This window comes from Brassica rapa, chromosome A09, assembly GCF_000309985.2.
Source record: "Brassica rapa cultivar Chiifu-401-42 chromosome A09, CAAS_Brap_v3.01, whole genome shotgun sequence".
NCBI classification, from domain to species: domain Eukaryota; kingdom Viridiplantae; phylum Streptophyta; class Magnoliopsida; order Brassicales; family Brassicaceae; genus Brassica; species Brassica rapa.
This window is the reverse complement of record NC_024803.2, coordinates 19,914,521-19,986,609: the sequence shown is the minus strand read 5'-3', so window position 1 is coordinate 19,986,609 and position 72,089 is coordinate 19,914,521. Positions and strand designations below refer to the sequence as shown.

The 72,089-nt window shown below is 35.7% G+C and overlaps 3 protein-coding genes and 3 long non-coding RNA genes across 12 annotated transcripts; 2 read left to right on the top strand and 4 right to left on the bottom strand.

The window, feature by feature from the left end:
* Positions 1-11,399: 11,399 nt before the first annotated feature.
* Positions 11,400-14,326, bottom strand: LOC103865031. The gene is made up of 3 exons (XR_632343.2): positions 13,213-14,326; positions 12,829-12,939; positions 11,400-12,596 (listed from the first exon to the last, which is right to left on the bottom strand). It is a non-coding gene; the product is annotated as an uncharacterized LOC103865031 (long non-coding RNA).
* Positions 14,327-22,125: 7,799 nt separating this feature from the next.
* LOC103862680 lies at positions 22,126-25,213 on the bottom strand. The gene has a single exon (XM_033280735.1). It carries the CDS (start codon positions 23,503-23,505, stop codon positions 22,675-22,677), a length of 831 nt encoding a protein of 276 aa, XP_033136626.1. The 5' UTR covers positions 23,506-25,213; the 3' UTR covers positions 22,126-22,674.
* Positions 25,214-29,908: 4,695 nt separating this feature from the next.
* LOC117127682 lies at positions 29,909-36,678 on the bottom strand. Its single transcript, XM_033278278.1, has one exon. The coding sequence runs from the start codon at positions 34,130-34,132 to the stop codon at positions 32,339-32,341; it is 1,794 nt and encodes a 597-aa protein (XP_033134169.1). The 5' UTR covers positions 34,133-36,678; the 3' UTR covers positions 29,909-32,338.
* Positions 36,679-42,977: 6,299 nt separating this feature from the next.
* Positions 42,978-54,613, top strand: LOC103865056. Of its 4 annotated transcripts, none has more exons than XR_004450712.1 (5): positions 42,978-43,360; positions 43,450-44,499; positions 44,577-44,970; positions 45,065-45,262; positions 48,326-52,374. It is a non-coding gene; the product is annotated as an uncharacterized LOC103865056 (long non-coding RNA). The 4 variants fall into 4 exon arrangements; XR_004450710.1 differs by lacking the exons at positions 42,978-43,360; positions 43,450-44,499 and adding exons at positions 54,268-54,393; positions 54,490-54,613 and having other exon boundaries at positions 44,506-44,970; positions 48,326-54,197; XR_004450711.1 differs by having other exon boundaries at positions 43,334-44,499.
* On the bottom strand, positions 46,325-48,292 carry LOC103865049. The gene is made up of 2 exons (XR_632350.3): positions 47,767-48,292; positions 46,325-47,569 (listed from the first exon to the last, which is right to left on the bottom strand). It is a non-coding gene; the product is annotated as an uncharacterized LOC103865049 (long non-coding RNA).
* Positions 54,614-60,700: 6,087 nt separating the features above from the next.
* LOC103865100 (endo-1,4-beta-xylanase 3) lies at positions 60,701-65,239 on the top strand. Of its 4 annotated transcripts, none has more exons than XM_009142889.3 (6): positions 60,701-61,002; positions 61,108-61,448; positions 61,545-61,722; positions 62,290-62,841; positions 62,922-63,759; positions 64,815-65,239. In XM_009142889.3, the coding sequence occupies exons 1-6, from the start codon at positions 60,952-60,954 to the stop codon at positions 65,102-65,104; spliced, it is 2,250 nt and encodes a 749-aa protein (XP_009141137.1). In that variant the 5' UTR covers positions 60,701-60,951; the 3' UTR covers positions 65,105-65,239. The 4 variants fall into 4 exon arrangements, with proteins under 4 accessions (XP_009141137.1, XP_009141131.1, XP_033134166.1 ...); XM_009142883.3 differs by having other exon boundaries at positions 61,105-61,448; XM_033278275.1 differs by having other exon boundaries at positions 60,701-61,008.
* Positions 65,240-72,089: the final 6,850 nt, after the last annotated feature.

Below are 72,089 nucleotides of genomic sequence, written 5' to 3'. Positions count from 1 at the left end.
AGACTTCAGATCCGAATTAGAACACATTGGTAGTTTTAAGGAAGAGGTAAACAAAATCGTTTACATAGCCGACAACTACATAAACAACCAATGAAAAAGAAACACAGCTTCCTGGACGGACTAAAAGAGTTCGCATAGACCTGAGAGGAGCTCATGGAGATTCATTTTTTATTTATGTTAAAAGATCTCGTCTTGGCCATATTTATAGGGTTATGTATATTCTCTTTCTTTATGTCTAATAAAAGGTTTCACTATTGTTTGGGGTTTCTAAACTGTGATAGATAATTATTTTCTTATACTTGCACAGCTTGCAGATCTACTGAATAGCTAATAATGATGACAATTAGTCAGCAAGTCAGATGTTGAATCTCAGCGAATATGTAGGTCTCTGTCTGACATATTCATGGGAAAAATATTGCTAGATGTCAGATTCATGAAGATAAATCGGAAACTCTTTTAGACGTCCACACATAAGATATGAAATATCAACACATAAAAAAATCACCGGTTATTCTCATATCAACCTAATCAATCTATTATAATATAGATTATATACAACACAGAAAAACAAAAGTTAAAAAAAAAATCTCATACATAAGACTACACAATACATCAATAATGTACCCAGCCCCGCGCTTGCGCGGGGGCTATGTGTGACAACCCGCCCCCTGGGCCCCAGGTTCACAGCCGACCCCAACCCCTCCATTATGAGTTCTCTCTGACTCAATAATTAGGTTGTTGGTGCGTTTGTCGTTACTCGAACCCAAGACCTCACCCTTTAACAGCATTTACATAGGACAAGTTGTCACCAATTGATCTGCTAGAGCTTGACTGGATCTGATGGCGCGCTGGATGGAACGATTGGGTCGGCTAAGTAACTGACTGATGATAAGAATATCCGTTTATTGACTGATTGACTCAATTGATTTACTTGGCTGAGTGAGACGGAATGACCGCATCACTAAGCATACTGTTGCTTATGCCTCCTTGTTTTGGATGCAGATCAGGACAGACCCGTAAGGGTAAAGACATAGCTTGACCGCAAGACTAAGGCATGAAGGAAGGATGGTGGTTTTGGGTAGATATAGGATGAGTTAAACTTGTATTAGGCTATCTGCAAACTCTCTTGTTAACTCGAACCTCTGATTATCTATTCAAAACGTATTATGCTTACTTGATTGTCTGAAAATGAACTAAAACTCGGAAATAATTCTAAGTAAAGAAAAATAGGAAAACAGCCCAAGTCTGATCGAGGAAGTCGAGCCAGACTCGTACTGATGGTACAAAAAAAATGGGTTGGGTCCCTTTAAGTGGTATTAGAACAGATCAATTGGTGACAGCTTGTAATGTGGGAATATTGTTAAAGGGTGAAGTATTGGGTTCGAGTAACGCCAAGCGCACCGACGACCTAATTATGGAGTCAGAGAGAACTCATAATGTAGAGGTTGGGGTCGGTGCTCTGCATGCCTGTGAACCTTGAGTCCACGTGGCGGGTAGTTTCCACGGGACGTGTTGTCACACTATGCCCCTAGTTAAATTGAATGCTGAGGATAGTATCATGTTAAGTTATGCAAGAAATAATGTATGATTGGTCACTCTTCATTATTTACTTTCCCAAAAAGTTATGTTGGGTACATTGTATTTAATTATCTCGATCTTTTTCAAAGAATTTTATTCTAAAGACGTTATGCTTCTTGTTTTCTTTGCAGAGAACGGTAGAGAAGAATATGGTCCTTCTTTCATTTTATAGTTGTATTAATTAATTAGAGACCAGTGTCATTTTAATCGGTATTATTGATTAAAAATAATGTTCAGGAAGACTGGACATAGGAGAAGTTTTAGATGTAATGCAACAACAAAACGTAGTTCTTAACGATACACACTGTCCCCCATCTTTGAAACCCAGCAGTAAACAATGGATATTGCATTTCTTTGCGTCCTCACATGGCCCGTTCGGTATACAGTACTCGCCTATTTAGTTCATAAAAGTTAGCAATATTTAGCTACAAAAATAAATAATCCAACATATGAATATCTAATTGCACTGTCGACAAAAAAAAAGAATATCTAATTGCAAATACAAACAGAACTTTTGCGTCTAATGGCTTTAAGTCAATCTGTTAAAAGTTGTTTGATTTTTGTAGAAAATTTCGAATATTTCTTTGGGAAATCTGTTTTTTTAGAGCAAAAAAAAAGGTAACTATGTCCCTTTAGACTAATCTATACTACTTTATGTCCTATTAGACTATTTTTTTGAAAATGGCAGTAATGCCCTTAAAATTGTAATTTTTTTAAAAAGATAAATAATGAGTTCGACAAGCGGGATCGATCGATCCCGCTTTACAAGTTACAGTGGATCGATCGATCCCGATCATTATTCAGAACAAAAAAACGCGAAATATATACTGATCGACCTGGTCCATTTCACTCGATCGGCGAAGGTCGATTCCTTACATGTGTTAAGGTGATGATTAGAGAAGATTTTGTACACAATCATGGCTTAAATCATATTTTTGGGATAGATTTAGGAATTTTAGGTTTTTGTTATTAATAGATATATGTTGTATTGTTTTCAATTTTCAGGTATGGAGTTGGAGTTGCCTAATCGTTTATACGGTGAGGGATTGGAACCTCAGGTTAAGAAGATTAATAACAGCTGCCGACTAAAACTTCTCGAGTTGCTAAAAGAAAAAATGGAACCAGAATTCGATGAAGTTATGAAAGATCCCATTTTTTCACAGATTATGGTTATGCAGAAGAATGATCTGAAGTTTTCGGCGAGGTTGGTACACTCTTTCTTGTGTAAGGAGTTGATGACAAGCAAGAGACATGAGAAGTGGTTCACTTTCGCTAGGAGACCTCTGCGTTTTGGATTGCAAGAGTATCATGCTGTCACTGGTCTGAAAGTGAAGCGAGAGAATAACAGTGGGTTAGTGACATGGAAAGATGATGATGGTTTTTGGAGCAAGCAGATAAAGACAAATGGAAAAATAAATTTGCAGATCATAAAAAAGAAGCATTTGGAAGAGAGCAATACGTGGACTTGGGTTGATAGGGTGAGACTGATATATCTTTGCGTTATTATGGGTGTGGTGATGGGGAAGGATGAGAAGGTTGCCAAGGTTTTTTTTGTCGCTTTTTTTGTTCTTTTTCTTTTTTTTTCTTTTTTTTTTAAAATCGATTTTTTTAAAAAATATAAAAGTGAATATTCTCAATATTTTGTTTCCATATTTTTAGGAACTGATTTCTTATCCGTAGAATACAATTAATATGTAGAAATCAGTTTCTACAGTTTTTTAGAATTATAGTAATGTTTAGAATTTGATTTCTACATGTTTTAGATTTATAGTAAATCTGTAGAAGTCGGTTTCTACATGTTTTAGAATTAGATTAATGTGTAGATTTTGATTTCTAAGAATTTTAGAATGGTAGGTTAAGCGCGGAATGTGTATTCTACATATTTGTAGAATACTCCTATTTACGTAGATCACGTATTCTAAACATTGTAGATTCAATGAAAAAAGTTGATTTCGTTTTCTACTTCGTAGAATGTCATTTTTACTTTTTTTAGAACATAATCTGAAATTTATAATTTTAACTTTTTTATAACTGGAAAATATACCATTAAGTTCATATAGGTATTTTAACAAATGTTACTATTTTTCCAAATTTTTTTTGTTTGTAAAACTATTTATTAAAATTATTTTCATAAATATTAAAGGGTATTATAGGAAAATATGACACAAAATATAGATTAGTCTAAAGGGACATAGTTACTATTTTTTTACTCTAAAAAAACAGTTTTCCCTATTTCTTTTTCGTTTTAAAACAATCCTCCTATACATTAAAAGAGAAGTCACTTTAGTGATTTCTGCTGACGTGGCACTCATATAGAGCTTCTCAGGAAAATTGTTATAATTCTATTGGTCGATTTTTTAGAATTTTCTTTTTCTTTATTTTTAATCAATCGCTTATGTAGACAGGCCCAAAACTATTGTCGATTTCGTTAAGCCCATATATAGCTATGGGGATAATAATTAAAATTAACTTAATTTAGATCTTAAAATTTAAGGTAAGTCTAAAATCATTTAACATCACTTGCCATATAATCTAAAAAATATTACAAATAACAATTTATGGAAACTAATTCTCGAAATTATATAAAGATTAATAATGCTTTATTTATTACTTTCAATATTTATAAACTATAAAATATAATCAACGAAATTTTATATAAGATAATTATAATAGTTTTATACTATACTTGATGAATTGTATTCGAATATAATTATATAATAACTATTTTAAATATAACAAAATCCAAACATGTTTATTAATATTATTTTTAAATTATTTATCGTTGTTTAAAGAATAAATTTATCAGAATTTTAAAATAACTTATGAATAGTTTAAATGTAAGTTACCTTATTTATTTTGCAAAGTAACTTATGAATAATTTTTTTTTCTTGCGCAAGTTGCAAAGTAACTTATAAATAGTTTAAATGTAAGTTACCTTATTTATTTTAAATATTTATTGCCCAAGTTATTATCGCATTTATTGAAAATTTAAATGCCAATTTACCTTAATGTTTCTAAATTCTTAATTCGTTTGTAATGACTTACCTTATTATAATATAAAATCCCCGGTGAAATAGTTAATAGGGGGATAACTTTCTTTAATCTATGTCAATATTTATTGTGAAAATTAAATATAGCAACGTCATTTATTTTTGAAAGATCGACAATATAAAGTTGCCTTATTGAGAATAAGCATTTCTTGCGCAACTTAGTATCACATTAATTCGACTTTTAAATCTTTTTAAATTGTTAATTCATTTTTAATGAATTACCTTATTTTAAATATGCATTACTTGCGCAAGTTCTTATATATTAAATGCAAACTAGCTTATGACAATGTAGAGTTAATATATTTCTTTAATCTATTTTAATATTTATTGCAGAAAATAAATATTCAAACGTCATTTATTATGAAAAGTCGACTATATATAAAGATACTCTCAAGGTCTTACGTACAATACAATACAATATAGTGTTGTGAAGATATCAAAATTTTAAAAACAGTATGGCAATGGTTCAAGCTCCCAAAAACCGAGTGTATTTTATCAGGCAATTAAAACCATGTAAAGATACATGGCGTATTGAGGTTAGGATTCTTCGCTTGTGGGAAAATTACAACAAAGATTCCGGAAACACCATCGAAATGGTTTTCGTTGATAAAGAAGTAAGTAGATTACTATATTTTTTACAACTCATAATCGTCTTTAGTCTTTTGTTTTCAATCCAACTCATATAAATTTATCTCATCTTCGTGTAGGGGACAAGAATTCATGCTTCAGTTGGTGAACAGCTCATCAAACAATTTGAAGGGAAACTAACCGAGGGCGATGCAAAGATCGTCCAGTTATTCACCTAAAATAAAGAATTACAACATATATACAATACAATTTTAATTAATGATAATATAAAATCTGTTAGTTCTAAAACTATACACTATTTATTCCATATTTTGAAAGAGAAGTCACTTTAGTGATTTCTGGTGACGTGTCGCTCATAGGTGAAGTTTCAAGAAATTGTTCTAATTTGATTAGTCGATTGTTCTTAATTTTTATTTATTTAATTTAGATCTAAAAATTTAAGGTAAGTCTAAAATCATTTAACACCACTTACCATATAATCTAAAAAATATTACAAATAACAATTTATGGAAACTAATTCTCGAAATTATATAAAGATTAATAATGCTTTATTTATTACTTTCAATATTTATAAACTATAAAATATAATGAACGAAATTTTATATAAGATAATTACAATAGTTTTATACTCTACTTGATGAATTGTATTCGAATCCTCGTATACATTAAAAGAGAAGTCACTTTGGTGATTTCTGATGACGTGGCACTCATATAGAGCTTCTCAGAAAAATTGTTATAATTTTATTGGTCAATTTTTTAGAATTTTCTTTTTCTTTATTTTTAATCAATCGCTTATGTAGACAGACCCAAAACTATTGTCGATTTCGTTAAGCCCATATATTGCTATGGGGATAATAATTAAAATTAACTTAATTTAGATCTAAAAATTTAAGGTAAGTCTAAAATCATTTAACATCACTTGCCTTATAATCTAAAAAATATTACAAATAACAATTTATGGAAACTAATTCTCGAAATTATATAAAGATTAATAATGCTTTATTTATTACTTTCAATATTTATAAACTATATAATATAATCAACGAAATTTTATATAAGATAATTATAATAGTTTTATACTCTACTTGATGAATTGTATTCGGATATAATTATATAATAACTATTTTAAATATAACAAAATCCAAACATGTTTATTAATATTTTTTTTAAATTATTTATCGTTGTTTAAAGAATAAATTTATCAGAATTTTAAAATAACTTATGAATAGTTTAAATGTAAGCTACCTTATTTATTTTGCAAAGTAACTTATGAATAATTTTTTTTTTCTTGCGCAAGTTGCAAAGTAACTTATGAATAGTTTAAATGTAAGTTACCTTATTTATTTTAAATATTTATTGCCCAAGTTATTATCACATTTATACCTTAATGTTTCTAAAGGGGGCCTATTGGAAATGGAATTTGTGTGGAATCAGAAAAATTTTGAAGTTCAAAGATTTTTAAGAGTCAAGTAGATTTGATGAATTCTTGCCATATGTATTGTATAAATTGTCATTGATTATGATTGATTAGCATTAATTTCCATATACGTTTTTCTTTCCAGATTTATCTTTCGATAAAATACTTCTATTTTTTTTATTTCAAGAAATATAGTTATTTGATGTTAAAATTTTTTTTTTTGATTTTTAAATATTTGAATTTGTCTTGTTTGATTTTTTAAAGTTTTCTAAGGTCAACCTATGATTTTTGTCATGATTCTTGATCATGTTATCTTTAAACAATTTGCTATCTTTAAATTTCTTTTTACAATTATCTTTTACATGACAACAAAATGTAATACAAAACTTTTTGTGCTTGTATATTTGTGTTTTTTGTTACCTAGATTCTAAGAATCTTATGAGTATAGATGATATTTGTAAAGTTGAGTGTTATGAGTAAAACTAGAGAGAATTTATGTCTCAATAACAAGAGAGTTTACTAGAATTACAAAATCAATAAAAACTAGACTTTTTGAATAACAAAGGATTTTATATGGAATTTAAAAGTCAATAAACCAATAACAAAGGATTCTAACAAGATTGTAAGAATACATAAACCAATAAAAATAGAATTTCTAAATTTTATAACTCCAAAATTTAACTACCAATAACCCCCCCCCTAAATTCTTAATTCGTTTGTAATGACTTACCTTATTACAATATAAAATCTCCGGTGAAATAGTTAATAGGGGGATAACTTTCTTTAATCTATGTCAATATTTATTGTGAAAAATAAATATAGCAACATCATTTATTTTTGAAAGATCGACAATATAAAGTTGCCTTATTGAGAATAAGCATTTCTTACGCAAGTTAGTATCACATTAATTCGACTTTTAAATCTTTTTAAATTGTTAATTCATTTTTAATGACTTACCTTATTTTAAATATGCATTACTTGCGCAAGTTTTAATATATTAAATGCAAACTAGCTTATGACAATGTAGAGTTAATATCTTTTTTTAATCTATTTCAATATTTATTGCGGAAAATAAATATTCAAACATCATTTATTATGAAAAGTCGACTATATATAAAGATACTCTCAAGGTCTTACATACAATACAATACAATACAATACAGTGTTGTGAAGATAACAAATTTTTAAAAACAGTATGGCAATGGTTCAAGCTCCCAAAAACCGAGTGTCTTTTATCAGGCAATTAAAACCATGTAAAGATACATGGCGTATTGAGGTTAGGATTCTTTGCTTGTGGGGAAATTACAACAAATATTCCGGAAACACCATCGAAATGGTTTCGTTGATAAAGAAGTAAGTAGATTACTATATTTTTTACAACTCATAATCGTCTTTAGTCTTTTGTTTTCAATCCAACTCATATAACTTTATCTCATCTTCGTGTAGGGGACAAGAATTCATGCTTCAGTTGGTGAATAGCTCATCAAACAATTTGAAGGGAAACTAACCGAGGGCGATGCGAAGGTCCTCCAGTTATTTACCTAAAATAAAGAATTACAACACATATACAATACAATTCTAATTAATGATAATATAAAATCTGTTAGTTCTAAAACTATACACTATTTATTCCATATTTTGAAAGATAAGTCACTTTAGTGATTTCTGGTGACGTGTCGCTCATAGGTGAAGTTTCAAGAAATTGTTGTAATTTGATTAGTCGATTGTTCTTAATGTTTATTTATTTAATTTAGATCTAAAAATTTAAGGTAAGTCTAAAATCATTTAACATCACTTGCTATATTATCTAAAGAATATTACAAATAATAGTTTATGGAAACTAATTATCGAAATTATAGAAAGATTAATAATGATTTATTTATTACTTTCAATATTTATAAACTATAAAATATAATAAACGACATTTTATATAAGATAATTATAATAGTTTTATACTCTATTTGATGAATTGTATTCGAATAGAATTATATAATAAATATTTTAAATATAACAAAACCCAAACATGTTTATTAATATTATTTTTAAATTCTTTATCGTTGTTTAAAGAATAAATTTATCAGAATTTTAAAATAATTTATAAAATGTTATAAATTATTTATAAAAATATAAACCTACTACATATTGATTGAGAAGTCACATAAGTGATTTTTTATTACGTGTCGATCATAAATGAACTCTTCAAATTGTTACAATTTGATTGGCCGATGATTTTTAAAATTTTTTATTATAATTATATCTAAAAAGAAATGATAATTCAATTACCACTTTGCAAATAATCTACATAATTTTAGAAATAATTATTTATTGTAAAAAATTGTTGAAACAATGAAAGGGTAATAATGTGATCAATTTTTTTATATATTTATAAATTACATAAAACTAGGAGTTTTCCTACGCCATGCGCAGAAATAGTAATTTTTAATATAAATTTGAGATTCAACTGTGTAATACAAATCTGAAATAGTAATACAAATTTGTTATTATGATCTTTCATTCTATGAGACTTTGTTTGTTTTAGTTAAACTGAAAAATCTTTTTGTTAATTTAAATGATGAAGATGAAAAGATAAATTTAAATAATGATGAAGATGAAAAGATAAATTTAAAATCTTTTGGATTAGTGTTACTTTATTTAGTTTATTTTTATTAATGTGAGATACATATATATACATATATACTATTATTTTAATTGTGATATATGAATTATTAATATAGTTAATAGTTTACCATAAATAAATATTTATATGGAAAATTGACATTAATGATGGTATAAGAGTTATTTTTATTACCATATTTAAAATCCCTACAAAAAAAATTAAATTTTTATGAGGAAATTTTACATCTCACAATTAATATGATGTCATGTCACTATTTTCTAAAACCATGTCATCTATTTCAAGTTTCATGTCATCTTTTTTTTCAGCGAGAATGATTGTAGTGACAACATGTGTATAAATCACTTCGCAAATATAGTTTAGGGGACAAGAAACAAAAATGATTATTTGAATTGATATAATGATTTTATATACATATATAAAGCCTTATATTTGTATATAAAGTATCATAATAACTATTAATGTCTAACAAATTCCATACATGCTTTATAAATTATTTATTAAATTATAAATAAATTTATAAAATTATTTATATTGGCTTATCAGATGTTTTAAATTATTATAAGAGGTTCTATATTTTCTTTGGGAAGGTGAGCTATATCATCATTTTTTTTTTTCAGTTCTTTTCCTATTGCACATGCCGTTTTCTGATTTGACATGTGCAAGTTGCAAAGTAACTTATGAATAGTTTAAATGTAAATTACCTTATTTATTTTAAACATTTCTTGCCCTTATTATCATATTTATTGAATCTTTAAATGCCAATTTACCTTAATGTTTCTAAACTCTTAATTCGTTTGTAATGACTTACCTTATTACAATATAAAATCCCTCTTGAAATTTTCTTCTTAAACACACAAATTATTTTGGGACGTTGCAATTATAAATACACACAATAACTGCCTCTTGATACTAAAGTTACTTTGTCCTTCTCGTCCATGTCAAATATTGAGTACCAGCTTTTCTCCATGGCTGATGCTTTCTCGCAAAGGCGGTGATATTATAATGTAAAATCTGTTATTTCTAAAACTATACATTATTTATTCCATATTTTAAATTTTGTTATGCCCGCACCAGGTGCGGGCCGGTCACCTAGTATAACTCTAAAACAATAATATGTTACCTGAAATTATGGGTAGAGATATAAGGATAAAGACCACCAGGTCAATCTTCAAAAAAAAAAAAAAAGACCACCAGGGAAAATAATAAAAGAGATGAAATTTTCTTGGTCGCCATTAGGTATATTGCTATAGGCTGCAATAAGTTTTGTCTAGATTTCCTACAAATAAAAAACATGATGTACAAAAATATAAATTTCAAATTCAAGACCAGCACTTGAGGAAAATATAGTGTAATACATACGTTATAATAAGAACTAGGTTAAGATATATTATATATAAAAATTATTTTATATATTATATGTTATTAACATATTATGAAATAATAAATATATATTGAATAATTAAAAGTCAGTAACTATTAATTATATAATTAAATTAGTGCAAACATATAAAAAAATTATTAATCCAAAACATATTTTTTCTACTTGATATGGTATATAATTAAATTTATATAATAGTGACATATATAGTATATTTTAATATTAATATTTATTAAATAATGTTTTTTGCTTATATTTTTTTTTATCTTTTGTATATGTTATACCAAAATTTTAAATTACTGATAACAAAATTTTCACTGTGGGATTAATATATCAAGTAATTAATAATATTTTTAAAAAAATATTAAGTTGTCAATATTTTTTCAAATTTTTATCAAAAAGATTGTTTAAAGTAAATTTCAAAATTAAGATATTTATGTATTTTTTATATGGAATATATATATATATATCTTTCATTTTTAATACTTATTAAATGAGACTTTCAACTTATATAATTTTTAATCGTTTATATCTTGTCATAACAAAAAAATTAAACCATGGATCATAAAATTTGAGTGTGAGACTTTTAACAGTTTTAGTAATTAATATTCATTTTTAAAAATTCAAAATATAACATATAAAAAAAAATTTATTATATGGTTACTATGGTTGTTTAATTTATTTTAATAGTTTAAAACTAAACAAATATAATATAAGATACATTTATTTTTATCAAATCTTTATTATTCCAAATCATTAATTGTCATATATATTTTAGCCACATTAGGAAATTCCATAATTTTATTTAAGGAAATAATGAAGCACATTAAAAATGTATTTATGGTTAATTTATTAAAAATATTATTATATATTTAGAGGGACCAACTTATTTCTCTAAAGATTCTAATAATCATTCTAATGATGACATCTGTCTACAAAAAATGTTGTAATGCTTCTTAAATAATATATAGGGGATACATACAATAACTTTTTTGTGTCTACAAAAAATGTTGGGATGCATGTTGGATTTGAACATACACCAAACACTACATCTCTTTTGTTGTTGATACAGTTAAGCAAGAGACGACAGGTGGCAGCGAATAAGTGGAGATGAGAGTTAGTTGGAGAGGTCGTTACAATCGAAGAAAGAGGACAGCTGGCATCAGGTGATTGGACGTGTTCATCTCTCTGTTTTGAAGAAACAGAGTAAGTAGTTTAGCTTTCTAGATTCAATCATTTGTGTAATTCTCACTCTCCATCTCTCTAAGATTCCCTAAGGCAAGTATCTCATTGTTGGTGTGCAGAACAAGTATGTGGAGAAAGAAGCAGCCGATGTTATGAGGTTTTGTGAAGAGGGTGAGGTGCTTGCCGAGAGTACAGACAGCAACCTTCGGTTGTCAATCTCGTCATGACCTACTCGTCCCGACAAGGCTCGTGGTTTTTGGGTTACGAGGCCAAGCAGGTTGCTTATGTTTTTGCCTTGTTAACGAAGCATTGCTGGTTTCTTGAAACATACGTTTCTTCATCTTATAAGAAATAGAGGTGTCAATGTTAATGATTTAACTCGCTCGCTGGATTTACATCTTACAAGAGAGTTGTGAATGTTAATGTGGCTAAATGTTTATCTTTAAAGGTTTGAATTTCACGCTCTCTTGTAGTTTTATTGAGTTTATTAGATTGTAAACAAAATAAAATTGATAATCGTAAATTTTAAGCGATGTAATATAAATACGAGTATCATATTTGAATGTATATTTTGGGTACATATTGATTAAAATAATTAGTGTTCAGGAAGACTGGATATAGGAGGAGTTTTAGATGTTATGCAACAACAAAACGTAGTCCCATATGTATCACAAAATCCCCCATATTTGAAACCCAGCAATAAACAATAGATATTGCATTTCTTGGTGTCTTCACATGGCCCCTTCGGTGTACATTCATCCCCTATTTAGTTCATAAAAGTTAGCAATAATTAGGTACAAAAATAAATAATCCAACATAAGAATATGTAAATTGCAAATACAATTATACAAACATAAATTTTTACGTCTAATGGCTTTGAGTCAATCTGTTAAAAATTGCTTGATTTTTGTAGAGAATTTCGGTTAGAAAATAGTTTTTTTTTAACACTATATATTTTTTAAATAACATTATATTCTATAATGAAAACAGTTACCTGAAATTATAGGTAGAGATACGAGGATAAAGACCATCAGCGAAAATAATAAAAGGGATGACATTTTCTTGGTCGTCATTATAGGTTGTAGCAACTTTTTGTCTTGATTTCCTACAAAGAAAAAGGAAGATGTACAAAAATTAAAATTTTAAATTCAAGATCACCATTTGAGGAAACTGTAGTGTAACACAGACGTTACAATAAGAATACATACGGTCACTTTTTGTATTGCAAGAAATACGGGGAATCTCAAAACAATCGGGTTTTACTCATTTATAAGATAATTTTAGTCTACTACAACAGAAAACTTCTAACATCAACACACATATATATTTATATATATTTATATATATGTGCATATATATGGTTACGCAACATGATTACCTTTCGTTTTGAAAATATAACTTTAAGCTTCTTATGAACAGAGTTTATGGTCTTAATTACATATATATATAGTTATATATAAATAAATCTTCCATTTTTGTTATTAATAATTTGTAATTATGTTTTCAAAACAAGAACTTTGACTTTAAATTTTTCAACGATTCAATCATAATTTCCATTTTTAGAAGATTCACTATTTGACTTTCCAAATAAAAGAAAATTAAATAATCAGATCAAACCATGATTATCGCTTATTCCATAAAATTTCAAGCAATATTCGCAGAGTTAATGCTAGCTACGCAATTTAATGGCGGATAAAGTTTTTGCTTAAATGTATTAGCATTACTTTCCCCAATCAATAAAGGGTTTTTTTCAAAATTTACATACAGTCAAACACAAAATTAACCTCTTTTTTTTTTGGAAATTAGTTATGCTTTATTCATCCCACAAGTTCATATAATTCATGAAAATGCCATAAATTTTTTTTTTTTTTTTTTTTCGAAAATGATATTTTTACTCTCTCACCCTCATCATCTTCAAGATTGTCATTGTCATCAATATCCTAACCAGCATGAACAACCAATTTGAAGCTCTTAATGCTCCCAAAATTGATTTACCATTCTTCTTTCTCCATTCTTATGAACTAAACACAACATCTCTCTCACTTTCTTTCCACATTAAGCTAAAAAACCCCAAGATTTTGATTCTACATTTTTTTATGGTTCATAGAGTCAAAGAAGCTAACGATTCTGGGTGGGTCACTTTCGTTTAAGATTATGTGTTCTTGGAGAAGCCTTATGTGTGCTAAGGAAGTTATCTCACCAATTTAAGGTATGAAATCGAGTTTTTTTCCAGATCTGTTCGTCCAGACAACTTACCTGAAAGTCGTCTTGTCAACGCAGAGGTTATTTTTGCAACTGACTTTGAAATATGTTTTCTGAGACGACTGAAAGTTAAGTTGTCTGATTTTGTTTGGTTACAAAAAAATCTCCAAAGAACCTAGACGACTTACATTTCAGTGGTCATATGTTAGTTTTGCATTTGACTGGACTATTTCAGAAGTTTGACTTTCCCGGACGACTTACATTTCAGTCGTCTGGTGAAAATTGAAATATCAATATTTTATTAATACTAAACGACTTACAATTAAGTCATTATAGGTTAGTTTTTCAATTGAAAAAAAAACTTCAATATTTAATTATACCCAGACGACTTACAATTCAGTCATCCGCCCGATGATTTACATGTAAGTCGTCTAGGATTTTATTCCGAGATTCTGGTCAAACCTCGTAAATCCTGGATGACTTACAAGTAAGTCGTCTCACGGACGACTGAATTGTAAGTCGTCTATATATAATTAAATATTGAAGTTTTTTTTTCAATTGCAAAACTAACCTATGACGACTTAATTGTAAGTCGTCTAGTTTTAATAAAATATTGATATTTTAATTTTCACGAGACGACTGAAATGTAAGTCGTCCAGGAAAGTCAAACTTCTGAAATAATCTAGTCAAATGCAAAACTAACCTATGACGACTGAAATGTAAGTCGCCTAGCTTTTTTGGAGTTTTTTTTTAACCAAACATAAGTAGACGACTTATTTTTCAGTCGTCTCAAATAACAGATTTCAAAGTCAATTGCAAAAATAACCTCTGCGTTGACCAGACGACTTATATTTTAGTCGTCTGGAATACTTAGATTGAAGTCGTCCGCGTCGACCTAAATGGACGACTTCTCTGGAAGTCAACTAGATGACCTCCGTGGATGTCGTCTGCGTCAATGTTTTATAAACTTGCATTTTCTCTAAAACTATAAAGATTTTTTAACATTTTCTTGTTAATTCATGTTTATTAATGAATATTTGGGCTACTGAATGAAATTTATAACTTAATTGGTGATATTTATGAGGTTACCAACATTCACGTTAATTAAAGTTTTTAACTGATCCGAGAAGACTTCCATTGAAGTCTTCTCCGCTAGTTTTTAAGTCTTCTACGCTAGTTTTTGAATAACTTGTATTTTTAAGAGTGATAAGTAACTTCATGATATGTAAAACTCATATTTACAAAATATGTTCTCTCCCTTAGTTTTACTAAATTTGACTAAGTTTTCAAATAAAAAATATGATATGTCTTGACTAGTTACTATTGTTTGTTTCCATCTCTTAAGTATTATTGTTATAGATACTAATGATGATTATTGTTATGAGTTGGACAAAGGGTTAAAATGCTTCTTAAAATGTTATATCAATATGAAGCTTCCAACATTCTTGTTTATTAAGATGAGAAAAAAACCATTGGAGTTTATTATTGAATATGAGAAATCCAAAGATAAGAAAAAGGCTACTGAAGTCTATTATTTCATTGATTTGTAATTGTGTAAACACATTGTTAGCACATGTATTACATCTTGGGAAACATTATTACTAATTTTACAAAAAATTCACAACTAAAAGAGTAGACATGCAATTCACAAAACAGACCACAAACAAAACTTTTATAGATCATTCCTTTACAACGATAAGCTTGGACTCCACTTGATATGGAAGAAGACTTTGTCAGAAGACTTCGAGGAAGTCCAGACGACTTCTAGGAAGTCCAGACGACTTCCAAGAAGTCCAGACGACTTCCAGGAAGTCCAGACGACTTTCAGGAAGTCCAGACGACTGAAATGGAAGTAGTCTGGAAGACTTCCTGGAAGTCGTCTAGTACATTATATTTTTGACGACTAACAGGTAAGTCGTCCTAGAAGTCTTCCAGATCTGAAAAACCTGCATATCAAATCCAGATCTGAAAAATCTGCATATCCAAAAACATTCAAATGACTTAAAAACAGAAAAAATGAGTGGAAGATTAGATAAATCTACCTTTATAGAATACAAAAAAAAATACATATATAAAACTAATAAATCTACCTTTAAATGAGTGGAAGATGAGTATCATCTGATTAAAAACCTGCAAAAAGACAGATTAGTAAGAAAGACATGAGACAAAACTGAAAAATTCATATAAAATTTGGTGTTTTGAAGTCAAAGAGATTAGAGTGGGTTTGAAGAGTTTTAGTTTGGAAAAAAAAGTAAGAACTTTATACAACAAGAAGTTACCAAATGAAGAAAAATCAGACATAAAAACTTACCAAAACACTCAGATCTCGTCAGAAGACTTCCATGACGTCCAGATGACTTCCAAGAAGTCCAGACGACTTCCAGGAAGTCCAGACGATTTCCAGGAAGTCCAGACGACTTCCAGGAAGTCCAGACGACTTCCAGGAAGTCCAGACGACTTCCAGGAAGTCTAGACGACTTCCAGGAAGTCCAGACGACTTCCTGGAAGTCGTCTGGAAGACTTCCTGGAAGTCGTCTAGTGCATTATATTTTAGACGACTAACATGTAAGTCGTCCCAGAAGTCTTCCAGATCTGAAAAAACTGCATATCAAATCCAGATCTGAAAAAAACTGCATATCCAAAAACGTTCAAATGACTTAAAATCTGAGAAAATGAGTGGAATATTAGATAAATCTACCTTTATAGTACACACAAAAATACATATCTAAAATTAATAGATCTACCTTTAAATTGGTGGAAGATGAGTACCATTTGATTAAAAACCTGCAAAAGAGATAGATTAGTAAGAAATACATGTGATAAAACTGAAAAATTCATATAAAGTTTGGTGTTTACAAGTCAAAGAGATTAGAGAGAGGTTGAAGAGTTTTAGAATGATGAACATTACATTTTTGTTGCAGCCATTGGAGAAGAGGAGAGAGAATGTACAATTTTTTCTTTATATAGGGAGACAAAAAATCCAATTAGGTTAAATATTTTTGATTCAGACGACTTACTAGACGACTTACTTGTAAGTCGTCCAGAAGAGTTTAATATTTTTAGCGGAAAATTAAAATATTTTTAGCGAGAAACTAAAATAGAAGACTTCCCAGACGACTTACAAGTAAGTCGTCTGGTTTAAATTATTTAAGCGGGAAAATAATTTTTTAAAAAATTTTAGGCGGGAATATTTGGACGACTTACATGTAAGTCGTCTGTTTTAATTTCTTCACCACACGACTGAAATGTAAATCGTCTAGACTCTAAACATAACCCCTAAACTTAATTAACTAACTAAACACTTCATAAAATCAAATTAAACTTCAAAAGTGTTTACTATATACAAAAATAAACACGTATATGTACAAAATTAATTATCAAAAAAAACATTCAAGCTTTCCAAAATCTAACCCTAAGAATACATACAATACTATAACATATGTTCCCAAACCCTAGACCAAAGAATACCATGATTCACTACCTACACTCATCTATGTCGAAAACAATTCAATTTTGTTATATTTTAATTTATATCACTTAAAACTATTTATAATTACATGATTTTAATTTTTCGCTTACCAAAATATTTTTTTAAAAATTTTAAAATTATTTTTAAGATCAGCTACACCAGAAGACTTACTTTGAAGTTGTCCAGACGACTTCCAACATCTCAGACGACTTACTAGGGCTATATTCGTAAAAATAGCTTCTGTTTTTTTGTTTGGTCACAAGGGGCTGGGCTGTAATTTCACAAGGCTTTTAGGTTAGTTTTGCATTTGATTCAAGTTTGGGTATAGGTTTGAAGTTAAAATCAAGTTGTGGGTTAGTTTTGGCAAATTCCCCATCAATAAAATAATATATACTCCCTCTGCTCCTCAAAGTAGGATTTTCTAGATTTACTTTTTGTTCCAAAATGATAGATTTTCTAAAATTTTAAAGTACTTTTAGTAGTTAATGCTGAAAAGTTGTATACTTTTAAAACACATTAATTAAAAATATTTGATTGGTCGAATATTATTGGTTGATATTTATTAGAAAATGTATAATAAACTAAATAATAAATTCAATTGTAAATATTTATTATATTCTTAATATGCGTGAATACTCTAGAAAATCCTTATTTCGGGAACAGAGGGAGTATAACACTATCTTTTTTTTTGTAAATATGATTGTAAACGTATTCTTTTAATATAAATAGTTCTTTAATAAATATCAAAGAAAAATTATTTGAAAAATATAGATTATATTAACTGAAAATAATAAGAACAGTAAAAATATGTATATAAGAAAAAAAATACAAACTCCATGTTAACAAAACGATAAATAAATTATGTGTTGTAAAAGATGGGGAAATCGTGGTGTCATATTACTGAATCAAAGTGTTCCCTTATATAGGGATTACAAGATAAGGATAAAAGGAAAGAGTACAAATCCTAAGCTAAAAGGAAATAGGGAAATATCCTTAAAGATAAACATGAAAGGAAAAGGAAAACTTCTAATCCCTAAAGTCGGCTACTCTTTGGCCGCCTCTCTCTCCTATGTGGACGCGGTCTTGGTCTTGGGCCGGACGCGGTCCGTTCTTCCTTTGGCTTGGTTAATAGCAATCCGCACATGTTTTATAACACTCCCCCTTGGATGCTATAACCATATGGGCTCGTATCATGCACGATGTTGCCTCGTTAAAACCTCTCTAGGAAAACCAAAAACCCAAGGTGGGAAAAATGGAAACCATAGACAGGAAAAAGAGTACAACGCATGACACTCCCCCTTATGAAGGCATCACTGAAGATCCTTCTGCCGGTTCTGCCGGCGCATCCCTATCTGATGAACCAGCTTCTTGAACGTTGAGGTTGGCAGAGACTTGGTGAAGAGGTTGGCTGAATTGTCACTGGAACGAACTTGAACCACTTGAACCTCCTTTGCCTTCTGCAAGTAGTGGGTGAAGAAGAACTTGGGCAGGATGTGCTTTGTCCTATCTCCCTTGATGTATCCTTCCTTGAGCTGAGAAATGCACGCTGCATTGTCCTCGTATATGATTGTTGGCTCTTCTTTCTCTTGTCCCACGGCCAGACCACTTTCTCTTAAGACATGTCCGGTCATGTTCCTCAACCAAACAAGCTCAGCGTGATTGGACGATGTGGCCACTAAGGTTTGCTTTGTGGAACGCCAGCATATTGCGGCTCCACTGTGTATAAACACATAACCTGTTTGAGATCTAGCCTGGTGTGGGTCGGACAAGTACCCAGCATCTGCATATCCGACCAAGCTCTCTCCTGGCCGGTCGGTGTAGAACAAACCAAGATCCTTTTTTCCTTGCAGATATCTGAACAGATGTTTCACTATGTTCCAATGCCTTAAAGTCGGACATGAACTGAATCTAGACAGTAAGCTCACGACAAAGCTGATGTCCGGTCTAGTATGACTAGCCAAGTACATTAAGGCCCCAATGGCACTTAGGTAAGGCACCTCCGGCCCGAGTGCTTCCTCGTCCAGCTTCTTAGGTCCGTATGGATCCTTCTCAAGGTCTAAGGACCTCACGACCATAGGAATAGTCAAGGGATGAGCCTGGTCCATATTGAATTGCTTGAGTATCTTTTCTGTATAAGTTTCTTGATGCACAAGGATTCCTTTCTCTACATACTCAAACTGTAATCCCAAACAAAACTTAGTTTTCCCTAAGTCTTTCATCTCGAACTCTTTCTTTAAACACTCAACAGTTTGGGAAATCTCTCCAGGGTTTCCTATTATATTCAGGTCGTCCACATAAACTGACATTATCACAAAGCCCTTGCTGTCAAATTTCTTTATGAATATACATGGACTTATTGGATCATTCTTATAACCCTCTTTCACTAGGTACTCGGATAACCTGTTGTACCACATTCGACCTGATTGCTTTAAACCATATAAGGCTTTATTCAGCTTAATGCAATGTTGTTCTCGAGAACCTTTCTTATCTTTGAGCTCAATACCCTCTGGAACTCTCATATGAATTTCATTATCCAGTGGTCCATATAAATATGCAGTTACTACATCCATTAGGTGTAAATCTATGTTCTCTTTCACGGCCAGACTGATTAGGTATCTCAATGTAGTTGCATCCACCACAGGGGAGTAAGTCTCCTCATAATCTATTCATGGTCTTTGTGAGAATCCTTGTGCTACAAGCCGTGCTTTGTATCTCACTACTTCTCCTTTCTCATTTCTCTTTCTTACAAAGACCCATTTGTATCCCACTGGTTTGACATCACTTGGTGTCCGGATTATAGGGCCAAAAATGCCTCTCTTTCTCAATGATTCTAACTCCACGTTTATAGCTTCTTTCCATTTGATCCAATCTGATCTTAGCATGCATTCTTGTATGGACGTGGGTTCTAGATCCTCATCTATATCCATGATCTCAAGTGCTACCTTGTATGCAAACAAATCATCAACGTTGATATCTTTTCTTTTCCATTGTTTTCCAGACATTATGTAGTCTATAGAAATCTCTTGATTGTCCAGCTCTTGTGTCCCGTGAAGCCCAGCGTCCCGGACCTCACTATGAGGAACAGCCGGATCATCGGGTGTGGCCGGCTCAATTGGCTCGACCATCCTGGTCAGCTCGGCCGGTCCATCCATGTCCTGGACGGTTTCCTTGATGCACTCGGATCCAGCACCTCTCTTGGACTTCCGAGGCTGTTTATCTTTGGAACCAATTGGTCTACCACGTTTTAAACGTTGCTTAGACTCTGTAGCCACTTGACATTGTCCCTTCTGGACATCTAATCTTATAGGTGCATTACAAGCCGGGATATGTGATATTGTTACTCTATTTGGGTCTGCAAATGTATCTGGCAGTTGATTAGCTAGCTCTTGAAGATGTATAATCTTTTGGACTTGTATATCACAATCTTTAGTCCGAGGATCTTGCCAAGATATTGATGGTCTAAACCATTCCAAGTCTTTAATGATCAACCGGCTGTTATCTCCCCCTAAGGACGGATATGTTGACTCATCAAACTGTGAGTCTTCGTATCTGGCCTTAAACAAATCACCGGTTGTTGGCTCAAGATACTTTATAATGCTTGGAGAATCATATCCTACGTATATTCCCATCCTCCTCTGTGGTCCCATCTTAGTTCTCTGTGGTGGAGCAATTGGAACGTAGACGGCACATCCGAATGTCTTGATGTGGGACACGTCTGGCTCATGACCCGTAAGTAGTTGGGATGGTGAATATCTATGCTCACTAGATGGCCTGATGCGAATCAGTTCCGCTGCGTGTAAAACCGCATGTCCCCATGCTGATACCGGGAGTTGAGACTTCATTAGCAATGGCCGGGCTATCAGCTGGATTCGTTTAATGAAAGATTCGGCCAAGCCGTTCTGTGTATGGACATGTGCCATGGACTGTTCTACACTTACCCCCATGGACATACAGTATTCATTAAACGCTCTGGACGTGAACTCACCAGCATTGTCTAGACGTATAGTCTTAAGAGGGAAGTCTGGAAAGTGTGCTCTCAGTCTTATCATCTGAGCAAGCAGGCGTGCAAAGGCCAGATTCCGTGTGGATAGTAGACACACATGCGACCATCTGGTCGATGCATCAATGAGGACCATAAAGTATCTAAACGTCCCACTAGGTGGGTGTATTGGTCCACATATGTCTCCTTGAATCCTTTCCAGAAAGTTTAAGGTCTCTTTATTAACCTTGACTGGTGATGGCCTAGTCATGAGTTTCCCTTGTGCACATGCTGCACATGTGAGATGTTTGTATGGGATCACTCCTTTAATCATGTGCCCTTGTGAATTCATTATCAATTTTCGCATCATACTTGTTCCGGGATGGCCAAGCCGGTTATGCCATAAAGTGAATAGCTCGGAGGCATTGGCCTCAATCATACTGATCTTTGCATAGTATAGACCAGTAGACATTGCGGGTATAGACTCTAGGACCTTCTTATTGCCTTTGGTGATCGAGATTATATTAAGGAACTCCTTGTTTTCTTCTTCCCACGTTTCAAGATGGAAACCATTCAATCTTATATCTTTGAAACTCAATAAGCTTCTTCTAGAGCTTGGGGAATACAAGGCGGTTTTGATCTCTAGGTGAGTGCCCTTAGGCATCAACACATAAGCCTGGCCGTGACCTTCAATCAGGCTAGCCTCACCCGCAATGGTGTGTACCTTTGCACTTTGCATTGTGAGATTCATGAAGTACCTTTTGTCTCTAAGTATTGTGTGACTTGTGCCACTATCCACCACAAGTATACTCATCTCATCATTCATTCTATAAATAAAATTTTCTAAACTTAGAGACTTCATAAGATCTTTAAAAACTCTCTTAATTATCAATGTCATAACATAAAATAAAAAAACCAAAGCAAAACATAAAGCAATAAGACAAGTGATTCAAAAACTAGTCCTTGAGACAATCAGAAGTTTCAAAGTCCATTAGATCATCTTGGTCGGATTCTTTATCAGCATCATATCCATATCCTTTGTCATCATGACCGGTTTCTTGGATCATGTTTGCCTCCGGGTTCTTGTTCTTGAGACTCTCTTGATAGAGATCGTACAAGTGTTTCGGAGTTCTACAGTTCTTGGCCCAATGGTTGTCCATCCCGCATCTGTGGCATACTGACTTGGACGTTTAAGACGGCTTAGATATGCCGCCTCGTCCGCGGCCATAACTGCCTCGGACCCGGCCGTAATTGGAACCACGACCACGGTTATTGTGGTTTCCTTTTCGGCCGGTCGAGTAGTTGTCTCGGCCATTCGGGTAGTCACGCCCACACCTCTTGTATCCACCACGGCCATTGCCGTGTGGTCTCCTGTTGTCTTGGGCGTAGTAGCTCTCTTTGGGATCTTTCTTTTCAACCTCATGGGCTTCGGGTAATGGTGCTGTCCCGACAGGTCTGGCTTCACTGTTCTTCATGAGGAGCTCATTGTTTGCCTCGGCCAAAAGTAGACACGAGATCAGATCAGTATATGTGGCAAAACCTTTTGTTTTATACAGCTCTTGCAATACTGAATTCGACTTATGGAAAGTAGTGTAGGTCTTTTCAAGCATCATCACATCGGATACTTCTTCACCACAAAGCCTTAGTATTGAAACTATTTTGAACAAGGCTGAATTATACTCATCCACGGACTTGAAGTCTAAGAATCTTAGATGCATCCAGTCGTGCCTAGCCTTTGGAAGTAACACCATCTTTTGGTGATCATATCTATGCTTTAAAGCATTCCAAAGGTCTAGTGGATTTTCAATTGTCATGTACTGATCTTTCAGACCTTCAATGAGATGATGGCGCATAAAGCTTATGGCCCTGTATCGATTATTTTCATTCTCATTGTTGTCCTCGGTGATCGTATCACCAAGTCTCTTAGACTTTAAACTGATCCTTGTATCTAGCGCCCACTGTAAGTAATTGTCTCCAGAGAGATTAAGGGCTGCGTAGTCTCTGTTTGCTATTTTCGACATCTGAATCGCATTATCATTTAAAGTTTCAGGTTCACAATGTAATCATGTGGCCACATGATAATAAGCAAGCTCGGCCACAACATGTCTTACGCATTCATGATATTCAAAACAATACTAATCGACCATGGTGCTATCAATCATAAGCCACATGGCCATATAGGTCTACTAATGCAAGCAACCTAAGTTCGTGTGATCTATATGCTGGTCGATCTTGTTATAATTAGTGTGAATGCAATACCATGTTAAGATTCATGTAAAGCAATCAAACTATTCTTACTTCTTTTATAAAACTAGGGTTTTCAATCTTGAACTCTAGCAACCTTAAGTTAAGGTTTCAAGGCCTTAAGTATTTGAATACTTAGTTAGATTATTTCAATCAATCTAACAATCCTAAACCTCAGATCAATCAAGAAATCAATCAAACAAGAACAATCTTAAAATCGGATTCTAGCTTCTTTAGGGTTTAGGGGTTTTGATTCCTTCATTAGGGTTTCTCATGTTTCAGATTTAATCAGGCAAAACACTCAATCATATTCTAGTGGAATCATATATGTTTCTAGTTATAAGTTTTGTAGATTTTAATCTTTGTAGTTTCTTTAGGTTTCATCAAGAGCATAGTTTCCATAATAATGGATTTAGGGTTTATGTTCTTTATCTAGGTTCTCAGATTATGTTTATACCTTTGTTTCGTAGAGGTATAGAACCGGACCACCTGAGAATGGATGAAACTTCGAGCTGAGACGGACGGACGCTTGCTGTCTCCTATCGGGTCGCAGACGGAGTCGGATGCGAGCTGAGGACGGACGCAAGCTGTCTCGGGTGCGAGGTGTTCTCGGACGGATGCTGGACGCGTTCTTCTCGGGTGCGAGCTGAGGACGCGATCAAGAGCTGAGGACGTCTATGATTCAGGATGAACAAAGAACGTCTAGGGTTTTAGGTTGAGTCGCCGGTTTAGGCTTTTTAGGTTTCGATTTTGGCCTCAGGGATTTAGAGGCTATCGTGCTGATAACGTGTTGTAAAAGATGGGGAAATCGTGGTGTCATATTACTGAATCAAAGTGTTCCCTTATATAGGGATTACAAGATAAGGATAAAAGAAAGAATACAAATCCTAAGCTAAAAGGAAATAGGAAATATCCTTAAAGATAAACATGAAAAGAAAAGGAAAACTTCTAATCCCTAAAGTCGGCAACTCTTTGGCCGCCTCGCTCTCCTATGCGGATGCGGTCTTGGTCTTGGGCCGGACGCGGTCCGTTCTTCCTTTGGCTTGGTTAATAGCAATCCACACATGTTTTGTAACATTATGTTTATTGAATGTTCTAAAATTCTATACACATGAGTAAAACATAATTGTAGTGACTACTGAAATATTTTGCGAAAGGCTGAATGGTGTAATATTGTACATTTTCTAATGTTTATCTTTAAAGGTTTGAGTTTCAAGCTCTCTTGTAGTTTTCTTGAGTTTATCCCCTATATCTTATTTGAGAATCATTGCAACATTTTTTTGTAGTCACGTGTCATCACTCGAATGATTCTTAGAATCCTTAGAGAAATAGGTTGGTCCATCTACATGTATAATAATTTTTTTATTAAACCACAATAAATACATTATTAATATGTTTCATTATTTCCTTAAATAAGATTACAGAATTGCCTAATGTGGCTAAAGTATATATGAAAATTAATGATTTTGAATAACAAAGATTTGATAAAAATAAGTGTGTATTATATTTATATTTATTTAATTTTAAGCTATTAAAATAAATTAAAACATCATAGTAACCATATAATAAAAATTAAAAAAACATTTATATATTATATTTTGAATTTTAAAAAACGAGTATAAATTACTAAAACTGTTAAAAGCTTCACATTCAAATTTTGTGATCTATGATTTAAAACTTTTGTTATGACATGATACAAATAATTAAAAAATAATATAAGTTGAAAGTCTCATTTAATAAGTATCAAAAATAAAAGATATATAAATATATGTATCATTTTAAATTAAACTATATGCCATATAAAAATGCATAAATATCTTAATTTTGAAATTTACTTTGAACATTTTTTTGATAAAAAAATTTGAAAAAATATTGACAACTTAATTTTTTAAAATATTATAAATTAATTAAACCATTAATCTCACACTGAAAATTTTGTTATCACTAATTTAAACTTTTTCCTATAACATATACAAATGATAAAAAAACAAATATGAGCAAAAATCATCATCTAATAAATATTAATATTAAAATATACCATATATATGTTACTGTCATTTAAATATAATTGTATATCATATCAAATAGAAAAAAAATTATTTATATGTTCGCACCAATTTAATTATGTAAGTAGTAGATAATGACTTTTTAATTATTCAATATATATTTATTATTTCATAATATGTTGTAAAAATATAATATATAAAATAATTTATATATATATATAATGTTCATTTCGCGTAAGGCGCGGGTCTTAACCTAGTTAGATGTAAACCAAATAAAATTGATAATCGTAAATTTTAAGCGAGGTAATATAAATACGAATATCATGTTTGAATATATATTTTATTCATAGAACCAGATTGTGAGTACATATTGATTAACAATAATTAGTGTTCAGGAAGACTGGATATAGGAGTTTTAGATGTTGCAAAACAACCAAACATAGTCCCATATGTATTTGTTGAGAAGTGATTCCTTTGAGTAAAACCTGCATATTAAAGGAGTGAAGACAGTGAAGAGAAGAAGAAGCGTGAAGCACAAGAAACAAGCAAGAAGAAGAGGAAGAAGAATCAAGAAACGTGAAGGAAGGAAGGAAGGAAGGAAGGAAGGAAGGAAGGAAGGAAGGAAGGAAGGAAGGAGAAGAAAAGTCAAGGTCAAAGTCAACAAGGAAGTTAGTTATGTAACTAGTAGTTAAGGAGTGAGCAGTGTTTGATCGGAAAACGGTAATAAAGAAGATGTGGGTTTAACAAAGACGTCTTATTTATGGTCGGAGAAACGTTCAGTCGGTTACAAAGGAAAAGAAGAGAATGCGACAGAAAGAAAGCCGGTGGCTCGATGAGCTACCAGAAAAGTACAATTAACGACGAGATGAAGCAGAGGTGAAAACCCTAATCTAGCCGCCAAGTGTTAGTCAAGAGTTTCGGATCCTTCTCTCGTTGTTTCCCCTTTCTTTTATATAGTCGTTCTGATGCTTCGTCCTTGACCTAGCTTACGCCATCTTGATGGGCCTCCCCTGCTGGGCCGAAAAGCCCGTGTGCGTCCGAGCAGCCGTTGAGCCGAGTATACTTCAGTCGACGACGATCGACTAAAAGTACTCTAGAGTCAAGCCGAGAGACCTGACTCTTGAGCCGACCAATCGAGCCGTCGCTCTACCTAATCCGGGCCAGGCCTTTCTATTCTTTGGGCCTTGTGGGGTGGTTAAATCCATCCCCTACAGTAAGTCCCCCCCAGTCCATTAGTGAGCGAAGTGCTTTCTGGCTCGTGATGGATTCTAGGGTTTGAAGGTTTGAAGGAATAGAAGGCCTGTCGGAAGATTGGAGTGGTTGGTCGCTGAGTCGCGCAGCGTCGTTCTCTCGGAAACAGCGGTAGAGACTTTATCGCTTCTTTTGGTCGTTGTGTCGCAGGAAAGGTTCTGGGATACTTCCGCTCGAGGTCGATTAGTCGCGGATACTCGGGTTCCGACTGACATGTCTCGATTAACCGTTGGTCTAATTTGATTTAAGATGACCGATGTCTAATTAAGGCGAGAAGCTGAACCGTCGCGAGCGTCCGCTGGATTTTTTGGGAGAGTTTCGAGGCCCAAATGGGCCCGTTTGGACTTAATGATGACGCCTCGAATTTCCCCCTTTTCTTCTTTTCATAACATGTCGAGAAGCTGAATCGTCGCGAGGGTCCGCTGGGTTTTTAGGGTGGATTTCGAGGCCCATTTAGGCCCGAATAGACCTAATGATGGCGCCTCCAGTATCCCCCCTCTCTTTTCCTTATAGACACGCAGACCCTCTCTCATTTCTTCAAGTTTTTCTCCGCGATCAAAGGTACTTTCTCTCTCTTTCCTTTATCTCTCTAAGCGTTGTTAGATTCATTCGAAGCATTCTTCGCGTTCCGTTCCACAATGTCGTCGGATCAGAGGCTATCGAGACAGCAGAAAGGGAAGGCAGTCGCCGCGGCATCGAATCCGACAAGGAATCCCGATGGAGATCGTGTCGGAGATCTGGAGGCGACTCATCGCGGGGGGGACTTGAGACTTCTCTTAACGCCGCCCGTTCGGATGGTTCTGAGGAGGACAGCGAAGGGTCGCCACTTCTGATAAGGGGGCGTAATGACGAAGGTGATAACGAGAGGCAGTCTCCTGTTCTGACAACCCCTCGCGAGAGAACTCCAATTCCCATCGGGGGAGGGGCCGTCCAGACCGGTACTTCTTCCCGCGGCGCCGCTGTCTTAAGGAGGGTGCCTGGACTCAGCTTCCCCGACAAGGGTGACATCCACTACGAGGGACCGGCTCCCTTAGTGTACGTTCCAGAGAAATGTGGAGAGTTTCTCTGTCAACTGAGAGGGAGGGCGAAGCCTCTTCCCGCCGTGAAAGACCTTATCTTCGGGAGTGAGTACGAAGAAGCTGCGAGGGCCAAACTGCTGGTAAACGGCTTGGTCCCTTTTTTTATATTCCTGAACTTCTAAATTGTTACAATTTCCGTTGTGTCGCGTGTTCAGGGTGATAGCACGATGAACATCGTGATCGACAAATACGACACGGCCCTGAAAGGAGCCTTGGACGAGCTCGAGCTGGCTAAGAAAGAGTTTTCTGAGAAGGAGGAGGTTTCTGCTCGTCAGCTGAACGAGTCAAGGGCCAATCTGGAGAAGCTCAACGGGATGATGATCCGCACCGCTGCTCGACGCGATGAGTTTAAAGCCGCGTTGGAGTCATCTCGAAGAGTCATCCGCGAGCTTGAGCGGAAGAATGCTGATCTCGAGAGCGAGAGGGCTTCGCTCGCCGCCACGCACGAGCGAGATATGAGACGTCTGAGGGACTCCAGAATTCTGGAGGTGACGAGAGAAAGGGGGAGAGTCGAAGCGGAAATGACCGCCAAAGCCAATCGTTGCTTCGCCAAGATTCGTTCCCGAGAGGAGCGTCGGGGTCCTTACGACGAGGCTCGGTTACTCCACAGCCAAGCTTTTGGGACTAGGAAATGCCTCGAAGCCTTGAAAGGGGCTGGGAACAACATCCCGCAAGCCTCTATTGATATGTTCACCGAGCACGAGAGAAAATACGAGCAAGAGGCTGAGAAGCTTAAGGTTGGCGAGATTCCTGAAGGCGATCTCAGACTTTCTCGTCTCGTGTTGGAGTCTCAGTTCGTGGATGCTCGGATTCTGGCGGGTCTCGATCTGTATGGTTCCAACGCTCGCTTAATTGATCCAAAGACCGCAGTGAATCTCCATGTTTCGCCTACTCGTCCGATCGGAGAAGGGCGCGAAGACCCGATGCTTCATATTGAAAGCCCTTCGACTGTTCTTGAGGAAAAAGTGCCTGGTCGAGGAGCTCGAGTCGCTGGAGATGACGTTCCCGTCTTCATGCTTTCGGACACTTCAGTCGAGGGTCGTGATTCGTCACCTCCAGAAGAGTCCCGTCGGGGCAACGAGGAAAACACTGGCGAGATGCAAGAAGAGGCTGAGGTGCAAGTCTCTCCGATTGCCCGCGAATCGAGCGTCAGGGCTTCAGAGCTTTCTTCCCTTAACGATCGCGAGAGTGATCGGGAAGATTAGCCTCCTTTGTTTGTTGTTTCTTTTGAGTCCCGGAGGACTTGTGTTGTTTTCAGACATTCGGCCCTGTGAGGCTTTTTCTTTATTGTCTTTCTTTTTGTAATTTTCGACTCTTTGAATCGTATTGAATTGTTATCTTTTATTGTATTTCTGTCAAATCGCCGACTTTGTCTCGGATTAGATATATTTCAATTTTTGGACGAGTCCGTTATCTCGGTATTGTATATGTCTATCAAATGCGTGATTTCTCAAGATTTGAAGTGACTTTGTTTGTTTAGTATAAACGTTATCGAGATGTCGGATCGCTGTAGTGTTAAGCTCGTTATGACTTTGTCTCGGTCGTTCTCTTCGACTCGCGATGGTTCGTCACTTGAGTTTCATCGTTGATTATGAGTTCTCGACGTTGACGGTTCCAAATCGATCCTAATGTAATTTCCAAGCGTTCGGTGGGCCAGACCTTACTTAGTAAATTATAGGGAGAATTAGAGTCATTGTCTCGGCCATATTGGTTTGAGTCGCAATACGGTTGATTCCCGTGAAACGCGTGTCTGATCAGGACATGTCCAACGTGGGATGCGAGTACCAGTACACTTGTTCGAGAAGCCGGGGCATGCTCGTGCAGGCATCGCTTAAGTGATTATCTTTTGAAGATCAACTCGTCGGGGGGGGGGGGGGTTTGTATTTTTTTTTTTTTTCGGCTGGACCCTTTTCTTTTGGGCTGCCTACGTACCCCTTTGCGGGAATCAAGCCATTCGTAATTCTTATTTTGTGAGTAAAAGTGGCCTTAGAGGCGCATTTACTCGTTTTTTTTTTGCGGGCGAGAGAACGTGACCGTTGGTCGTTCTTTCGCCGTTTTTAGAGAGCGAGTAAAAGTGGCCTTAGTGGCGCATTTACTCGATAAGGCGTTCGTCTTGACTAAGGATGGAAGAGGCGGAGATGTTTGGAGTTCCAAGCTCGCGGTACTGCTTCGCCTGTTGAGGTCTCGAGGCGGTATACTCCTGGTTTGATGACTTCGACTATCTTGTATGGTCTTTCCCAGTTGGCTCCAAGCTTGCCGGCTTTCCACTCCTTAGTATTTTCGAATACTTTTCTTAAGACAAGGTTGCCCATTTCGAGGGGACGCGATTTGACCTTTTTGTTGTAGTAGCTATCGATTTGATGCTGTTAATTCTGGATGCGGAGTAATGCTTGGTCTCGTTTTTCCTCGATGTCGTCGAGTGCGTCGAGCAGCATGTCGCGGTTGAGTTCGACGTTTTGTGGCATTCGCGATCGGCGCAGACTTGTCACATTCACTTCTGCGGGAGCCATTGCCTCGACGCCGTAGGCCATCGAGAAGGGTGTAACCTTCGTCGCTCCGAGAGGAGTTGTTCTGTGGGACCACAAGACACCGTCTAGTTCATCTGCCCAGCAACCTTTCTTTAAGTCGAGTCGTTTCTTCAGACCGTCGATGATGGTCTTGTTCGTCGACTCGGCTTGGCCGTTACTTTGCGGGTTTCTCGGGGTCGACATGTTGAGTCGAATTCGCCATCTGTTGCAGAATCCTTTGAAATGATGCGAGATGAATTGCGAACCGTTGTCTGTGATGATCTCATATGGGAGCCCGTGTCGGCAGATTATGTTCTTCCAGACGAAGTTTTGCACCTCCTTGTCGGTGATGCTGGCGTAGGCTTCGGCTTCAACCCACTTGGTGAAGTAGTCTGTGAGGACCAGGATGAATTTCTTTTGTCGAGATGCCGGCATCGATACGATGATGTCCATTCCCCATCGCATGAATGGGTATGGAGCAGTTAGGGTGTGAAGGAACTCCGTTGGGCTATGTATGGTGGAGGCGTGACGCTGGCATTTGTCGCACTTGCGCACGTATGTCTCGCAGTCGGCGTTCATGGTTGGCCAGTAGAATCCGAGGTTCTTTACTTTTAATGCGAGAGCTCACCCGCCCGAGTGATTGCCTGCTGCTCCTTCGTGAGTTTCGGCCATGACAAGTCTCGTTTCTTCGCCGGCGATACATTTGAGTAGTACCTTCGTCGCGGTCCATCGGTGTAGTTCCCCATCCATGACGACGTAGTGTGCGCTACGTCGCTTCAGTCGCCGCGCGTCCCATTTCTCGTCGGGCAATAAACCTTCAGCAAGGTAATCAATGAGTTCTTTGCGCCAATCTGTTGGCTGATCATCTTGCGAGGGGGGTTCTGCTTCGTCGATGTCCATTGCTTCGGTGATCGCTGCTGCAATCGCAGTCTGCTCTGCCTTCGTGTCGATGCTCGGTTTCTCGATTTTGTGGATTGGGATTGTCCTATTGACTTGATCGTGTAGCTTGCTTCCTAGAGCGGCGAGGGCGTCGGCACAGACATTTTCTCCGCGAGGAACCTTCGTGAGTTCGAAGAAATTGAAGTCTCGCATGAGGTCTTGGACGAGTTTGAGGTAGTCGTCCATCCTTTCGTTGCGGACGTCGTAATCGCCGAGGTACTGGCTTACGACAAGTTAAGAGTCGCAGTAAGCGCTGATTCTTTTGGCTTTCACTGCCTTGGCGAGACGGAGTCCTGCGATGAGGGATTCGTACTCAGCTTCGTTGTTCGACGCCGCAAAACCAAAACTGAATGATTGCCGGATGAGTTCTCCTGTTGGTGATTGCAGTTGCACTCCTGCTTCCGACCCTTTACTCGTGGATGAACCGTCGATGTGTAGGATCCAGTTTACATTTGGTAGGATGAGATCTTGCTCCAGCTCTGGCGTTAACTCGATTAAGAAGTCGGCGAGGACCTGTGACTGCTGCTGTGAGATTCTTGTACACGATGTCATGTTCGCTCAGCTCCATCGCCCATTTAGTCAACCGTCCTGATTGGTTAGTATTCTGCATAACCGTTCGGAGTGGTTGGTTGGACAGTACTTCAATCGTGTGCGACTGAAAGTTGGGTCGCAGTTTTCTGGCCGAGGTGACGACGGCTAAGGCCATCTTTTTGAGTGTTGGGTATCTCGTCTCCGGCTCAGTCATTCTTTTACTTGTGTAAAAGATTGGTTTCTGTTCTCCCCGATCTTCTCGAATGAGTACGCTGCTGACGGCGGATGATGTGACGGCTATGTAGAGAGACAATGTGTCGCCGGCTTCTGGCTTTGATAGTACTGGGGGGGGGGGGGGGTTGTGAGGTAATGCTTGAGTTGATTGAACGCATCCTCGCATTTTTCGTCCCAGACGAACCTCTTGTTGCCCCTTAGTAGCTCGTAGAAGGGAAGACACTTATCGGTTGATCGCGAGATGAACCTGTTGAGAGCTGCTATGCGTCCCGTTAGTCGCTGTACTTCGCGGCTGTTCTTCGGGCTTGGAAGGTCGAGGATCGCCGAGATCTGCTTGGGGTTAGCTTCGATTCCTCGCTGAGTGACAATGTAGCCGAGGAATTCTCCCGAAGTGACACCGAAGGTACACTTGGCCGGGTTGAGCTTCATCCCATAGTCGTTCAAGATCTTGAAGCAGTCGCGTAAGTTGTTTAGGTGATCGTCGGCCTTGAGCGATTTGACTAACATGTCGTCGATGTACACTTCCATGGTGTTGCCAAGCTGATCAGCGAACATTCGGTTGACGAGTCGTTGATAAGTCGCCCTGGCGTTCTTTAGCCCGAAGGGCATCACCTGGTAGCAGTAAGTCCCTCTGTCTGTGATGAATGCTGTCTTCTCGCGATCGTCGGGATGCATCAAGATCTGGTTGTATCCCGAGAAAGCGTCCATGAAGGTTAGGAATTCGTTACCAGCAGTTGATTCGACGAGGCGATCGATATGAGGAAGTGGGTAACTGTCCTTTGGGCATGCCTTGTTGAGGTCCGTGAAATCGACGCATATGCGCCATTTGCCGTTTTTCTTCTTGACGACAACAGGGTTAGCCAACCACTCGGGGTATCGGACTTCGGTAATGAAACCCGCGTCGAGGAGCCTATCGACTTCTTCGTTTACAGCTTTAGATCGTTCTGGCCCGAGTTTCCGTCGCTTCTGTCGGATGGGTTTGAATGTTGGGTCGACGTGCAGTTCGTGGGAAGTAACTGCGGGGTCGATTCCCTTCATGTCGGAGGTCTTCCAGGCGAACGTCGAGGCGTTCTCTTTGATGAAAGAGATGATCCTTGAACATATATCGTCGGACAGGTATACGCCAACTCGGATGAGTTTTGTTGGATAGGACTCGTCGATTGCGACTTCGCGAACTTCTTCCTTCTGGGGGTAGATCTTGTGGAGCGGTTTGCCGACGGAGTTGACGAGGGAAGTTTGTTGTTGCATTTTTACAGTAGCGATCAGCAGTTCTCTCGCGGCCTGTTGATCTCCCCGAATCGTCTGTGTTTTGCCGTCTTTTCCGGGAAACTTGACGCATTGATGATAAGTCAAAGGGACGGCTTTCATGGAATGCAGCCATGGTGTTCCGAGTATGGCATTATAGGGTGCTTTGGCGCGGATGACGGAGAACTTGACGGTGCGGGTTGTACCACCTGCGTATACTGGAAGACGAATTGTCCCGATCATTTGCTCCGAGGCTCCGTTGAAGCCGGTGAGCGTGCGAGAGGAAGGCTTCATATCCCTTAAATCAACTCCCATTTTGTCGAGTGTGTCGCGGAAAATTTGATCGACCGAGCTACCGGTATCGATAAGGACTTTTGCGACTAGGCATTCACCGATATCAAGGTCGACGAGGAGAGGATCGTTATGTGGCATGTGGACACCCTTGGTGTCTAGTGCCGAAAAAGTGATCTGGTGATCATTTTCGACTGGAGAGGGCCACTTCTTAGAGGTGGTTGCTTGACGTTTATAATCTTTGACGGCTCGAACTGAGTCTCCGCAAGGTGGTGATCCGCCCATTATGACGTTAATTTGCAGGGCTCGGGTAGCTCGCATTGATTCGAGTTGCTTCCTCAAATCGTCAGTTGTGTTCTCGAATTTAGGAGTTTCTGCAGGCTGTTTCTTCTTTGATTCGAGACGTCATCGCAGATCGGACCCTTTCGAACGGTTGAGTTGGCCTCGTAGGTCGTCGGATTTCGAATTGAGCTGGTCACGAAGGTCGCCAATTTGACCGATTCTTCGGGCGTTGCATTTTGAGATGGTCGCGCGGAGGTCGGCGGTTCCTGTATTTTCGTTCGTGGCGCTCTTTCGCTTCAGTAGAATGCGCAGGTCTTCATCTGTTGCCGAGGGAGCGAGAGGCTGCTTGTCCTTGCTGTTCAGTTTATCGCGCAGATCTGGTTGCGCTGTTGGGATGTCGTCATCGGAGGAGTCACAAGGGCGAGAGAGTATGACTTCCACTCGTCGCCGGCGACGCGGATGTTCGTCTTCTGACGAATCGTTGGTGGGGCCGACGTTGTTGACGGGAGTGCGCTCAGGGCTTGCTCTTTCCTCGCTCTGGGTCGTGTTATTTTGAGACTTCTGTGCCTTCTTCTCCTTATTCTTGCTCCAGCTTTTGCCGTTTTTTGGTGTCGGAGGGGAGGTGGGCATTTGGATTGTCCCATTAGTGATTCCGTCGAAAAACTGCCTGATGAGGACCTTGCATTCCTTCATATCATGGGAATCCCTTTTGTGGTAGAGGCACCATTTTTTTGGCTCCTCGGAGTTTGAACTCGCTGGTTTGGATGAGCTTAACTGCTTCTGAGCGGAATCTCGATCCCAGTGGTTCCAGCCTTTCTCTCGCGTGACAGCTGCTGATTTTGGGGATTCCTCATCACCGACCGAGCTAACGTAGCCTCGCTTCTGAGTGGTATTTCCACCGGAGGAGTGCTGGCGGGGCTCGGGGCGGGTATCGTTTGTTCGGGATGGTCGCTGTTTCGGTGCCGCTTCTTTTGCAAACTTCGCTCTTGTGTCTTCTTCCATGCGGATAAAGTTGTGCGAGCGAGCAATGGCGTCAGAGACAGATTTTGTCGGGTATCAGTAGAGATCCTGACGGAAGGTGGAGTCGACGTGCAAGGTGTTCATCAAAGATTCAACGGCGATATGATCGGGAATATCAATCTTCGAGACAATAGCCTTGAACTTTTCCATGAAGTCGCGGAGGCTTTGGCCGCTGGCGTGAGTGAGGTTCCACAAATCTGACAAGGTCGCTTCCTGGTTGGTGAACATGATATAATTCTTAAGGAAAGCTGTCGAGAGGTGGTGGAAACAGTCGACGGAGTTCTCTCTGAGGCCGGTGAACCAAGTGAGGGCCGGTCCTTCTAGGGTTTCGCCGAAGAGTTGGCAAAAGCCGGCATCTTTTTCTTCGTCGGTCAGGTTTGCGCGTCGCATCGCTATGTTGAAAGACGTGACGTGAGTAGAAGGGTCGGAGAGACCTTTGAAGGTGGGAAGACGGAGCTTCTCCATCTTCTGGAGCCGCACACCGGTAACCTTTTGCATAAAGGGTGTACGAAGAGATTCCCCGAGCACATGCTCGATTTGGGGTGCGGACGTCGTCACCTGGTGGATCTTCGAGTTGATGTCGAGGACCGACTGTTTCAACGCGGATAGTTCGCTCGCGGTGTGTGCGTTGATGTCATTACCGGCGCTTTGGTGGTCGTTGTCCCGCGTAGGTGCTACGTCGGTGGTTCGTTCTGTGGCGAACAGGTGTCGACGATACTGCGCCGTTGAAGCTTCGGCGTTTGCAGCGAGAGGAGCAAGGATCTTTGCTATCGCCGTGATTTGGTCAACCGCCGCCTTCTGCGCCGCCTCTTGTTGGGTGAGGCGTGCCAGGATGGTTTTCATGGACGCAGGATGGGGTAGTGGAGTTGCTGGTGTCGGCATAGGTGTCGCCTCTGGAGCCGGCGTCACCTCGAGAGCTTCACGCTCCTCGCCTGACGAAGAACTGTCGTTGTTAACAACCATAGTACTGACGTTACTTTGCTAGTTGCCCCACGGTGGGCGCCAACTATTTGATCGGAAAACGGTAATAAAGAAGATGTAGGTTTAACAAAGACGTCTTATTTATGGTCGGAGAAACGTTCAGTCGGTTACAAAGGAAATGAAGAGAATGCGACAGAAAGAAAGCCGGTGGCTCGATGAGCTACCGGAAAAGTACAATTAACGGCGAGATGAAGCAGAGGTGAAAACCCTAATCTAGCCGCCAAGTGTTAGTCAAGAGTTTCGGATCCTTCTCTCGTTGTTTCCCCTTTCCTTTATATAGTCGTTCTGATGCTTCATCCTTGACCTAGCTTACGCCATCTTGATGGGCCTCCCCTGCTGGGCCGAAAAGCCCGTGTGCGTCCGAGCAGCCGTTGAGCCGAGTATACTTCAGTCGACGACGATCGACTAAAATTACTCTAGAGTCAAGCCGAGAGACCTGACTCTTGAGCCGACCGATCGAGCCGTCGCTCTACCTAATCCAGGCCAGGCCTTTCTATTCTTTGGGCCTTGTGGGGTGGTTAAATCCATCCCCTACAAGCAGTCAAGTTAAGAGTCAGTTGGTTAGTAAGCTAATTAAGTTCAGAGTTGGTAAGAGAGTAACTAAGAGAGTTGGTAAGAGTTGTTAGAATAGTCAAGCTCTGGAGTGTAAAATTAGTCTAAGACTAGAAGTATGGAATAGGTTTAAGTGACCAAGGAAGTATGGTAAGTGTCAGCAAGAAGTCTAATATAAAGACAGTGTCATCGTTTGTAAGAAGGTATGGAAGAATGAATGAAAAATCAGTTTGGTAAAACAAAGTCTTGCATAAACAGAAACTGAGAAAATACAGAGAAATAGAGTAAGAGAGACTAGGAGAGAAACAAAAGGGAGAAAGTGAAAGAACAAAACTGAAAACCACACAGAATCACAACAGTATCACATCATGACATACTACAGAACCAGACCTAAGGGGTCCAAGGTGCGGGTGGTGGTGGTGACGGTGGGCTGAAGAACGGTATGGCGGAGAAGATGCCGTTCTTGTCCAAGGTTCCTCCTCCTCCCAACGCAACGAGAGCCGCAACAAGACCGGCATTGCCAATGAGAGTGGGCTCGGTGTAGTTGGAGCTGGTCCGGACATCTTGGAAGCCGTCATCCATGTCTGTTGCAGCAACCAAGGCTCCTTGGATAATGTTGGGATTATCCATGTTCGAGTCTTTCCATCTCCAGCCTCCTTTGCAACTCTCCTTCTTATGGGCTGGAATGGAAGCTCCACGGTGATGGACCTGTGAAGGATAACGCTCCCCGAAACCCACAACATAGCTAAGGTTTCGAGGGTTTCTACCAAGTATGTAGTCCATCTGAAACAACAAAATCAGATAAAGAGTTAAGACATCATTTTACTCTCTTTTTTTGTCTCGTAAATTAAGGAAAGTGATGGGATGAATTGCACCTGTGATTTGGAGAAATCACAAAGGTTCTTTGGAGTGTAGAAACTCGGACCACAGTACCATCCAGGAGTAGAAGAAGCCTCGAGGTAATCACTGAATAGAGCCGCTAAGAAAGCAGCATTAGCAACATCCTGAAGTGGCTGTAGATGGCCCTAGCTAAGCCTGATCAAACCTCCTGTATAAGATAGATGATGATGATTGTATCAACAAAAAATCAAATCCAAGGCTTGACAAAATAAGAATGTTATAAGACAGACTTAGTCTTACCTTTGCTTCTCCTAAATTTTCTGAAATTGGGCAGATAAGAGCACATAACCACTCCTGTTTGGTTATGGAATTCTCGGAGCATCTCTTCATATGGATACCCAGGACCCAGCAAGATCCTCAACCTCGTCAACAACTACTACAACAACGCACATAACCAAATCCAGTATCAGTTTTCAATAAAAACATAGCTTACAGAATGAGTTTCAACTAACCTGCGCTCCTAGAAGCTTGCTTTCCCATCCGAAAACTCCATAATCCGTGTCAGAGGAGGAGAAGGCACCGGCTCTCTCAGCCAAGTCGTGACTCGTTACACGATCAAGGTAGTCTACGTCTCCAGTTCCATAGTACAACCAAGCTCCCCCCCCCCCCGCCCCCCCCCCCCCACAACATCTCATCCCAGTACGTTCTGCTCCTCGAGTTAGAATCTTCTCTACTGATAGAAGATTCTGCAAAGTTGTAGAGTGTCCTGGCCACGTGAATAAGCTTCTTTGAGTAATCCCTGTCGTCCTTGAACACAATGGATGCCGAAGCTAGAGCCGCTGACATCTCTGCCGCGAGTTGCGAGCACTTAGTGAAACATAGACCTACTGGCCTTGGATAATCAATATCCTCCGGGCGCATCCAGCAGTAGTCGTCATCAGGCACACCACTTCCTCGTGATCCAATCTGTCAAAATTAGAAAGTAAACCTTTAAATCATAACATGATCACAGTTTGGTTGATTGAGAGTAGATAATAACTTTTTGTTTAACCTGTGAAACCATTTGGCTGATTGTTGTATCGTTACTGTAGAAGCTGTTTAGGAAGTAGTCAGTTCCCCACTTGATGACTCCTTGGGCATGGGTTATCTCTCCAGCAGATTGGTACTTGGAGCCGGAGTTGTGAAGCGGCGCTGCTTCAACCATGCTTGTGGTGCCTAGACCATCCCGTACCATCGCAATGGCATGCCACAACCATAGGATGATGACTGACCTGACACCATATAACCAGTAAGAGGTCTGAATAGCTATAGCTGAAGAGTAAAATACACATAAAAATACATCTGTATGTTGTGAACCAAAACCTTTTCGGAGAAAAATCGAAGTCCTTTGTCTGGATAATCTGCCTCGTATGTTTCACCTAGCACTGGGTTAAAAGGTTTGCAGATTCTTCCTTCGGTTGATGCATACCCAGATACAGCAAAAGCAGCGACATTAAGAATCCTCATGAGGGTATTTCCCTGTTTCAAAAAAGATAGGCAATGTTACCATAATGGTTTTTAAAAAAATTGTAAAAGCGTCCAGATACTTTATACCCTTTTGCCCCATTCAAATGTTCGATCAAGAAGGTATGAATATTCCAAATCCTCAAAACACTCCTGTAGGGAAGATAGTGGCTCGTTGAAGTAAACAGGTAGACAAACTTTTGTGAGATCTTTGCCTATATTGTCTTTGATCATTGACCAAAGGCTAACACTTTTCTCTTTTTCAACAGGATCAGGTAAACTCTTCCTCCTTTTGACGCGCGGATAGTTGAATCCAACAGACTTGATGGAAGGATCAATATCATCTTCTGACCCAAAGCCATCATCATCAGAAGAAAACAAAGAGGTACGAAAGCCAGAACTACTGCTCTTGAAAGAACTTGAAGAAAGAAAGTCACGTGTATCAAAAAAGTGTGGTCTTCCTCATCCGTTTCTGCATCACCTCGTTCATTCTCATCATCAGATTCAGTGGCAGTCCCTTCTGAGATGAAACCTGAACAAAGTCTAAAAGCAGTTAGATGAAATAATCAAATGCTAAGCTAGAGAATAGTACGCTCGAGAACTCACCACTGAACTTCTCATTTCTTAAATCATTGGGACCTTCATTTTCAGTGTGTCTTTGACTCTCATCTACAACTGTGTTCTCCAGATCTTCATTGGAGATCGTTTGATCCGATGAAAAAACTACCATCCATTGCGGAGCAATGAAGAGGAAGCATAGAAAGGAGGAAAGAATCGAGAGGTGGTTGTTGGAAATGGGTCAGAGAAGAGGCGAAAAGTTCGGTAGCACAATGAGAAAGAAAGAGTCACCGGAGAGGCGATACCACTTTTCTTCCATATTCAATTATTTTATTCATTTACTAAATTTCATTTTAGTTTTATTCAATTAGTTGAGGAAAGGGGCCAGAAAGATCGCGGTGCCGTCTCTGGAGATTATGACGTGGCGAAGAATTAAAGATGGCTCTTTTTTTTTAAGAGGTGGAAAATTTGATTCTATAACTTAAAAAAACAAAGTATAAAACAAAGTAGAGTATAATCTTTTTAAATTAATAATTTATAAATTAATATACACTAAAAATCTGTATAAAATAATATAATTATATAGTCTTAAATTAAATTTTTGGTTTAATTAGTATGTTGATAAATTAATATCTCTATAAATTAATAAAAAAAATTATAGTTTTAGTGTAGTCCCAATATTATTAATTTATAGAGGTTTCCCTGTATAAAATTATTTTTAAAAATTGGTAAGATTAGTTATAAAATTTCATAAATAATTTAAATAAAATGTAATTAAAACAACTCTAAAAGTTCGAAAGTAAAAAATATCAATAATATTAAAATTGAAGAGTCTTTTTTGAGATCCCTTCATGTTTTCAAAGTAATTACAATACAATGCCACTGATTTTATTTAAACATACGCTTTTAATTAAAACTAGATATTAACCCGCACATCCGTGCGGATATATTTATATTTTTAAATTAACTTTAAAAATATAAAATATGTTATAAAGAAAATTTTTTTAATATCAATTTTATGTATATAATTTTTATTTTAAAAAATTTTATTTGTTGAAATTTGTTTGATGATATTGTACAAATCATATATTAATGAAGTATTTTTGTTTATTTATTTAAAATGCAACATCAATATTAATAGTTTAATTTTAAATATTAATTTTATATGAATTAATAAAAAAAATTATTAGCTTCTTTGTTTAGAAATTTTTATTCTCGAAATGTTTTTATGTGAATAAATTAATTTTTTTTTTATATTTTAAAATATTATTTTATTTAATATATTATATTTCAGTTTAATTTTTTTATTTTTACTAAAATATCAAACATAAAATGTTACAACCAATAAAATCTTATTTATTTTGTTTTATATAAAAAAATAATTTGATAATTTAAAAAGAATTAGACTATACTATTTAATTTCAAAATTAGTTACTGAAATATATTAAATATGATCATGATAAACAGTCAAATGATAATTACCTAATGAGTCATTAGTAATGACAATATATTTCTTTTCTCTTTGAAATGTTATTGTTTAGATGTATATATTTTTTGTTAGGAGAATATTATATATGAGTAATTTTAGCATGTTTAGTTATATATGTATATATTTTTTGTTAGGAGAATATTATACACATAGACTTGTGTATGGTAGATAAAAAATAGGACTCTATTTTAATAGAGTAGATCAGATTTATCAAAATTCTTTTTATTAATACGTAAGCGACGTTGAAAAAAATCAAAATATAAAATGACGCCTACATTACTACTGCTGCTGTATTCTCTGATGCATATTTTTCCTTCCTAATGAAATGTCAAGTATAATAACTAATGCTAAAACACTTTATTTTACACAAACCGCAATTTTATCTCGACTGCATTACTTTTCTTATAGTTTACCATCTACCATCTCTTCGTATATTAAGATTGATGTTCCAGGAATACCAATCTTGAACGTTTATTGGATTCTGCAAATTTCACAATAAAAACAATACATATATGTCAATATTTGTGTTTTTATCATTCCTCACTTCCAAACAGAACATACAGCTTACAAAGGATTGCAGCCGAAAATCTATATGTTGCAGTATTCAAATATAGTCCATTCAATATTTAATTCCAAAAATTTTGAAAATCGAATACCAAAAATACTATCCGCTAATTCACAACCTCGAAAACCTCCAAAAAAACTTGATTTCCGGAAATAGCTACCTAACAATATCAAATATCCTAAATCGTTTGTACTAATCTTTCAATCAAAGTATCTATATTCTCGAAGGTTTTTTATCTAACCAAAAAGAATATACCAAAGCATATCTACCAAGTGTAATTTCTTTTTACTTTTTTTCAAAATATAAATAACAACCAATCAAAATATTTTGTTGATTTTACTAAACACACGCTAACTATACTTTAACAGAAATGATTTGAAATATCTTAAACCCACAGCACTTAATTTCTTACTAGATTTTGACCCGCGCTTAAAAGCGCGGGTTATTTTTCAGTTGATAAAAATATATGATATGAATTAGTATTTTAGTCTTGTTATATATTATTATGTTACAAAATTTTATTATGTCAAAAACAATTATTATTATATAATTATATTTTTAATCGTTTGATTACTTTTTTCAAAAAAATATTATATGGATTGATCAGATTCAGTGCGTCTATTATTTTAAAATAAATTATTTTCAATTAAATGAGAACAATACTTTTATATTAAGTTTGGACCCGTCGTCGAACCAGTAAACACGATGACTTGTACATAAGCTGGTTTAGATTTAATGAAAACTCGTTAATTTAAAGCATGCAAACTGCGAAAAAATCCGCAATCAAGTGTGACCCGACATTTGGTTTACATGGTAGGAAAAAAATAATCTTCAATAATATTTTAAGAGATGAATGAAACTTCTAATATATTAATGAAATAAAAAAAGATTTAACGTAAATATATATAATTTTGTTTTAACAAATGATTTGCTAAAGTGTTTTTTTATTAAATTTGATTTTGTAAATATTTAGAATTATATAATGTTAGATGACATGATATAATATGTTGTATGATATATGCTTTCGTTTTAATAATTGATATCTAAATATTATATATCCATCTTTGAGCATAATATATGATGTATATAACGTTATTGAATAACAACAATAACATTGGATGATAATAAGAAAAATAATTAGAGAAGTGTATCATACCAAATGAGAAATAATAATAGGATTTATTTAAATTATTTATAGTTATTGTAGTTAATGGTAGGATAAAAAATAAATAGTTTTATATAGATGTTATAAATTCTTTTATAAAATTTTTTTTTAATAATATAAATTTTCAATCGCATCTATAATATATTCTTATCAAAAATCATCATAACAATATATTTAGAATATATATATATTTAGAATATATTGTTAAACTAAATTGGAGAAATATAAGGTAATTGATTATTGCATAGTTAGAAAAATATAAGATAATTGACTATTGCATAGTTAGAGAAATAAAAGGTGAGACCAAAAAAATAGTTTAAGCTAATGAAAGGGTCCAACAACTTTTCATAGGTAGATTTTTTAAAACTCCTTCCCTTTTAATAGTATAGATATATACATCATATTAACCTCAGTTCATACGCGCAGATTACAAAACAATTCGCATCTAACTCTTCTAAGAAAAAACTGGTTTAACTTGATGAGATAAGGCCATGGAAAACAACTTGGTTGATTGAAGCCAAAGTCATACACACCTGGAAACCATCAAATCTCGGGTTTGGCGAGACTTTAGAGATCATCATGGCAGACAAAAAGGTAATATTATTTAACTTGAAATTTTTAAGAGGTATTGGTTTTACTTAATGAATCGTTAATAATGTGTTATTCTGCAAAATTTATTCCAGGGTATCAAAGTTCATGCTACTTGTAGGAAGAACTATTTGAAATCTTTGGGAGATAAATGTATTGTTGGCGAATGGAAGACTATTGAAAACTTCCAAGTTAGTGAACCTGGAAAACAGTTCCGACCAACAAAGCTCATGTACAAGATAAGTTTCATCAATCAGACAGTTATTAAACCAAATGATTTCCAAAACAATGACATGTTTCTAGCCTTAGCAGAATTTGATTTTGTTTTGAGTGGAAGTTTAGAGACGGAATTTTTAATTGGTACTTATTGTTAGTGTTTTAATCTATCTATATTTTACTATAATGTATTCAAATCATGTATATTAATCTGGATTATTTCGGTGTTCGAAGATATCGTTGGACAAGCCATAGATGTTGGAGAACTTCGAATTCTCCACTCTAATGGAAAGAAGTTAAGGAAAATTGAGTTCACCTTAAGAAACGTCAGGTAAAAAATTCTAATTCCGTGATTTTAGTATCCCTTGATCAACCCTATACATTATTTGACTCAAATTTGACTTAATGTTGATAGTGATGTGTGCATACAATGTTGCTTGTGGGGGAAGATTGCTGATGAAATGGAAAATCATAGAGAGGAAGCACAATTTGGAGTAGTTGTGTGTTTGATAAGATTTGCTAAAATCGGTTCATTTAGAGGTACAAATTATATACATTAGGTTTTGTGGATTTATTGATGATGAGTAAATATTTTTTATAGGTATTCTCCAAATATAAAATGCTTATGATTCTTCAAAATTGGTGTTCAACCCGATCATAAAGGAAGCAGAAGAATTAAAAGAAGTCTATGATAATCTATAACCTTAATCTTATTGATTATATAATTGATAGATCTATCACTATTGTATTGCCTACCTTGATGCTTATTTAAATTTTTGTGTAATTTTACTTAATGATGATTCAATGAGTAGATACATGAGGAAGGGAATCAAATTGTTACAAAAGCAAAATACGAGTCTCCGAAGACAAGTGCCGCTTGGAAAGAATATGAGGATAAAACAATTGCTGAAATTCTACGATGCACACAGGTTTACTTAATTTTACCAGTGTATTTTTGGTAAATAATTGTTTCAGATATAATGATGGTTATTAATTGTGTGAACAGGTTCAAAAGTGCAAGGTTGTTGCTATAATCTATGCTATAGATACTGATTATGCATGGTATTATTTTGGATGTGATGCGTGTCAACACATGACTTATAAAGTCCTCGAGCCAGATAGCAACACCCCTATCTAAACGAAACCATTGTTTTGGTGTGAGATCTGCAAAAAGAATGTGACAAATGTTGCACCAAAGTAATATTTATATACTTATATGTTTTGGATATGTTTCAGTATATCAGTTTATGCTTATGTTTATTATATGCTTTATGTGACCTTAATATTAGGTTTAAACTTCATTTGATACAGCTGAAGCAAAATTTATTCTTCTTGATTGGGTTGCAATGCCAGTTATAGGAGTAAAAGTAGAAAAAATTCTAAATGGTTCTTTTGATGAGGTATTATTTTGAACGTCACATATTTACTCTAAAATAATGATTCTAAGATTTTCAACCATACAAAATTTTCCATCTTATAAAAAAAATCATATAGGTTGAAGATCCTGCATTGTTGCCTGAGTGTATTAAGGAGATTGTTGGGAAGACTTTTAGATATGGAATTACATTCGACAAAGGTGGTGATACCAAGTTTAAGGTCCTAAAAGTCTGGTCAGTTTACAACACTCTCATGGTTGATTCCCAATCTGAAACAATGTCTGGAAAGGGAACCACAGCAATCTCAGGATCTGAGGTATTTTAGAGTTTTTTGACTGTGACGTACTCTTAGTCTTAGTGTTGACTTCTTCATTTTATAAGACTAGGGTCGGCCCGCCCTACGGGTATGATTTACTTTGCGTGTGATATATATAAGTATACTATATGTGAATGTGTTATCTTTTTGTTAGGTCTATGTTTATTTGTTGCACTGGGTTGATGTATGTTTAGGTTGATGTTTGTTTAGGACAGATTTTGCATCAGCCTAATGCTGTTGCGCGATTAAGGTTACTGGTAAAAATGAGAGTGCTGGACAATATGAATATGCTGGTTACGTTACTTACGTGTGAGGCTGAGCTTCTTTTTTCATTTGTCTTAGTTGGTATTTAGTGACCTTATTTGTTGGCTGAGTTACGGATGCGTGAAAATGGTTTCCATCAATTTCTAGTGTTACTCTGTTTATAAAGATTTTGTGGGAAAAAAAGATTTTGTGGGCCTAAGTTAAAATTTAGAAGGTAGTTGAAGAATAATTCCTCACCAACATCATCAAGTTTAACAGAGTTTTGTTTTTCGTAGAATGAAACTTATTGATGTAACTCTTAGCTTGCTCTTTTAATACGTCAGTTATAAGTTGAATGCCTAGTCTGGGGAGAAAATTAAAGACGTCCTTTAGGGAGGAGAATACTCAATTTATATTTTATTAAGTTAGTCTCATAAAACTTACTCTCAGAATCCCATATTTGAGTCTTTAGGTCCATCGCTCTTAACTGTTTTACATTATGTTTTGAATACAATACGATATGAAGGTCTTGCAAAAGTAGGATAAACAAAAGGTAAAATTTCACTACTTTCTTCTAATGCTATAGTAGTTTTGTATAATCTTAAGATGAAGTGATATCTTTATAAAAGGACCAAGGCATTTCAAAAGGAATTGTGGCGCCAGGCTCATGAAAGTTTAGAAGAATTAAATGCCTAAGTCAAAAAAAAAAAGTGAGAAAAATTAATAAGAGATTCTTCTAATGTACTTGTAATCTAGAAAACCAATTTACGTCGATGTCAGCTAAAATCCAAAGATATTTAATCGTTTTTTCTTTAAAACCATAGCAATGACCCGTTAAATTAAGATTAAGATGTAAAGTAGAAGAGCAATAACTTGTATCTTAAAATTTCTTTTTTTTATTAATTGGCAGAAACCATAGTTCCTATGAATTTTTAATATAAAATTGTATGAGTAAAATCTTCGTTTACCATTGATCTAAAATATTTTTCGCAGCTCCATACAATGTTATTTTCTAATCCAATTCTCTCTTTATCGTGCACCACTTCGGCCAATTCCACTTTTCTTAACGTCATTGTTTCCTGTAAAAAACCTTTTTTCTTATAAAATTGCGGCTGCTTCAAGCTCGAATTCCCCTATCACTTTTGTCGAAAAAATCCCCAAGAAAATTACAAAATCTCATCTGGGTATCTTTTGTTTCTTCCTTTCATTTATGGGTTTCGTTTTTAGCAGAACGGTGTTGATAATCCGACTATGCAAACTCTCAAATCAAGTCTGAACCTGCCAAAAGACATCGACTGGTCTAATCCTGACCTTGTAAATGGGAAACTGTTGAATGCGATGGAAGCAACCGGGTTACGCCAATTCGGCCTAAAACAGAAGGAATTCGTGGAACTCCTCCCGATCTTCACACCCTCACGGATTGGACTGTTCTCGAGCTCTTTGAGAATCAGATTTTTGGTGTGATTCTTGGTTTCACCGGTCTTACTCGTTTGTAGACGCTGTATTTAGATGACAATCTCTTCGACTATGATCTCAAAAATCTATTCTATGGCATGAGCCCACGTCAAGAGGCGTATCTCATGAACAATCCGTGAAACGCTTAAAGAAGCGACGTCTCTCCATAACCTCTCCCTAGCCAATTGCAATATAACGGAGACGATCCTTGATGTCTTCAGCTTTCTTCTCTCATCCCTGAAATATCTGTCATATATGACGCAGCCTCTTGTCCATAAAAGGGTTCTCTTACTGGCCCAGTTTCACGGGTTTGCTATAATCTGAAGACATAACCGGACAAACTTTTATCCCTGGTGGAACGATCTCCTCTCGTCCCCGGAACATTAGTGTCACACAGATATTAACAGAGAAACCATGTCAGAAAACACAACGCTTAGCGTCTTAGGGAGCAAACCTAGATCACCGTGCAGTTCTGGTTATTTGTCGGCATCTTGGTACACATCATGATCGTTGTCATAACCATGTCTGGTAATTATGTTCTTGATATTCTTAGCTTTTTCTTCACTTTCTTGTACATAGATGAGCTCTATTCTCTTGATGAGCTTATTCCTATGATCCCACAATATATTAGGCAAACGCATTATGAAGATATATGATCGATTTTCTTGTAGTAAACATTAGTTTTTTTTTGTTTCATTTCAATTATGGTTTACCTTGTATACAATCTTTCTTATACGGGCTGGAATAAAACTATTAGGATTCCAAAATCTAAAACTGGAAATCTTCTTGCGCAGATATGTATATACCTGGATGGAGAAATCCTTCATGCTTTGACTGCCTGCAACAACCTTATTACGCTTCTCTCGATATCTACCGCCATCAAGCAACAGCCCCTCGCTCGCACCTTTTTGATTTCTATATAAGTCTTCTTCTCGATTGGTTGAAGTTGGGTTTGTTCATCGCTGGGAGATTGGGGAATTATAGTCAGAGCTTCCGCCGGTTACTTAAGAAATCTAAGTCGAAACCCTAGAATCGCTACTGGGGAGAAGATAGAGACGGGGAGAAGAGAAAGATGAAACTATAAAATCAGAAACGCCCCGTTTCGAACATATCATATTACGCCTTATAACGGACCGGGCTTATTAAACAAAACGCACAGACCAATTCTAAAGATAAGCCCGTCACAATTTCGGATTAAATGAAGTGATGTGTTTTGGTCGACGGTGACACGTGTGTCATGCTCACAACCTTCGACTTTTTGACCTGGATCCTAGGTGGCATGACAGGAGAGAAGCAACATTTCTTTATATATAAAGATTTTATCATATGTGATTAATATGTCTTCTGTATTTATCTATTATCTAGGGATCTCTTTTAAGTTAGAGTGATGAAAGCTCTAGCAAGATGACGACGCCTTCAAAGCGATCATGTTATGACATTATAGACCATCCGGACACCACATCAACTTCAAAGATTCGCCCTATGAAAATTATCAAGATTGAGAAGATGAGCAATGAAGAGTTTGATCTTACAAAAGAATAACTAAAGAAGGAGAATCTTTTTCAGTGTCTCAAATTTTTTTTTTTTTTCTTTCTAATAAGTGTTCTCGCAACACAATGTTTTAGATCTTGGTTAGTCATGTTTGGTCTTTTAAAACGTTCCATTATATGTGATTTTTAATAATATGATTTTTTTTATATTGTCTCATTAAATTTATATGTGAGTTCTCATAATAATATATTTCTTATATACTTTGTGTATATAAAAAATTTAGATAAACTAGATCGTTTTTCCGCGCTACGCGCGGATATATACTTTTAAATTTATTTATTTATATCATATTTTATCACATGTAAATTATTATCTTAATTTTAGAATAATTGTGTTTATTTGATCATTTACAATTTACTATTGCCGTGAGAAAAATCTAATCATTTTCTTTCATAAAAAAAAATTTTCATTCTCTCTTCCATTATCCATTGTTACGCTTCTTCTCTGATTCCGGTTACTCCCTTAGAGCTGGAGTTGGATCTTTGATTTTGGTTTTTTATCATATTTTGTCAACTGAGATCATCTGATTTTCTTCATGTTCTTCTTTTTGGGTAACTTAATCAAGTTTTGATTTTGTCTTTTCAGGAGATTAATGAGTTTATTGATGATCTCAATGCAATGTTCATTGATCTTCTTTGCTTGATATAGCTAGTTAAAGCAGGTTGGGTTTTCTTACCCTCTAGATCTGATTTTATCTTTGAACCCATGTGTTGTTTTGTTTGTGTTGCATGTCGTCTCTGAGCTTTCTTTGGGTCACTATTGGTTTCGATCTTTCGAGCAAGTTTGAACTCGATTGTGAGTTGTTTCGGTCCTTTTCATTACCCTTAAGATTTGATCAAAATCTCTTCTTCCGTCAAGCTTTACATAGTGTTTCGAGTTCTCTTCTCTGTCTCTGCCATTCCGGTTGACGACTAATGAACTTAATTGTTCTGTTTCCTGGTGTATGAAACTTTGGTCTTTATATTGCATGTGCTATTCTATATAGCAGGAGACGCAAGCCAGAGGTCCTAGTCTGGAGTCCTCGCCTTGTCTTTGTTCAAAGGAGCTTTATTGTAGTCAACATGCATTGTTTTGTTCTTGGTTTCTTATGATTTGATCCTTGTTTATTTTAACTTTGATTGGTAAAGTTAAAGATTGTGTTATCTCTATGTTGATCTTTGTCTACCATGTGTGAGATGTTGTTTCCAGGAACTTTTGGTTTGGTTCGACGGACTGTTCTTGTCAGAATTATGGTAATCGCCGGTCTTTATATCTTCATTGATTGTAATGAAAATAGTGTTTAAAAAATATTTACAACTTACTATTTTGACTTTTATGGTAATTTTTTGATACATATGACTTTTAAGATTTTATATGCTGTTGCACAGAGCTATTTTAATGTCAAATAAGTTTCATTTACAGTATATGAAATGAAAATGAGTAACCTGAAATGTAGTTTGAGTTACTTTTTTCCTGAAATGTTTTGCAAACTTTACTTGTATATAAGATTTGAAATATTTTAGGGAACAAAATTTCATATAAGTAAAACAGATCAGAACAAAAAATATTTGTTCAATAATGCACTTAAATTTATTAATATTGTTTTATGTAGATTTTTAATATCGATTATTGTTGACTGTTTTAGAACTGAAACCATTTAAGATTTGTCTGACAGTGCATTATTAAATAGTGAAAATATTAATTTATATAATAATATTAATTGGAAGCGTATTGAACATACTATTAAATATTAGTGACCTATATTTTAGCTGTAGAAAAAATATTTATTTGTACTTGATTTTTTTAGAATGTGTAAATGTTGTTTTTGTAACTTTGGTCTAATATAATTTTGATAACATTATAATAAATAAGTTTATATCTTATTTGGTGTCGGACTTCTGTAAATTAATATACAGGTATGGATAAATTGTTTGCTAATTAAAGACAAAGAATAATAGTGTACGAACCAAAAGTTCTATTGAAAAAATAATTTCAAAAACATAAAAAATAGAAGCGGCATTTATACATGAACATCACTTTTAGAATTTTTGGAGAAACAAATGCATATTCTGATTTCTTGGGAATTTTAATATAAAACTTTACCCCAAGTTTGATATCACTTTTTAAATTTATCTTTAAAAGATAACTATTTTCTTTAATATTTTAAATTTAAAAGCTAAAATTAACATTGTCATTTATAAATGTTTGATGGAGACAAACAAAATTTGTGACAGGGACATTGCTGGAAACTAACTCCTCGTTTGCTCCTGGGAGCTAGACGGACATTGTTTTCTTTTCTTGATATGCTTATGGCAGAAAAGATACAGCCAAGGCCTTAGAGGACTTGGTAGGAAGATCAGGTCCAGTTACTTAGCTCATCATCATTTTTTTCTTCTGACCATACTTCTTCTTTCTACTGAGATATGAATTGCCTTTGTTGAAGGTTTTAACACTCTCTTGCTTGTATCCTTATAGTTGAAGAGAAGCAATATTCTTAACTTTGCACATTAACTCAAGCTGTTCAAGCCCGATTTCAAAAGCACCGGCTGGAGTCGCATAATATTTTGTTTTTTCAACTCCTCAGGACAGCAGCTAAGGAATATAAAGACTTTGTACTCCGCATAAATAACCAGATAATACACATCACAGACGCATACAATTAGCATGAATTACCTTGCTTGCACGGTCACACCCTATATCCATGGAAAAAATTGGTAGCCTAGGATAGAAAATAAAAGAGCATTCGTTAATCAGTAAGAAGATATATGTGAGATAAATACCTTGATTCAACATTCAACAGCCGCAAAGTAAACTTACCAAAAGAGAATGTCTGACTTCTGATCGCCTTTTTTATTTCTTGCCCTTGCTGTTTTATTCCAGTCGTGGGTGTAATGGAATCTCTGTGAGGCATTGACACCAGTGCAGCTTTCTGCGTTAATGTAATGGAATGTACCAAATAGTAGAGAAGCGCGACTGTTGCATTGACACCAGTGCAGCTTTTTGCATAAATGTAATAGAATGTACCAAATAGGAGGCAGGCTTCTAATTTTCTTTTAATCGCAACTCTAATTCCTTAATCTTCAGTCTTCTATTTTTGTTGGTGTAGCTCATACTGTTGCTTTGACATTTAAATCACTCTGAAAAAAAGATGGTACGCTAGAATAGCAAACTCCACTTGAGCTTCTGGTATGGTTAGCATTGGCAAAAAGAAAATGTTAACATCAAAAAATAAGTTTTGGAAATAAACCAGTCACATAATTTTCATTGGTATTGTTTTTTTTTGGCTTCAAAGCTTAAATCCAGAATGATTATGAATCTTAGAGACCAAGAAAGATAATGTAGCTTGTTAGATTTAGCTTTAGAGGAATAACCATACCGTTGCTGGCCAAGTTACATTGGTCCATACACATATCTTCTATTCCATTGTTTGACCTGTCCAAACATTTTTTGAGTTTATTCTGTCTCAGAAACATCAAAAAATAAAGAGGTCGTGTAACAACTAAAAACGAAACATTCTTAAGTTGTATTTACTTCCAGTTCAGTTCAAGTAAAGCTTTTTTGGTTAACGCACTCTGGTTGACTGGTTCTCTGCATCACCAGGTCTTCTTCCAACTTTCACCTGTAGGGGTTTTCTGTACATATAACTTTAGACAATTAAGTCCAAAAGAGATTAAAAGAGCATAACAAATACACTCTAAAGTTTATCTGTGTAGGCCAGAACATTCTTATGATTCTTCATATAGCAAATTAAACATTGTTTACCTCAAAGACTTCTTTGAATAGCTGCTTTGAGACATTTGATCACTCTTGTGACATGTCTTACTGCCTAGGATTTGACTGTAGATACATTGATATGTTTTATGTTTTATTCCTGGCACAAGCCCGAGAAATAGAAGATGGTAGAAGACCTTGCAGTTATAATACCAATTTCATCATATATTAGATAACAGGAATTGCATAACCTGAAACATATAACCTTAACAACAATGAAAGGACTGAATATGACCGTTGATACTCTTGTACAGTCAACATTTTAACTTATTGAGTAAGAAGAAAATAGCATTTGCTTCTTTGCCAAAAAAAGCAAGTGGTACGTTCAGTCTCCACCATTTTTCTCTGCCTATACATTTGCTTTTTTCTTTCGCCATTCATAGCAAAACTGATCATGTCTTGACTTTCCAAATCCCTAACTTTGCTTCTTCTTCTTCCTTCTTCTCCATGTCCAACGCATCATCACTTCACGTCACTGAAGAGAGAGAAGAAGTCATGTTTTCTGAGAAAGGTCACACCTTTAGCAAAGCCCACTTACTAAAACCCATCGCTACCTCTTGTGAAGCCGTAGCCGAGCTTCCCCGTCAACGTCACTCTGTTTCATCATCTCCTACAGAGTTGCTAAACAGCTTGTCTTCATGAGACTCCGTCTCTAGGTTTTGAGTTGCAGAGCGTCGTTTTGTCTCTTGGGTCGGAAAGATGGAAGCTTTACACGAACCCACATGGAGAAAAGCTGTGATCTTTGAAGCAATCAAGGCTTCCACTTACAACATCACTAAGAACCCATCTCTGCTTCTCTCTGTTTCTTAAAAATGGTGTCCTGAAACGAACTCTTTCGTGTTCCCTTGGGGTGAAGCAACGATAACTCTGGAGGATGTCATGGTGCTTCTTGGATTCTCTGTTCTGGGCTCCCCTGTTTTGGAATCTGTACACAGCTCCGAGATGAGAGATGCGGTGGAGAAGCTGGAGAAATCATGGCAAGAGAAGAAGGCTGGACATGATATTGTGAGGGAAGGCCATGGATTTCAGCTTCATGGGTAGAGGTGATCTGGAGCATGAAGCTTTCCTTGCAATTAAGGATGACATGAGAGAAGGAACGCTGAACAGACGAAGGTTTCAACGCAACCGAAAGTTCTCCATCGTCTTATTCGCAAAGAAGAAGATTTAGGCTGATGTGGCAAGATTTTAAATGTTGATTGGTTAATTTTTTATGCCTACGTGGATAGGCTAAATGTATTCAGTTGAGCTTATTCAACTTTTAGTATAGTATAGATATACCGGGCAAGTTTATTCTCACATCAATTACACTATATTTGATGTCTTAATTCTTTTGCAAATATAATTTAATTACATTATTTAATTACATATATGTTTAAATTTATAAGTCTGAATTAACGAATGAGCATAAACATATTGTGCGGTTTTCAAATATTAAAATACAGTCATCGCAAAATTTTATAAGTATTTTTGAAAATAAAGGTTTAGAAACATTGATTTTCAGGTCTTATATCAAAACGTTTATAGCTTTAATATATAAAAAAAAGTAAGGGTTTTGCTGCTTTTTAAAGTATTGATGTGCAATACTTGTGACTTTATTTTGGCAGTTTCAATCAACGAATAATCGAATGAAAGACGACTCAGGGATTCACTCCCATGGTCAACCTTCTCGGAAAAAGAAGAGGAAACAATATGAGGATGAGAACAATCCCTCATTGACCATCAGTCAAAAACCAAATCGCAACTTAGGAGTAGTGTTTCAGGATGTCACAAACATACCTCAGATTCAGGGTTTTTGTTGTCTCTTTCTCCTACTCTCTATATAGCTCGCCTTCTGTAAATATTAGATCAAGATAACCAGAATTATTTTGTGCAGTCGATGAAATTGGACAAGAAATTTCTCCCTCAAAGAAGAACAGACTAAACAGCGATGTTGGTTGTAAGTTATCAAATAGAATGTTCATATCTTCCTTAGTACAGACCCACTCACTTAAGATATTTGTTTGCAGCCATAGGACTCAGAAGGCTTAAAAATAGACTAAGGCAGGCAGGAATCAACCGTACAAGTAGCAGTATTGAAGGTGTAATTGATACACAAAACAACATAACAAGTCAGCCTACAACAGTAAATTTTGGTACTATTCTTAATGATACAAATGCTTCTAAAGGTTGAGTCTCTATATGTTACTTTATCTCTCCAACTAAAGTTTTGTTTCTAACCAAAAATACAGAGGAACACGCTCCCGTGAGACGAACCTTTGGCAAACCTATTTGTTGGACCCAATTTTGGTCAAGATCAAAATGGGCCCCGATCAAAGACATGGGCCAAGACACGCCGAGGCCCACAACCAGAATCAAGCTCGAAGAAGAAGTCGCAGAGGTCGCAATGATCGCGCAACAAGAAGCTGAGATCGCAGAGCTGGCACGGAGATCTCGGAGTCGACTCGCTATAAAGGAAGGAGAAGAAACAAGGAAGAGGACACGTTAAAAACCCTAGAGAGAGTTTTACATTCACATCGATCTTATTGTCTTCCCACTTTTAGATTCCTTCTTTATCGAACTTGTTTGTATCATTCGATCTAGTTCAGCTCATTGCATTCGATCCCAGTTATCAATAAAGTCTATTTTCGACTACTGGAAACAATTTAACATCGTTGTGTTCTAAAGATATCGTTGCCCACATCATTTATCTTCCCTAGATCAACCCCGATCACTATCAAATACTTTGTGTAGAATTTAGGTTCTACATTTTGGCGCCATCTGTGGGGAAGATAAACGAAGAACTTCTTTGCTAAGAAACCGATCTAAGTTTCTTAAACGCGACTATGGACCCCAACCAAACGACATGAACCACTCTTTCGTGAATCAACGACATCGACCCTGTCGGATCCAACTCGCCAGTCGGAGTAACCCCGGTTGGATTAACGGGAACCACAAGTGCGACCAGAACAGCCCCCACGCAACGAATCCCTCCGATCGGGACTTCGAGTCAAGATCGACCTCCTCCGATCAACCAAACGACAATTCCGGAGCAAACTGGAGCTTGGGTTTGGAGCCGTCCCGGAAACAGATCACCCTCCGACGATCCAACTCGATCTCAATCCAGACCGATTTCACCAACTGATCTAGCCCAAACCCGAGGGGAACTGACCAAACTCTGAGGAACGATGACAACCCTAATCGACGAGATTCGAAGTCAAAGGATGATATATGGTGTTTTAGACATCTTGTATATATGCTTTCAATTGGTTTTCAAGTCTTTATCGAGTCTTCCTAATTCTTTTCGAGTCATTACGGATCTGGAGTTGTATTGGATGGGAGATCGACCAGCTAGAACAAAAGAGGCAGAACACAATGCAATCTGGAGATTTTCACGCGGAACAGTCTGAGTGACTGTTCCCGATAGCGGAGCAACCCGAGTGATTGTTCTGGATATAGCGGAGCAACCCGAGTGCATGTTCTAGCGGCAGAGATTTTTAAGGAAACTACAAGTCATTACAAGATTTGCCCTAATTATCCCATCTTTTTCTCTCAGCCGCATGTGGCTTCCATAAAAATTCTTTTTCTGTTTTTCTATATCATTCTACGCTATTTCTTTGAGTAGAAACCAGACCTTAGAGTTGGAGACTTGAGATTTTGCTACTTTGTAAAGGGAGAAGGCCATCTCTCTCGATTTAGAGAAGAACCCCCTGAACCCTATTACTTTATTTCAGTCATATTTCATGTTGCTTTATATCTCTGTCTTTGTGTTTTCTTGCTTTATGGCTGAGTAGTCAGCTTGCTTAGTCTAGGGTGTTAGATCCGTGAGCTTGACATAAATAAGTTATAAATCGATTGTCTTCATTCATTGTTGTTCTTAAGGCTTGCATCAAGTTAACCACTTAGTGCCTGATTTTAGGTTTAATCTATTCATTAAAAGTGTTATAGGTTGCTAGACATAACTTGAATGAGCATCATATCCCTAACCAGCGAAAGGCATCTTGAGACTTGTCGTGGGGCGCAACGAGGACGTTGCGTTCTTTGAGAGGGAGTGAACTGTAACACCCCGAGTTGTAATATATGGAAAGGCTTAAGAGGATTGATTTGACTATCTATGTCACCAAAGTTGACTTACCTTTTCCGTCACAAACCCGTTTAGAAATCCAGAGCTAAGCGTGCTTGAGCTGGAGTAGTGGACGGATGGATGACCTATCGGGAAGTGATTCGCGATACCGTGTGAGTGAGGCCGAAGCACGAGGAAAGGTCATGTGGTGATTTCAGGGTCAGTAAACAAGTTTTTCTGGCCTTGGAAAATTTACGCACCGTTCGTTGGAACGAGATGGGGCCACAGGCCGAGAGATTGAGCGTGGGTGGCCCATTAGCCGTGGACTGTCGGGGCAAACCAATTGGTGACAACTTGTCTTATGGGAGGGTTGCTAAAGGGTGAGGTCTTGGGTTCTAGGAACGCCAAGCGCACCAACAACCTAATTATAGAGTCAGTGAAGGCTTATAAGTTAGGGGTTGGGGTTGATGCTATGTACAGCCAGCATGGGGTCCACGGGACGGGTGGGGTCCGTGGAACAGATTGTTACTATAAAAGTCGACTTTTATGGGACAACCCGTCCCGCAGACCCAGCCTCACAGCCCTGCAGGACACCGACCTTAGTCCCTCATATGTGAGTCCTAACTAACTTTCCACAAGTAGGTTATTGGTGCGCTTGGCGTTACTCGAACCCAAGACATCACCCTTTAACAATATTTTGGTTTCGAGGAAAGCTAAATGTACCAATAACCTATATGGGGAAAGTCAGTGAAGGCTCACATGTGAAAGATTAGGATCAATACCCTACAAAACTCTTAGCCTGGGCCCGCTGGATGGATTGTCACATGTGCATTTATAACCCACAGATCTCATGATCGAAACCTGGCTCTGTACCAATTCTTGTAACTACAAATTCCTTCAATCGATCTAATCGCGCAGAATTTATCACTCAAGATTGTACTCTCTCTCGATCGCGAATGAAAAAAAAATAGTACAGAGCGAAAACAAAGGAACACAAGATTTGTTTGCCCAAAACATCGCACTCGATGCGGGGCACTAATCCCTGGGGATAGATCTCAATCCAACAAGCTCTACTAATCTCCAAGAAAACGAGTTCTCCACACATCGGAGAAAGCTCGATGATAATGACGAGTAAATTCTGTAACAACCTCTCACCGACTCTGTTTCGCTTTTATAACCAAGAGATTACAAACCGGAAATAACCGAAAGTAGTAAACCAAATGAATCTGTCTAAACCGACCCGACTTCAATTTAGCTCAATACACTCGTATTCCAACAGAGTCGCTTCCATTTGTTCATGATATTATGCAGACTTCAACACATTTCATTATACTTTTAAACACAAAACATGATTGTATCGATAATATCCAAAAGAAAAGAAAGTTCAAATGGTAAACAAACATACACAAATCAATAACCTCAACATAGAAAACCGAAACACAATATGAAAATTTAGGCAAGAATAATGAAAGATTGAAAAAAAAATGGAAGATTGCATAAATAGAAATCATTACTATGAGGGAAATCATTACTATTGGAGGGAAAACACAATTTCTCGGTTTTAACGAAAAACCCCAATTTCTCGGTTTTGGCAAAAAAAACGTAATTTCTCGGATTTTGGCGGTAAAACACAATTTCTCAGATTTTGGCGAGAAAACACGATTTTTCGGAAGTTGGCGGGAAAACGCGATTTCTCGGTTTTGGCGAGAAAATGAAATTTCTCGTTTTTGGCGGTAAAACGCAACTTCTTGGTTTTGGCGGGAAAGCGCAATTTCTCGGTTTTGGCGGGAAAGCGCAATTTCTCAGTTTTGGCGGAAAAACGCAATTTCTCAATTTTAACGCGAATCATAATTTTTTGGTTTTGGCGGAAAAACACAATTTCTCGGTTTTGACGGGAAAACACAATTTTTTGGATTTTGGCGGGAAAACGCGATTTCTCGATTTTGGCGGAAAAACAAAGTTTCTCGGTTTTGACAAGAAAATAAAGTTTTATAGTTTTGACAAGAAAAAAATACTTTTATAATTTTGGAAAATAAACATAATTTCAAAGGTTTGGCGGGAAAGCGTAATTTCTCGGTTTTGGCGGAAAAAATGCAATTTCTCAGTTTTAACGGGAATTATAATTTTTTGGTTTTGGCGGGAAAACACAATTTCTCGGTTTTGACGGGAAAACACAATTTTTCGATTTTGGCGAAAAGACTCAATTTTCGATTTTTGCGGAAAAACGAAATTTTTCGGTTTTGACAAGAAAACAAAGTTTTATAGTTTTGAGAAGAAAAAAATACTTTTATAATTTTGGAAAATAAACATATTTTCAAAGTTTTAGAAATAAAATCTAAACTAATAAATGAAAAATAATTATAAATGTTTTTTGGCGTCAATGGGCATGCCCATTTAGACATGGTCTCTATTGATCTTGGACATTTGTTTGGACCATTGTCCAAAATTGAAATGGTCCAACTAGTCAAACTCAATTGGGCCTTGGACAGACCATTTGACAGCTCTACCAAGTGTAATAGTACAAATTTAAAAGACAAATACAACATACGAACCCCCGCAGGTGTGGGCGTTTAACTTAGCAAATCAAAACCTAAAACTTCAAAATCTGAACTAGCTTTAATTTAAATAAGTTAAACGCCTAATCAAGAAAATAACATTTCAGATAAATATTATGTAGTCCCAAAACATTTAAATGAATAGTAAAATCTTCTGATGAAATAACAAGAACTAGACCTTGAACTGCGCAACCGCGCCAGTGTTTGATTTTATTTTTATATACGTAAAAAAAAAACTCTACATCGTTAATGATAAAATATTTTGAAAATTAACCATTTTACAAACATTTATGGTTTTTTTTAACAAAATAATGTTATAGTCAACGTGTATGGTCTTTTTCTTTCTTTACTTCTTCTACCATATGTGCATATAATTTAATAATTTTTAAAGTCATATATTTGTTTGCTTTTATTCAATAAAACTTCGTAGTATATATTTTAAATTATTTTTCACAAACAAAATGTATATCACAAAATAAAGTTGTACCTTCTATTCATAAATTTGGATTGAAAATAAACTTGCAGTTGTAACAAAACGTAAAATTAAAAAAAAATTAATAAAATATTATGATATAAATTTCAATTATTTATACTAAAACAGTATAGAGTTGGGTCATAAATCTTTCAAATTCCAAAATTTTAGCACCTCTTAAAATAAATAAAATAAAATTATAAATTTTAGAATCATACTTTCGATTGAAATAAATTTGTTAAAAAAACTTGTTAAGAAAATTAACCATATGAATATTCTTTACACCAAAAAAAATTGTTAAAAAACTTATCATGCGTTGTTATTATTTATTCCTAGAGTTTGATCTCTGACCATATGAATATTTGTTTTCACTTTAAATTTTTTTTATACTAAATGGTATAATATATATTTGTAAAATAAAATATATTAACTAATGGTTAGTATAACATTTTAAAACATAAAATTTTTATTTATTTCTTTGAATAACTATATTTTTGTTATTTTAATTGTTTATTATCACAGTGTTTCATAAATTATTGGTATAACATTTTCATATATATAAGTCCAATTAAATAATTAGACTTATATATGAAAACATTATACCAATAATTTATGAATAGATTATTTTATATTTATTTATATATTATATAAATTGATTATGAGATGTGGTTCTTACTTATTATTTATTACTAATAAATATCGGAAAATATTTAATACGTTAATATGAAATATATTAGGAAATCTATTGGAAAATCTATTTTGGTTAAGATTCGATTAAAGAAATCTATAATTTAAATTAGTAAAAAAACAAACATACTTAAATATATGTTCAATAAATATCCCAATGGTATGTCATTGTAAATAAGTGGTAAAACTAAGCGATAATCTAATTTTGTACTCCATTGTGCATTGATGCTACTTTTACAGCATTGAGCATTTGTACATAACATTCTTTTTGATAGATTAATAAATTTGAAATTTCATCAAAAAAATCTAATTTTGTACTACTTTTTAATAGATTAGATGGTAGAATCGTCTATACTTGTCAATGAAAATAACCCAAAAGATTTTGTTTGTCCTTTTCTATTTTCGAATTTTCTATCAACTTTGTAGCCACTGAATACAAAACTCTAATTCTAAAGCCAGTATGTACTAGAAACTCAGAAGCCAATCTGGTTAGATCACTGTACACCGTGAGAATATTTGAAACCTTTAAAATGGTTTACTTGCATTCTAAGTCTTGAAACCAAACAACTTGGAAAGGGAAACCTGAACTTCAGCTTTTTATGACAATATTTGAAACCTTCTATTTCAATTCAAGCAAACTGCAATTTCCTGGGTTTAAGACAAAGCAAATGTAGTTCTCTTCTTTTTGCTCTTCAAATCACAAAATCAATATTATTTTATTCTATTTTCTTTAGTATTCTCCTTCTTTCTTGGCTTGGGGTTCAATTGAAACTCACTAAGTTTTTTGTTTGACAGAAAAGCATATATAGCAGAGCAGGTTCCAGGACTTAACCAAGTACTTACCTCTCCTGTTTCTAAAGATTAAATCTCTATAGTCTCTGCATTTTAAGATCCTTTTTTTTTCCTTCGGACTTAAACATTGGATAAAAAAACTGTTATGGAGAAGAATACAAAGGTGACGCTTGCCAATGATGCTGAAGATGATAAGGTTCATGTAATTAGCTAGTTGATGTTTAGGTTTTATTTTTTTTATCATAGTTTACGAATGTTTCTCCAATATAAGTATAACCATTTTCGTATGTACGCTTAGCAGCATCACACTAATAAAGAGCAGGATAGCATAATCCTAAACCCTAACTTTGAGGACGGCCTCAACAATTGGAATGGACGAGGGTGCAAGGCTGTCTTGCACGAGTCAATGGATGGAGGTAAAATCGTACCGCTCTCTGGACACGTTTTTGCAGCAGCAACAGAACGTAAAGCCGCATGGAACGGGATTCAACAGGAGATTTCAGGAAGATGCCAAAGGAAGCGTGTTTATGAAGTAACATCAGTCGTCCGAATATTTGGCAACAATGCCACGAGTGCAACTGTACAAGCGACTCTTTGGGTCTTAAACGCAAACCAACGCGAACAATACATAGCCATTGCTAAGTTGGTTTCTCATCTCCTCTAGTGTTAAAAAGAATCAATATCGTGTTTGAAATCAGTAAACTAATAGGATTCTGCTATGTCAATGAATCATGTTAGTGTGCAGGCGAGTAATAAAGATTGGGTAGAGTTGAAGGGCAAATTCTTAATACATGGTTCACCATCAAGGATAATACTATACCTTGAAGGTCCACCTCCAGGAACCGACATTCTTGTCAACACTTTAGATGTCAAACATGCTCGGCGAAACCGTCCATCTCCTCCACCATTCTACGAGGTCTGTGCCTTAACCATTAACAGTGCTTTAAAACTTGCGATAGCACGATTCGTGGTCTGGATCGTAAGTCAAATAAATGATGAAAGTAGGATGCATTTATACTATGATTGGTCTGGATCAAAAGCAAAATATGCAAGATATTTTGGTTTTGGATACAACAAGTAGTACTTAGGATGATCAAAACGAAACAAGGTTTTTTTTTTCTGCAGAAACTCTCACTGCTCAAAAATAATCAATAAAACGGGGATCATATATAATCCCTACAGAATGAGAAAGTGGGAAAATGGAAGTTTGCTTCTACGTCTAAGGACGGGGAACAAATATTTCCTTATGCGTAAAATATTAGTCACTGAAAATAATATACTAAAAGTCTACCTATAGTTGATTTGCACTTTAGAACATGATGGTGTTTATTTCTCTTTCCCCACTTCACGCTTTTTAACCCACCTAGTCTTCTGGTTATCTATCCATGGAGCCACGACCAGAGATAGCTTCTTACAGAACCTGCTTGAAATATTAGTTGGATTTCTCCACTAACATGTTTCTGTTTGTGGTGTATTATGCCAGAATCCCGGTTTTGGAATCAACATAGTTGAAAACAGTGAAGTAAGAGATGGGGAAACTCAACCATGGTTCACTCTAGGAAACTGCAAGTTGGGTGTTGGACAAGGCGCTCCTCGCACTTTGCCGCCAATGGCTAGAGAAACACTTGGTTCTCACAAACCTCTTGGCGGAAGCTACATCCTTGTGACCAATAGATCTCAGACTTGGATGGGTCCGGCTCAAATGATAACAGATAAAATCAAACTATTCTTGACATATCAAATCTCAGCATGGGTGAAGCTTAGTGTGGGAGCTAGTAGTGGTATAAATCCTCAAAATGTGAACATTGCACTCAGCGTCGACAACCAATGGGTGAATGGAGGACAAGTCGAGGTTAGCGTTGGTGAAACATGGCATGAACTCGGAGGATCCTTTAGGCTCGAGAAGCAGCCCCAAAACGTCATGGTTTATGTTCAAGGTCCTGCAGCTGGCATCGATCTGATGATTGCGGGACTGCAAATATTCCCTGTGGACCGTCGGGAACGTATCAGATGTCTCAAAAAACAAGTTGATGAGGTTCAAACTCTCTACAAATTTCATTAGAATATGCGGTTTAATAATAAGTTTCTGAGTTCAAGAATATTGTTTCATGGTAGGTACGTAAGCGCGACATTATCTTGAAATTCTCAGGACTTGATGAATCCTGCGATTTGTTTCCTTACATAGTGAAAGTGAAACAAACGCACAACAGTTTCCCGGTAGGAACGTGCATTAATAGAACAGACATAGACAACGAAGACTTTGTTGACTTCTTCATAAAGAACTTTAACTGGGCAGTGTTCGGAAACGAGCTGAAGTGGTACTGGACAGAGGCCGAACGTGGAAAGCTCAATTACCAAGACGCAGACGATATGTTGGATCTTTGTATCGGCAATAACATTAACGTTAGGGGACACTGCATTTTCTGGGAAGTTGAGTCCACCGTTCAGCCGTGGGTTCGTCAGCTGAACAAAACAGAGCTCATGAACGCGGTCCAGAAGCGTCTCACAGATATCTTAACCCGATACAAAGGTAAATTCAAGCACTACGACGTCAACAACGAGATGCTTCATGGTTCTTTCTATCAAGATAGGCTTGGCAAAGGTGTCAGAGCTTTGATGTTCAACATTGCACACAAGCTTGATCCATCTGCTTTGCTGTTTGTGAATGATTATCATGTCGAGGATGGTGATGACACACGTTCGTCCCCGGAGAAGTATAGCAGACTTGTTCTTGAACTGGAAGCGCAAGGAGCACCCATAGGAGGGATTGGGATCCAAGGACACATAGATAGTCCTGTTGGAGCCATTGTTTCCTCTGCTCTTGATAATCTCTCTGTTCTTGGCCATCCAATCTGGTTCACAGAGCTTGATGTGTCTTCCAGAAATGAGTTCGTTAGAGGAGAAGATCTTGAAGTCATGTTGTGGGAAGCATTTGCTCACCCTGCCGTTGAAGGTATAATTAACTTCAATTCCCATTTTTGATCGATTGTTAAAACCATTTGAGCTATCCCAATTCTCTCAAATACACAATTTTAAATTTTTATCATAAAAATAGATACCAAACACTAAAATGACCAAAATAGCGTTTTTTATTTTAAAATTTTTTACTTTTTTTTTTAATTTTAAAAATTTGAAATCCTATCTCCAAAACCTCACTCCTAAACTCAAAACCCTAAACCCTAAATTCTAAACCCTAAACCTTAAACTCCACTCCTTAACTCTAAACCCTAGTGTTTAGATTAATTAACCTTAGAGCACTTCCAACCATTAGAAACTAGGTTGGATTCTAAAAAAAATAAAAAAATAAAAATTTTAATTAAATAGCTAAATTTTCTATTTTTTTTAATTCTAAAATGCTAAATACAAGACAAGTGGAAGGTTTAAAATTTAGAAGTGGTTCTAAAAACACTTGTTTTAGAACTTTTCTTCACACTCTCTCCTAGTGATGGGGGTTCTAATGAAAGAACCTATAATGGAGGTGGTTTTAAGGGTATAAATGTATAGTTACTTTTTTTTATAAAATATTTAAATCTATTTTGGTCATTTTTATTTTTAAGGTCTATATTCATGACAAACTTTTTTAGATCTATAGTACGAATTTTCTCTTTGAGTTATATTAATTAAACATATGCATATAAATTGTCTTAAATTTTAAATTTATAACTATGGCATCGAAGAACAAAATTTTAATTGAAATCTTATGATATTTTGGAGATACAAAGTACTTTTTATAGTGCTTGTTTTGTTTGACAAATATTATGTTATGTACACTTCATAATATTATGAACGAAATCGTTTTTTCCTACTAATTATTTCATCCCATAGCATCCTACGAAAATACCCACATTTTGTATATTATATGTAACGTTATAGCTATCTAACTTTGTGTTTCTCATCATTTTTTGTGGATATATGGTATAAAATTTACCTTTGGTTTTTATACTACATATAGCTGGGATTCCTAACAAAATGAACTTAAACGTTGAGATAAATATTTGCTTATAACAGGAATAATGTTATGGGGATTTTGGGAACTATCTATGAGTAGGGAGAATTCAAATTTAGTGGAGGGAGAAGGAGAAGTAAACGAAGCCGGTAAAAGATTTTTGGATGTGAAACAAGAATGGTTATCTCATGCCTATGGGATCATCAGTGATGAGTCAGAGTTCATATTCAGAGGTTATCATGGGACTTACGCCGTCGAAGTTTGTACTCCGGCTGGGATTGTTCTCAAAACGTTTGTCGTCGAAAAGGGAGAATCTCCACTTGTTCTCTCGATTGATCTATCATACTTGTGATATTTGTTTTACTTTTCTACTGTTTGTCTTATATATGAGTGGGGGTTTGTTCTTCGTGAACCATGTAACATATGTTAAAAAAAAGTTGTTATTGTTTTTGATTATTTGATAATATATGTTAAACAAGTACTGTTACGTTTTGCTTTAGGTCAAATTAGCTAATATTAACTAGGGGCATAAATCTCGTTAAGCCTAGTAGAACATAATATATGTTTAAGTCATCTAAAATTCAAACAAGAATGTGAATTCAAGATAAATAGGGAGAATGTTGACTTAAATTTGAAGTTATCTAAAACTTAAGTCATATAAGTTTTCTAAAAATAGAATTATTTATCTATTTATCTATAATAATAAAGTTGACTCTGCGTCTTATCAAGGAAGGAGATTTCCATTGTAGTCGCTTTCGTTAAAAATCCAAATATTATGGCTGAAAAGGTAACTGAAGCTAAAATCCTTTGTCTCTGATTTCCATTTTGACCAACCGTAAATTCAGTAGCCTTACATTCATATCGATTTCACTTTCTCAGACAGTCCACCCTCATCCCAGGTTCCATTTACGCAGATTGCCTAAACATCTTCACAAGGAGCAACCATAACTTCAGGCTAAAATTATCTAGAAGGAGATATTCAACCTGGTACGTCCGAAGGGTTTTAAAATCTCAATCAGTTACTGACACCCAAATTAATACACTAATTCACTGAGTTACTCAATAAATACTACAGGAACAAATAGGACCTGCATCGACTCTGTCAACTATGGAGAGCTAGAACTATGGTAGGAAAGTGTAGCACTAACCACCCACATTTTGGTGTGAATTAAAGGTATTGAATCTTTTTGAACGTTTGGTAGGATTTACGCTTCACACACAGCGACAACAGTGTCCTATATATTAAACACGAGAAAACCAGATATCTTATTTAGTATATTTGGTTAAATGGAAGCATAGCTATATCATCCTCGAACAGTAGATTAATTATAAATAACCCAGTGAAAACATGCTGTCAGATTGTTTTTTCGCATGTATAATATCATTTATCTCCTCATATTGGCATCTTAGATACCAACTTACATTTTGATCTGGTTACATTTTTTCAGAGGAAGTCCTTAGAGGTTATGATCTTATATATAAATGTATTTTGCTTCAGTGATACTCCCCAAAGTGAACCCACAAGGATATTTCAGTCAGTAGCTTTGATTGTGCCGAGCAGTCTTTATTTCATCTAACCCCAAGGTTGTTTAGCATGTCCAGAAGTTTTTCTTCGCAAGGCAATGTGAAGATATTAACAATTAAATAATTTTCTTTCTTTGTGATCGAGCAGGTTTGTGCTTTGGGAACTGTGTTGCGATTTCTTGGGTAGAAAAATGTATGGTGGATTCTGAAACTGTCAACGTTTGGTTAATATGTTATCCAGTGGATGACAGTGCGTAGTATATTTGGTTGGGAAGGTGATATTCAAATCCTCTAACTTGCTGTTAAATGATGATTTTCAGAAAATGTCGGACCTTGGGCTGGCAAGAGAAGGATCTCAGGGAGACAATACTCACGTCACAGCTGCAGTAAGTCTTTGATTACTTTCTTGAGTTAATTGTGCCATTAGTTATAGTGGTATGTATTTAGTTAGGTTTATTATGTTGTACATAGTTTTAGATGATGAAGTGTTCCAAAAAAAAGATGATGAATCGTTTAATATTTCTTCTTCTTCACATTTATTTTCGTTGAAAATATATAAATTTGGAACACATGGCTATACAGCTCCTAAATACGTGCAAACATGACATCTTCTGTTAAAGAGGGATCTCTAAAACTTCGGTATTGTGCTCAACCAGATCATAACCCGCCACCCGAACCAATGAGAGAAACAGAAACTAAGACTATTGGATTAGGTATGTAAAAGAGTATACTTCTAATAGTCAACGTTTCAGCATGATCGATTAATGGCTCCGCAATAACAATGCAGCTGCAAGAGCATGGATTTTTTTCAAAGAGCTTGGAGTTTGGCTAGACTTGCTGGTCTTTGTTTCAAAATAGAACACTAAAGAACGGTCCAAGATGAAGGCTATAGTGGAAAACTTAATGATGTTATCAGAGAATCAGAGAGTGAGATTTCTAGATGGCCATTAGTATGGAAAGTAGTGAGGTACTAAGCAAGAGTAGAGCCACATGACATGTGAAGGGGTTGAGTTATTGTTATAGTACAATTTTTGCGTTTTGAAGTTTTTTGCATGTTCCATACTACATATACATCAATTAAAATCAATTTTTCTGTTCATGCGATTAATTAGTCTGTCAAACATCAAATAACAAAGCTTAGTTTGCCAAAATTATAGAATAAAGGATAAGCGTATAAATTATAATACTTGAACATATTATTTTGTATTGCATATGTATTTTTTTTTTGTTATCCAAAAGAAACATGAACAAATGTACTCAGGTATGCCATGCATTTTATAATTCATACAGGCATTACATTTCCTCACCTCTCACACTTCCAACACTTTAAAGTCAAAAAAGGAGAGAAAAATAACTATGAAGTTGATGGCTCTTTAGCTTTATGTTTTCTTGAAAATTTAAACTTAAGTACAATGATCTTTTTATATATTAAAATTATAAAAAAGGTTAGCTATTAGAATAAGTAAAGTAAATCAATTATAAATTAGTATTATATCACTTCATTGTAACTAACAAAACAATTTCAAATTGATTAATCCAACTATTATGTTTAAAATCATTTATTTTAATTATGAACAAATTTTGAAGTATTTGATCATCAAATAATTGCTGTTTATTTTTTGTATCAAATTTTCAAAAATGATTTACTATCTGTTCATCCATTATTTACTATGTTAGTAAATTTAAAATCTGAACACTATACTATCAGATACATATTAAAATAAAATAATGTTTATTTTTATAAATAGGAAAGATTGATATTAGATTTTCATAATGTCTAACCAACCCAAGATATTTTTAATCGCGGTAAATAAATATTTCTTTTCAAATGTTTAAATAAATAATATAAAAATAAAACAAAAAAGTAAAATATCAATAAATTCAATGACACACAAAATCGTAAAATTTTGCATTTTAACCTAATGCTTGCAGTTTAAAAATAATCTTCTACTTACTATCATAGTTAAAATAGAATAATATTAAAAATTACTATGTTTTCATAATTTTTGTAAAAATATGAGATATACTTATGATATCTATGAAAAAAAAATGTAAATTGTATAATTTAAAGTTATAAGTGTACACTTTTGTTGAAAATTCTAACTTAAATTTAAGATATTTATATATTTTCTATTCATTTATATATCCGCCCGTAGGGCGGATTAACCCCTAGTATAGAATATTTAAGAGTTATCTTAATATATATGTTACCTAATGAGATTAGGAATTATCTTTTTTTTTGCCATTGATTGGGAATTATCTAATCTAATATAGGAAATGTCAAGTTGTGATATAATTTATGAGTTTTGATAGATTGAAGTTTTGAGTTATTTTCCTTAAACCAAATAAGAGAGATATTTTTAGTACTTTCTCTGTTTCATTTTAATTGTCGTTTTAAATTTGAGTATACTGGCTAAGAAAATATTTAATTTTGTATATTTACTAAATAAAAATATATTTACCAATACATCTAATCACATTTCAACCTTAAAATTTGGGTATATTGGCTAAGAAAATATTTAATTTTATATATTTACAAAATAAAAATATATTTACCAATATTTACTAAGCATTAGCGTATTACAAGGGATGGCATTTCAGAACAGTGAAGCTTCAGGTTCAGTTTATCTTTACGGTGTCGCCTTTTGGTGTGAAAGGATTCTTCGATTGGGTTTATACCCACTGGGTTCTGCTTCGTCTTGAGTATCTTGCTCCTCTCAGTTTCTCGCCAATGCTTGCATCGTCCTCTTCCTTATTCAGATCCTAGATAGACTCATTCTCTGCCTAGGATGTTTCTGGATCCAGTTCCAGAAAATCAATCCGGTTCCTACAAAATCATTCTCCGATCTAGAATCCGACTGCTTCCTTCCAATGGTACTTGTTCAGGTTCCCATGTGTAATGAAAAAGAGGTAAGCCAAAAACATTTAACTCTCGTATAAGAAATCCTTAGAGATTTATTTTATTTTATTTTGATAGGTTTATCATCAATCGATTGCGGCTGTGTATAACTTAGACTGGTCAAAAACAAAGATTTTGATTCAAATTCTTGATGATTCTGATTAGAGATGTTGTATTTGGTTCTGATATTTAGGGTAGTATCAGCCCATCAAAAAATTTAAAAGCCCTAACCCTAATGTTTAAACTGTAAACTATATTGGGCTCATTTAGGGTTGGATTAGAAAATAAATGGTTGAAAAAGGTTGGCCCCTATTAGTCAGTTGATTGTTTTTAAAGCTAAATGACGACGGTTTTGATTTTGATCTCAGCTTCTTCTTCGTTCTCATCGCAGACACTCGAGGAGTCGAGGGTTTCAATCACCCACAGATCACCATCGACGTTGACGATTTTGATCTCAGCTTTTTTCTTCGATCTCGTCGACGAGGGTTTCAACATCTCAGCTTCTTTCTTCGATCTCGTTGACGACACCGTGGGTTTTAACATCTCAGCTTCTTTCTTCGATCTTGTTGACGACACCGTGGGTTTCAACATCTCAGCTTGTTTCTTCGATCTCATTGACGACACTCGTGGGTTTAAACATATCAACTTCTTTCTTCGATCTCGACACTCGATGATTTCAACATCTCAGGTTCTATTTGATTCGTCTCTATCTTTTGGCTTTGGATTCGTTTCTGATAATTTGGTTTACAAATCATTGAAATCTGATAGAAGCTTTGTGTGATGCTTTAACGATTAGTGATGAACTGATGATTGTTTCTGATGATTGTTTCTGATGATTGTTGCAAAACCCATTATGTTCTCATGGAGGAAAGTTTATGATTGATTATCAATGATGGGTTTTATGTTAAGAGGCTGAAGCATTACTAATATGGAATTTCCCATTGGAGTTGATTGTTTGAAGACTCATTGATTCGTTTAGATTGTTAATCAATGATGTCTGCTTTTGGGTTTCGTTTAGAACCATAAGCATTACTGATGTCTTTCATGGAAATTTGGGTAGAAGTCTAGAATCATTGTAAGTTGTTAGATGGTAAAACTGAGACTGAGAGCATGTGTTGTCTTGTTTTTATCTTTAGTAATACTTTCAGCTGGTGAACTAATCTTGTCTTGTCTTTGTATTGAGTTTCAGCTACTGATACTATGGATCTCCCTTCACTTGAAACAATTGCTGCTATGGAGGCTGAGAATGAGTACATAGACGTGCAGATGGAAGGTGAAGAAGAACCTCATGAACAAACACAAAGTGTCACTCAGCCATTTCAACCGGTACGTAAAAAAGGTAGGGCTAAATGTTGGGAAGAATTTACACATGTAGGACTAGAGGCTGATGGAAAAGAAAGGGCTAGATGTAATCATTGTGGTTTTGGTAGCAAAAAAACACATGGAATATCATCACTAAACCGCCATTCAAAGACATGCCCCACTAAGCTTAGGTCAGATGCTCCTAAATATGATCACATAGCTGATAGAGAGAAGATGTCTTAGATAATTATATATCATGACTTACCTTTTAAGTATGTTGAATACAAAAAATTAAGGAAAAGAGATAGATTTCTTAACCCTGATGTTCAGCATATCTGTACACAAACTGCTGCAGCAGATGTCTACAAGAGATATGAGATAGAAAAAGCTAAGTTGATAGAGGTTTTGGTGAAACACAAGGGTCGAGTGTGTTTTTACAGCAGATTTGTAAACAGCCCAAAGTGTTGTGATGGGATATATATGTATTACTGCGCATTACATTGATGAGAATTGGAGGTTGAATAATAAGATTTTAGCATTTTGTAGTCTTAAACCTCCTCATAATGGTGAAGTGATTGCTAAGAAAATTTATGATTGCTTAAAGCGATGGGGATTGGAGAAGAAAGTATTTACTATCACACTGGATAATGCTAAAGCTAATGATAGTATGCTAAATATTCTTAAGCATCGTCTTTTGAGTAGCAATAGGAGTAGCAATGGGCTGTTGTGTAATGGAAAGTTCTTGCACGTTAGATGCTCTGCACATATTTTGAATCTGGTTGTGAAAGCATGATTAGAATTAGCCACGAGTCTAATAGAGAACATAGGAGAGAGTGTAAAGTTTATCAAAGAATCTGAGTCAAGGAAAGACTCATTTGATATCTGCGTTGAGAGTGTTGGGATCACAAGTGGTGCATGTTTGTCTTTAGATGTCTCTACCAAGTGGAATTCAATATATGAAATGTTGGCGAGAGCTTTAAAATTCAGAGAGGCATTTGCAATTCTGAATCTGTATGAAAGAGGTTACAAATGGTTGCCTTCAAAAGAAGAGTGGAAACGTGGAGTCAAAATATGTGACTTACTGAAGCCTTTTAATACCATCAACACTTATTTTTCAGGAGTAAAGTATCCAACAACCAATGCCTACTTCATTTAGGTGTGGAAAATTGAGATGATGTTGAAGAAATATGGTGATTGTGAAGATGATGGTGAGGTGAGAACAATGGCTAAGGTGATGCAAAAGAAGTTTGCAAAGTATTGAGATCAATACAGTGTGATTTTAGCTATGGGGGCTGCTTTAGATCCTAGGTTGAAATTGGATATACTTCAATCATCTTATGAAAAGATTGATCCAAGGACTTCTGAGGAAAAAGTTCAAGTTGTTAGGGACAGTCTAATTTCACTCTATGAAGAATATCAAAAATCAGCAAATCCTTCAAAGTTTTCTGCAACATTAATTCCACATGAACTTCTCACGGAGTCACCTCTCGAAGATGATATGGATGATGTAAGTTCTTCAAACTTTTCTCATTAGTTCTCATTTAAAAAAATAGAAAGTTCTTAGTGGTTTACTAGTTTGTGTGACTTTGTATATAACATGACCTTTTTGAGC

Bases quoted from the DNA above. Each gene is read 5' to 3' on its own strand.
- LOC103865100 (XM_033278274.1), top strand. From the start codon at position 60,952: ATGGAGAAGAATACAAAGGTGACGCTTGCCAATGATGCTGAAGATGAT. The intron at 61,009-61,104 runs GTAATTAGCTAG...ATGTACGCTTAG, and splicing joins CTGAAGATGATAAGGTTCAT to CAGCATCACACTAATAAAGA. The intron at 63,760-64,814 runs GTATAATTAACT...TGCTTATAACAG, and splicing joins TGCTCACCCTGCCGTTGAAG to GAATAATGTTATGGGGATTT.
- LOC117127682 (XM_033278278.1), bottom strand. From the start codon at position 34,132: ATGCGAGCTACCCGAGCCCTGCAAATTAACGTCATAATGGGCGGATCA.
- LOC103862680 (XM_033280735.1), bottom strand. From the start codon at position 23,505: ATGTCGAAAATAGCAAACAGAGACTACGCAGCCCTTAATCTCTCTGGA.